Here is a 53368-nt window from a genome sequence, read left to right as displayed (position 1 = left end):
GTGCTTGAGGCAGAAATAATGCAGTGAGACTTGAGTTTCGCGATCAGCAGGAAAGTTGAGAGTGCATACCCAGTCTGCTGCCCTCTCCCACCGCTGAGACTGACCATCAGATGCAGGCCCAGTAAAATTAAAATAAAACGCGAATTATTTAAATTTATGCTCACTTAGCTGTGCCTCTCAAGTAATACAGCAACTGATCTATTACCGGTGTAATCATATAGCCTACCTCAAATTATTAACTATAAAAAAAAATGTAATGTTATTTAATTGCCCGAACAACAATTGAATTAAAGCCAATCTGAGGAGATAATCTATTGGGCCTCTAGCTTACTGCACAAACCTCATTGCTACAGAACTGTTTTTAATAAGTTAGTTAATAAGTTAATAAGTTAAACGTACATTTAAAAAAATAATAATGTAAAAAAAACTGAGTGGTAGATCTCGGCATGCATTTTGACTGAGAAAGTGATCTTGACCCAGAAAAGCTTGGCGGCCACTGGTCTACAACATAGCTCCAGGTATAAGAGCAGGTATGTTAAGTAGACTAGGCCTACTTATTATAGCCAGGGTTGGATGAGGCCACAAGACAGGTCAGAAGTTACCTTGGCTTTAAGGGGAGGGAAATATCTGCACTTGCAACGTCATCGTATGTGAAGACTTGTTTGCTCTGTGTGTGTTAGTATTAATAACTGTATTAAAACCTGAAATGTCTATTTGTAAATATGTTGCATGATGTGTCTGATCAATTCCCGAATGTATCTAATAATAATATTAGCTCCAGTTCAGGAGAGAGGAGGGCCGTGGAGAGAAAGATGTACAGTATGTTAAAGGGAAGGTTCACCCATTTTGAATCTTATATTGTTTTTTGTGCATCTCTGAGTGATGTTCTATCGATTCTCTGTGTCATTTCATGTTTTCATGTGTATCTGAGTTATTGGCGTTCAAGCAGGCAGATATGCGGCCGGTATGACGTAGTACTGTCTTAAAGCCGCTCTCATTACACTGGAAGTTAATAGGAATACGACTAGCATACATGTCAGATTTTAATTCTGGACGATATAACTCGGGAGGATGTCTTCTTTTGAATGAGCCAATGATCATATTTTTTGCGATATTTCTACCCAGAGAAAAGTGTAATTTAACAGAGGGTCTAACACATTTATCCTATTTGTCTGCCTCTTCAGTCCAGGTTGCATTTCATGGTGCTGTTGCCAGAGATATTACAACACTGTATATAGCCATAATATGACATTTTAAATGTCTCTATTCCATTGGAACTTTTGTGAGTTTAATGTTTACTGTTTATTTTTTATTATTTAATTTGATTTGGAAATGTAAACATGTTTCCCATGCCAATAAAGCCATTTGAATTGATATTAGAGAAAGGAGATAGCAATCCCATTGAGCAGGGAATGGAGGAACGTACAGTATAACGGCCCACCCAGCAGACTGTCAACCAATCGCGTTCATGTTGTCATGCTGTGTCAAGCGGTTGCTACAGTGTATGAGTCGAGAAACGTGCCTATTTTCCTCAAAAGTACGTAATATCACGATCCCAAAGCTATACAATCTTACAGATATCAAGTTAATTATCTCACATCTCGGAAAATATTTGTATTGTTGTTCTTTCTTGTTGACAAAATTCGTGCAAATGTTAGGGTTTTGAGCTAGCGCCCAATTTACTCCCATTTCCTCATTGAAGGAGCGCTCTCCCTGTACCAGAATCGCTCTGAATGAACCGCATGGCCCATTGACTTAGCATTTGCAACGAACTCAATGGCCGTTATTCCAATGGAGTTTCCCATCTCATCAAAAGTATCTCTGCTGTTGCTAATGTCAGACTCCATTCTGTGACCCACATCGATCTGCAGGTTGAACATGGTGAGATTGTAGACTCCTAAATTGATAGTGCAGTTCGTTTATGCGATGTTACAGCTAACTATCTACTTCACATGCTTATATTGTCTTTTGTATTATTATTTGTACCTAGCCAGCCAGGCCATAGAGAGAGCATTGCATTGTGGATTTTGTAGTCGACCTGAGCTTTAACGGATTTCCACAACGATTTTCACGTTGCTAGATTACCAATTTTTTTATAATACCTAAATTAAACATTTGTTGACATATATTTTTTTTTGTTCTTTAACACGGTAAATGATAGAAATGGGTGGTTTGGGATTTTTACTTTAAGGACAATTTCACCAATCTGAAACGGTGGCAGCATCTCACACTATGCAATTCGATGTCTGCTTGCAATTCAAAGCACACTGCACAACATGGCCTGATAGTTGCCTTCACACTGTGCGATTTCACAAGCTAATTCTTTACACTCGAGCCTCTCCCTTCTATCCTTCCTTCTGTGTGTACGATGGCTGTAAATACATTGAGAGAAGATAAAGGCCTTTCTCCTAACGTTGTTCACCCTGTTTTGCTGTGAAAGCAAGGGAGCCTTGTCCACCACATACAGCGTGCAGATGACAAGCTTTTTGAGACCTCCTTTTTTGACAGGAGTTTTTTATTTTTATTAATGAAAGCCATATGGTGCCGACTAGTGGACATTTAGTGGACTCTTCTGGCATAAATATCACAGTCTTCCCAAGGTAGGCTTCCCCTCCTTTATCTGCACTATGTGAAAATAACTGTTTATCTCTCCACCATATTGCTTTGACTTCTCTTGTATTTTCAGACCAGTTCAAATTTAAAAGAGAAGAGCCAATGTATTTGCCTGACTGCCCAGACTCCTTGCTCCGGCCATATGCTACGCCACGCCCACGGACATGAGTTGTTTTTTTCTCCGCAATGAGTCTGGAGCCGAGTACCTCCCCGACGATTTCTAGAATGCAAACACACAGTAACCGTTTTGATTGGTCCCAGAAACAGTTGGGTTTGGCCAGAGCCAGAACACACGTGGATAAAGCTGCATTTAGAAAATGTGTCATTGGCTTTGATACTCTGATTGGTTAGAGATGATCCAATCGCTGAGGACTTTGTTTTGTACAACACCCCTCCTTTTGATGTCACCACCAATGACTTAATTGATGTCAGTTTCAGACTGAAGTATGTAGCGAACGACAGAACAGCGGAATAATTCAGTTAAAGTCGTCAGGCAACCAATAATACTGATATGGACTATACTAAAATCAAATCACATTTTATTTGTCACATGCGCCGAAGCTTACAGTGAAATGCCCTTAACCAACAATGCAGTTCAATAAATGGAGTTAAGAAAATATTTACTAAATAAACTAAAGTGAAGAGAAAAAAAATACAATCAAAAAGTAACACACGAAAATGACATACAATAGCAAGGCTATATACAGGGGTATATAGGTACCGAGTCAATGTGCGGGGGTACAGGTTAGTTGAGGTCATTTGTAAAGTGACTATGCATAGATAATAAACGGCGAGTAGCAGCAGTGTAAAAAGTTCTGGTTGCCATTTGATTAATTGTTCCGTAGTCTTATGGCTTGGGGGTAGAAACTGTTAAGGAGCCTTTTGGTCGTAGAATTGGCGCTCCGGTATCGCTTGCTGTGCGGTAGCAGAGAGAACAGTCTGACGTGGGTGACTGGAGTCTTCGACAATTTTTAGGGCATTTGTCTGACACCGCCTATTATATAGGTCCTGGATGTCAGGAAGGTTGGCCCCAGTGATGTACTGGGCCGTACACACTACCCTATGTAGTGCCTTGCGGTCGGAGGCAGAGCAGTTGCCATACCAGGTGGTGATGCACCCGGTCAGGATGCTCTCAACGGTGCAGCTGTAGAACCTTTTGTGGATCTGTGGACCCATGCCAAATCTTTTCAGTCACCTGAGGGGGAAAAGGTGTTGTCTTGCCCTCTTCACAACTCTCTTGGTGAGTTTGGACCATGATAGTTTGTTGGTTATGTTGACACCAAGGAACTCAACTCTCAACCCGCTCAATTTCAGCCCCGTGATGTTAATGGGGGCCTGTTCGGCACTACTTTTCCTACAGTCCACAATCAGCTCCTTTGTCTTGCTCACATTGAGGGAGAGGTTGTTGTCCTGGCACCACACTTCTAGGTCTCTGACCTCCTCCCTATAGGCTGTCTCATTGTTGTCGGTGATCAGGCCTACCACTGTTGTCCTCAACAAACTTAATGATGGTGTTGGAGTCGTGCCTGGTCACGCAGTCGTGGTTGAACAGAGAGTTCAGGAGGGGACTTAGCACGCACCCCTGAGGGGCCCCAGGGTTGAGGATCAGCGTGGCAGATGTGTTGTTGCCTACTCTTACCACCTGGGGGCGGCCCGTCAGGAAGTCTAGGATCCAGTTGCAGAGGACGATGTTTAATCCCAGTGTCCTTAGCTTAGTGATGAGCTTCATGGGCACTATGGTGTTGAACGCTGAGCTCTAGTATTTGTATTTATTATGGATCCCCATTAGCTGCTGCCAAAGCATCAGCTACTGTTCCTGGGGTCCAGCAAAATTAAGGCAATTTTATACAATTTTAAAACATTACAATACATTCACAGATTTCACAACACACTGTGTGCCCTCAGGCCCCTACTCCACCACTACCACATATCTACAGTACTAAATCTATGTGTATGTATAGTGCGTATGCTATCGTGTGTGCGTGTGTCTGTGCCAATGTTTGTGTTGCTTCACAGTCCCCGCTGTTCCATAAGGTGTTTTTTTAATCTGTTTTTTAAATCTAATTTTACTGCTTGGGTCAGTTACCTGATGTGGAATAGAATTCCATGTAGTCATGGCTCTATGCAGTACTGTGTGCCTCCCATAGTCTGTTCTGGACTTGGGGACTGTGAAGAGACCTCTTGTGGCATGTCTTGTGGGCTATGCATGGGTGTCCCGAGCTGTGTGCCAGTAGTTTAGACAGACAGCTCGGTGCATTCAACATGGCAATACCTCTCGATGAACAGTGTTCTCACATAGATGTTCCTTTTGTCCAGGTGGGAAAGGGCAGTGTGATTTGAGATTGTGTCATCTGTGGATCTGTTGGGGAGGTATGTGAATTGGAGTGGGTTTCCTGGATGATGGTGTTGATGTAACCCATGGCCAGCCTTTGAAAGCACTTCTTGGCTACTGATGTGAGTACTACGGGTCTGTAGTCATTTAGGCAGGTTACCTTCACTTTCTTGGGCACAGGGACAATGGTGGTCTGCTTGAAACATGTAGGTATTAAACACTCGGTCAGGGAGAGGTTGAAAATGTCAGTAAAGACACTTGCCAGTTGGTCCATGCATGCTTTGAGTACATGTCCTGGTAATCCGTCTGGCCCCGCGGCTTTGTGAATGTTGACCTGTTTAAAGGTCTTGCTCACATCGGCTACGGAGAGCGTGATCCGGAACAGCTGGTGCTCTCATGCCTGCTTCAGTGTTGCTTGCCTTGAAGTGAGCATAAAAGGCATTTAGCTCATCTGGTAGGCTCGCGCCACTGGGCGGCTGGGTTTCCCTTTGTAGTCCGTAATGATTACATATCGTTTTTAAAGTATTCAGACAAATAGAATTATGTTTTTTACATCATGAAATTGTAAAGTAGATATTACCTCTATCTAGTTCTCAAGAGGCCATGCTAAGTTGCTAACTTGAATGTGAGAGCCATTATCAAAAGTTACATTTGGTTTACAAGTACTTTGGGGTTATACTGTATTATCGATGTTCACAGACAGCATTAGCCAGTAGTACTAATGCCAACGGGCAAACGTCAAGGGCATCATTGGTCAAGCTATACAATACAGTATTCTGTACTTATTCACAAGTTTAAGGTCAACATACTTTTTAGTGTTTATGCGATCATCGTAGTAGTACTTTACTTGCTTTTTGCTATACTGTAAGAAACATTTACTCTAACTGTTACATATTCAGGAAAAAGTAATCATTTTGAAGTGTGTATTATACATTTTTTTTGTAATCCATGCAAAAAGAGATTCCTTTTACCTGTAAAATAAATGTCATATTTGTTAACTCCAAGGGTGCGATGAATAATACAAACATTTTGTAATGAATCTTAAAGACCATTTATTTAATCCTTCATTTTTTTTATGTAATAAAATATTTTTATACCATCTGAACATTTGTTTTATCATTTGTTATAAACACAGTTAAGAAACTATTCAGTACAACATTAGAAGTTTCATGTTCCTGACAGATATGTACACTGTATCCTTCAAATCAAGGAAACACAACTAATACAGTATACACTTCAAATATTACATCAAAATGGATTGCAAATAAATACACTGACTGTACAAAACATTAGGAACACCTTCCTAATATAGAGTTGCACCCCTCAGAACAGCCTCAATTCGTCAGGGCATGGACTATACAAGGTGTAAAAAGCGTTCCACAGGGATGCTGACCCATGTTGACTCCAATGCTTCCCACAGTTCTGTCAAGTTGGCTGGATGTCCTTTGGGTGGTTGGTCATTCTTGATACACACAGGAAACTGTTGAGCGTGAAAAACCTAGCAGCATTGCAGTTCTTGACACACTCAAACCGGTGCGCCTGGCACCTACTGTCATACCCCACTCAAAGGCACTTAAATCTTTTGTCTTGCCCATTCACCCTCTGAATGGCACACGCACAATCCATGTCTCAATTGTCTCAAGGCTTAACCTGTCTCCTCCCCTTCATCTACACTGATTGAAGTGGATTTAACAAGGGATCATAGCTTTAATCTGGATTCACTTGGTCAGTGTATGTCATGGAAAGAGCAGCTTCCGTTATCTACAGTATCTTATCTTCATTCTTTCTATTCTCTGAAACATCATTTTCTTTGTCTATCATTTTAGATGTTTTGTCGGTCTCTCTCTCGCTCTGTCTATATGTCTATATGTTCCAGTGGTGTGCCTGCCCCCAGCCTTTAGTAACGTGTCCATTGTCTCCTTCAACCTTGAGCACACTCTGACCTGGCTGCCCGGTTCAGGGAGTCCTGCCAACACCCACTTCACAGTTCAGAGCCTCAGGTACGCTCTTACACTTCAGTCCCATGCTTTCATTTTATCTATCCCTCTAGTGTAGCTGCTGAGTAAGTGCTTTCATTTTATCTATCCTTCTAGTGTAGCTGCTGAGTAAGTGCTTTCCTTTCAGCTGGTTACTTGGTAAAGGCAAAATACTGTATCACTGCAATTGTGCAATCTAGGACAGTTTAGATTTGATCATTATCAGTGTTGCCTTTGCTTTGTTTCCCCAAGATATATCTCGCTCTCGGTTTCTCTATTTCTCTCTGTCTCTTGTTCCCTCCTCCAGGAAGAACTCATGTGAAGGATTGTGCCAGGTTGAAGACCAACCAGCCATATGACCTGTTTAACAAGTTCAAAGATTCCTTCTGTTACTGTCAGGCCCATGTTCAGGCCTTCACCCTTAGCCAGAAGTCCAACTGAGTGAAACTTTAGTCTGCTCTTTTGGAAATTGAAAAATATTGTCCATTCTAGTGGTCCTCATTACATCAATTTGTTGATAGAATTTACTTGTATAGAATCACTTTAACCCCTGACCTCCTTATTTCAGCAGTGTTGGGCCCTACAGTGGTGTCCGTGTCAGGCTGTGGGAACTGCCCCTCCATCCAGGGGCCTACAGCGCTCTCTGCCCCCCCACACAGCTCCTCTTCAGGGAGATCACCTGCCAGATGCGGCGGACCAGTGACGGGGCTCAGGTAGAGCTTGGTCGTTCAAAATTAGGTGACTTCTAATGAGGTCAGCCAGGGACAAAATACTCAGGTGAGATTGATGATAAAAACATTTTTTTAATCAATTTTAGAATAAGGCTGTAACGTAACAAAATGTGGAAAAAGTCAAGGGGTCTGAATACTTTCCGGATGGAATGTACCTAGAAAAGAAAGCAAGTTCTGAGAATGTGGTCAAACACACTCACATTCGCTTTGAATATAACCTGGGAATGTAATTTTTTACTTCACCTGGCAAGTCAGTTAAGAACAAATTCTTATTTACAATGACGGCCTACCCCGCCCAAACCCTCCCCTAACCAATGACGGCCTACCCCGCCCAAACCCGGACGACGCTGTGCCGGCTCAGATCACACCGATAAAAGGACAGAATATCTTGTAGTTCACTGAACAGTGTCATGAACTGTATGTTAAATAACTAGGGAGAGTGAGGAGAGGTGTGGCCGTTCACCTGTTATGAATGCCACTTGGGTTAATTTCCCTACAAAAGGGATTGAACCCACATGGAGGCATGCAGGCATTTTAATAACAATCATTAGATACACAGTCAACACAATATAGTAATATTTTTTACTCCTGTAGGTGCTGTAATAAATGTGAAATTACTTTCTTTTGCATTTGTTCATACTGCAATGTTCAATCCGTTCATGCTATTTATTTTAATCCAGGCATTGTACATGATAAACAGTGTCTTTGAAGTCAAAATGTTACCCTTTTTGGTAATGTACAAAGAAATACCATTCTTAAAATTCTCCAAATGAAGGCATGACCATCGTTGGGGTGATGGTTTAGGGTTTAATAATGGACATTATAAACTGGGTGTTTCGAGCCCTGAATGCTGATTGGCCGAAAGCCGTGGTATATCATACCATATACCACGGCCATGACAAAACATTTATTTTTACTGCTCTAATTAAGTTGGTAACCAGTTTATAATAGCAATAAGGAACCTTGGGGGTTTGTGGTATATTGCCAATATACCACGGCTAAGGCCTGTATCCAGGCTCTGCATTGCGTCATACAATAAGAACAGCCCTTAGCCGTGGGATATTGACCATATACCACAAACCCCCTCAGGCCTTATTGCTTAAATATTCTACAGCATCTGCATTACATGTAGCCTTCATTTCAGCTACCTCTCTTTGTAGCCGCTGGGGTTGGTAAGTTGCTCTCGTTCAACTGCCTCTCGTTCAACTGCCTCTCGTTCAACAGCCTCTCGTTCCACAGCCTCTCGTTCAACAGCCTCTCGTTCCACAGCCTCTCGTTCCACAGCCTCTCGTTCCACAGCCTCTCGTTCCACAGCCTCTCGTTCCACAGCCTCTCGTTCAACAGCCTCTCGTTCCACAGCCTCTCGTTCCACAGCCTCTCGTTCAACAGCCTCTCGTTCAACAGCCTCTCGTTCCACAGCCTCTCGTTCCACAGCCTCTCGTTCCACAGCCTCTCGTTCAACAGCCTCGTTCCACAGCCTCTCGTTCAACAGCCTAGGGTTTAGAGTGTAATATTTAGTCACAGTATTGTTGTATGAAGGTTGTATGAAGTCACAGTATTGTTGTATGAAGGTTGTATGAAGTCACAGTATTGTTGTATGAAGTTTGTATGACGTCACAGTATTGTTGTATGAAGGTTGTATGAAGTCACAGTATTGTTGTATGAAGGTTGTATGAAGGTTGTATGAAGTCACAGTATTGTTGTATGAAGGTTGTATGAAGGTTGTATGAAGTCACAGTATTGTTGTATGAAGGTTGTATGAAGGTTGTATGAAGTCTCCCGGGTGGCGCAGTGGTCTAGGGCACGGCATCGCAGTGCTAGCTGCGCCACCAGAGTCTCTGGGTTCGCGCCCAGGCTCTGTCGCAGCCGGCCGCAACCGGGAGATCCGTGGGGCGACGCACAATTGGCATAGCGTCGTCCGGGTTAGGGAGGGTTTGGCCGGTAGGGATATCCTTGTCTCAGTATGTAAAAATGTAATAAAATGTATGCACTCTACTGTAAGTCGCTCTGGATAAGAGCGTCTGCTAAATGACTAAAATGTAAATGTATGTAAATGTAAGTCACAGTATTGTTGTATGAAGGTTGTATGAAGGTTGTATGAAGTCACAGTATTGTGCTGGATTTACTGTCGGTGCCGGAGATGGCTGCCGTTTTACGGGCTACTAATCAATTGAGGGTTTTTTAGCGTTGTTTGTAACTTATTTTGTACATAATGTTTCTGCCACCGTCTCTTATGACCGAAAAGAGCTTCTGGATATCAGGACAGCGATTTCTCACCTTGTACTGGACAAGACTTTTTCTTTAACGAGTCGGACGCAAAAGATTTACTTCAGACACCCGATAAGGCCCAAATCCACATCATTCTTATGAAGAAGATATCGGGGAAGTAGGTCGGTCTTTGTAAGGATCCGACAGCGAGTGAGTAATCTGCCTCTATCATCAGTCCTATTAGCCAACATGCAACCATCGTGTAATAAAATGGATGAGCTCCGATCAAGACTATCCTACCAACGGGACATTAAACGGTAATATCTTATGTTTCACCGAGTTGTGGCTGAACGACGACATGGATAACATACAGCTGGCTGGGTTTTCCGTGCATAGGCAAGATAGATAGAACAGCTGTCTCCGGTAAGACAAGGGATGGCGGCCCGTGTCTATTTGTAAATAACAGCTGGTGCATGAAATCTAATATTAAGGAAGGGGCCAAGCTTCCTGCCATCCAGGACCTCTATACCAGGCGGTGTCAGATGAAGGCCCTCTATACCAGCCACCCTAGTCATAGACTGTTCTCTCTGCTACCGCACGCCAAGCGGTACCGGAGCGTCAAGTCTAAGTCCAAGAGGCTTCTTAACAGCTTCTACCCCCAAGCCATAAGACTCCTGAACAGCTAATCAAATAGCTACCCAGACTATTTGCATTGTCCCCCCCCCCCTTTTTTTTAAACTGCTGCTACTCTCTGTTTATTATCTATGCATAGTCACTTTAACTCTACCTACTTGTACATATTACCTCAATTACCTCAACTAACCTGTGCCCCCGCACATTGACCCTGTACTGGTACCCTCTGTATATAGCCTCGCTACTGTTATTTTACTGCTGCTCTTTAATTATTTGTGCAGGCATGCATAATAACAAATCAACATGCTATATTAATATATGAACCTGATGAAATTCACAAAGTATTTTAACAACTGTTACATTCACCCCTCCTGAATTTCACCAACCTTGTAAAACTAAACAAAATAATCTACCAAGCAACAAAAAACATTTTTTTTTTCAAACTAACTAGTTAAGTAGCTAGCTATATATCTAACTATCTATGCATTTACCAATATCTGATTATCCATTGATCTCATCCATGTCATGACGACTGTGTCGCAAGCTACGTGCAAAAAACGTAAACAAATCGTTAGGACCAATGAGAGTAAAGTTACTGAGTTCGACGTCATTCATACATCTCCATATATGGCATTGCGTTGGCATCCGTATTGGATTGTTTATCCTGGTGATGTTCACTGGGTGATAGACCAAATCAACTGGCACACAGCAACTAAAGCTGGGAGTGGGAAAATGAACGATCTGTGAAGGTAGTTTGGGAAAAACGTACCGTTGGATTACTTGTTAAATAATCATTATTCATCATGAACGTGGGCTTTGCACTCGTTCTCCTCTGGTCTCTCCCAATAACCAATGGTAAGTACAGTAACTAGCTAGCTTAGCTGTAGTTAGATCCCTGTAATGGATAGCTAACGTTACCTTCGGTCGGACGAGGTGGGTTTATATCGACTTGATTTGTAATATCTGAGAGCTATTAAACATTCGATTCTAATGGTGGGTACGTCAGTGGTTGAAACCCGTGTGTTAACTACATGAATATAGATGTCGACCCGATGATATATGGATACAATTGTTGTCTTCGAAACCTCGAAACCACTGGGTGTGTACGTAAATTCACTATGGAGTGCCAGAGGGTGCTCCGGACGTTAGAAAACCCAGAGCATTGTCAGATTGACCGTTTTAATAAATCCGGAGTGTTCAGAGCGCACAATGGACGCTCCTGGTCGAGGTGTAGGGTTTCTCCAAGCATTCTGACCACACATGCTAGCTACTCCCAGACACCCCCTTATGACCGTTTTTCTCGCCCTAGCAGAACTGGTTAGTCTGTTAGCCACACGGCCATATTTTCGCGTTTACAGCGCTTGTTAACAGAAAACAGACGGACGACAGAGGACTAACGTTACCTGTACTAATTAGCTAGCTATCTGCTTCTCCGAACAATTGTGTGTAAACAAAGACAGACGCCGCAAATGTGTATACACTGAAAAATACTGCCGGCTGCAACTGTGTTCACCTTTAAAACAGTATACAGTAAGTATTTATTTTGATGTGATATGCAAGTAAATGGATTTGTTTCTAGAACCGTACCGCAATTGTGAATCGATTCACGCTTACATTGAGTTTTAATTTTACATTTTATTTAAACTTTATTTAACCAGGTAGGCCAGTTGAGAACAAGTTCTCATTTACAACTGCGACCTGCCCAAGATAAAGCAAAGCAGTATGACACAAACAACAACACAGAGTTACACATGGAATAAACAAACGTACAGTCAATAGAAAAGTCTATATACCGTGTGTGCAAAGGAAGTAAGATTAGGGAGGTAAGGAAATAAATAGGCCATAGTGGTGTAATAAATTACAATTTAGCAATTAAACACTGGAGTGATAGATGTGCAAGTAGAGATACTGGGGTGCAAAGGAGCAAAAAAAAAAACAATATAGGGATTAGGTAGTTGGGTGTGCTATTTACAGATGGGATATGTACAGGTGCAATGATCTGTAAGCTGCTCTGACAGCTGATGCTTAAAGTTAGTGAGGAGATATGTCTCCAGCTTCAGTGATTTTTGCAGTTCGTTCCAGTCATTGGCAGCAGAGAACTGGAAGGAAAGGCGTTTTACTGATCAGTTTTGTTTAGGAATTATTAAGTGATTTAAAACAATTCCATTACCTAATTGTTAACGGAATTTATGAAATTGAATTGGCTACATTTGGAATTCATAGTAGTCACACCATTGTTGGGTTCACAAGTTTGGATAGTAGAGTACAGTGAAGCAGTACATTACTGTACAGTACACAGTAGATCACACGACTTGAGTACACTGTACTCTACTGAACTGTACTGTGGTGTACTTTTATGGCCAAACTTGTGAAACATAGATGTCTATGCTTGGTTCAGATTTGGTCTGGAACAACACATACATTTGAGGATATTTGATGTAAAAACAATCCTGGTCACATAGCAAAATATTTATTTCCATATGCGTGTAAAATGGTCGCACTGTAGAGCCCTGCATAGGATACATCACCATGAAGAGAATACCATTCATATCCATAATTAATTATGCATTTCTGTGTTGTACAGACCAGAGACCCGTGATTAAATTCCGTTACCGCAACTCTGTTATTGGGTGTAAATCAACTTTATTTACTGTAGTTCAATAACCAAAATATGTTTTCAGAGTCAATGTGTCATGTCATCTCTAACGGCCCTTTCTTTCTGCAGATATCGTTGAATTTGATTTCAAAGTAAATATTTAAGACTTTTTTGGGAGATTTTACTGAAATTCTCTTGCCAAACTTTGCATCTGTGCAGTCCTTCCTGTAAATGTATTTTCATAAAATGTTCAGTGTAAATTGTTAAAAGTAGTCCTTGTGCATAGAGTTGTAATGACTTGTTAAACTTTAGAAGTCGATGGGGTTTTTTGTTTTGGCATACATCTAGAATGAAAGCTCAATGCTGTCACCGTGGAATTGCCCTGTAGCCTAATGCCTTGTAGCAACATTTGAATAGACTTGGAAGAGGTTAGGCCAGGGAAGAGGAACTAAAGTCAGCAGACCTGAGCCTGAGGCCCCTGTATTCCCTGGTTCCAAAGCCGTTTCAGTACTTCAGTGACCGTTTGGAAAGTTATGCTGTTCTCCACGCTGTAAAATTCCTTTACGGTTGAGTCACTTGCTGGCTCTTGATGTGTCATACTTCATATTCCAATGCACTTTTTATTTACATTGTCATCAGCAGTTGAACTGGTTTCATTGTAGCCAGGCTATTTATAACCTGGGATGATTCCCGAAACCATGGTTTAGCTTTCTGTCACACCCTCATATATATATTTTTTATAACTCCAACACCGTGGACTCTGTTTCGGAGTGCAAAGGCTGAGCTAGAGGAAACGTCATAACCAGTCATAGTCACGCACTGAACAAATCAACGGGGGATCTCGATCCAGGACGGGATTGAATGTCTCTACGGTGACCAAAACACTAAATCTTGACATCTAGCCACTTAGCTAGCAAGTTGGCAGCCAAATGCATAGCTGGAGCCCCTGAGCTGGATATAATTTGACACATCTTAGATTTCTTAAAGTTATACTTGGTTTAGCAGGCACCCCTGACTGTGCCCCCCCCCCCCCCCCTTGACTTGGAAAGAGTAAAATAAAAAAGAAACTGATTTGAGTCAGAGGGTGCACTGAAGCTTGGCACACACAGATGTTAGGGGAACTGTTCCCTCCTCTAAATTAGACCCCCCCCCCCCCATCTGATACAACATCCTGTTGAGGCATTGTGTCTCAGTCAAGCAAGTTCTACAAGGTTTTGCCACACCAGCAGGAGCGGAAAATATTTTTGATATCTGATTTTGTTCTGGCCGTTCTCACATAGGAACTTCTTTGGGGGAAAGAAAGTTTGAAATTCTTTTTAAATTTGTACACTTTTTTTTTTTTTTTTGAGGGGGAAATTATGATGAAAGTGGCAATTTTAGGCTCTTTTTAGATATATACATGTAAGACCTTATGATGACGATGTCATTATACTCCTTATAGTGTACTCTAACATATGGAGTAGCCTGTCTTGATTCCGAAGTAAAAATGTTAACATGAATTTGTTAATATAAAAAAAATATTATAGTTGTTCCTGTTGGCTCAACTGCATTGTTTTTGAAGTTCAATTGTTAAATTAAAATCTCTCTACCGTCATATCTAAGCCAATATGACACCAATGTCGATTTAACATTTGCAAATCAGCTTGACAGGCGGTACACGACACACGACACACGCCTCTCGTCATGATCCGTCCGGCTGTTACCGAGAACCACTATACCAGATTTTTAGCAAGGTCGCTAGCATTAGGGTACTCAGACACTTAAAACAATTGTTTTTATAGATGTAAATCCATTTGAACTGAACAGGTTTGTAGGTGCAACCATTTTTTTATTAAATTCACAATGTATCACTCATGGGCACATTTCAGCTAATTAAAAATACTAAGGATGTGCTACCTTTTTTTGTAGTGTTCCTAACAATGTTGACATCTTTTCAGCGCTATCTCAGAGTTCTAAACCGGTGGACCAACTCAGTTGCTACGCAACAGTAGCAGCTAGCTAATAGAAGGCTATCAGCTAGTTTCTGCACAACAGTAGCAGCTAGCAAATAGAAGGCTATCAGCTAGTTGCTGCACAACAGTAGCAGCTAGCATCTATCTAGGTAACACCAGTTGGATGAAAAGCAAAGGAAGATTGATACATTTTTTCACAATTGAATCCATCTACACAATACCCAATAATGACAAAGCAATTTTTTACATTTTTGTAAATATCACATTTCCATAAGTATTCAGACCCTTTACTCAGTACTTTGTTGAAGCATCTTTGGCAGTGATTACAGCCTCTAGTCTTATTGGGTATGACGCTACAAGCTTGGCACACCTGTATTTGGGGAGTTTCTCCCATTCTTCTCTACAGATCCTCTCAAGCTCTCAGGTTAGATGGGGAGCGTTGCTGCACAGCTATTTTCAGGTCTCTCCAGAGATGTTCGATCGGGTTCAAGTCCGGGCTCTGGCTGAGCCACTCAAGGACATTCAGAGACTTGTCTCGAAGCCACTACTGCGTTGTCTTGGTGGGATGGTGCTAGGTTTCCTCCAGACGTGACGTTTGGCATACAGGCCAAAAAGCTCAATCTTGGTTTCAACAGATCAGAGAATCTTGTTTCTCATTGTCAGTCCTTTAGGTGCCTTTTGGTCAATTGCAAGCGAGCTGTCATGTGCCTTTTACTGAGGAGTGGCTTTCGTCTGGCCACTACTGTAAAGGCCTGATTGGTGGAGTGCTGCGGAGATGGGAGATCCTTCCAGAAGGACAACCGTCTCCACAGAGGAACTCTGGAGCACTGTCAGTGACCATCGGGTTCTTGGTCAGATCCCAGATTGCTCAGTTTGGCCACCTCTTCTTCAATTTAAGAATGATGGAGGCCACGGTGTTCTTGGGGACCAGAAATGTTTTGGTAACCTTCCCCAGATCTGTGGCTTGACACAGTCCTGTCTCTGAGCTCTATGGACAATTCCTTTGACCTCATGGCTTGTTTTTTTGCTCTGACATGGTCTGTCAACTGTGGGACCTTTATCTAGACCGGTGTGTGCCTTTCCAAATCTTGTCCAGTCAATTCAATTTACCACGTGGACTCCAAGTTGCAGAAACATCTCAAAGATGGTGGTCCCGTGTGGCTCAGTTGGTAGAGCATGGCGCTTGCAACGCCAGGGTTGTGGGTTCATTCCCCACGGGGGGACCAGGATGAATATGTATGAACTTTCCAATTTTTAAGTCGCTCTGGATAAGAGCGTCTGCTAAATGACTTAAATGTAAATGTAAACAACATCATAATGATCATTCCTTGCCTGTGTGACACGTGTACAGTCAAACTCCATGCTTGCTAACTTTGTTAGCTATGTGATAAAATTATTGTCTTTGAACCCAACAACTGTTTTAAGACAAATGAACCAAATATGACTAAACATTCAATCAGTACTGAATATCCAACTTTGTGGAACAAAATGTGCTGTCATCACCAGACTGACAATTTTTAAATCAAAGTTGACGTATCTATTACAGGGTTTGTAGCGTAACGCTTAGCGTCACTGCCCTGGGATATGAAGGTCTTGGGTTCGCTGACCGGAGGGGATATTTATTATCTTTTGTGTGTAATAAGCCTGCTGTTTTTATTTTTACCGCAGTCATCTGGGTTTTCATTTGAAGCATATTGTTATACGTGGCTTATTTTGGGTCATTTGCAAAGACATTGGTAACTTTATTGTAGTCAAATTTTGTTCTCAAGTTATTGCAGTCACAGAGCAACAGATAAACCATGTGATTTAATGTTTACTGGAGAGCATAGGTGGAGTTCCCATTGTTGTCCTCAGGAATTTCCTTTTTCGGCTTCTGACCAATTTGAATAATCTACAAGTACATCACATTTCCAGAGTGGGCTCTGCTAATTCTGTGTGAAACAGTTTATGAGCACCACCAACACAGTGAATGGGGAAAATGGATTCAAAGGCAATCCATCTGCTGGTGACTTGCTTTATGTGCAATCCTAAAGGAGGGCTGTGATTGGTTAATGACCTATAATTACCATTTCTATGTAATAGACTGGATCATATCATTAAATGTACCAGAGCCTACTCTGGAAATGTTTATTTTTGAAGAAGATTATATTGTTTACAAACTGTCTAAAAATAAGCTAAATCGAAAAGCGTCGTTTTGAGATCAATATTTTATTTAATGTTGAATAAATTAATGTGACAATTAAAAAAAAAAAAAATAGTCTAGACATACTCCATATTTGAGGGAACACTACAAGGAGTTATAATGACACCAAGATGTCTATCATGTACGGTTTACAGATCATTAAGGTTTTACATGGTCACTTTCATCATGTTTAAAATATATATATATATATATATTTGTTTGCTACAAAGGTAAAAAGCATGTTAAACATCCTCCCAATGCCATTCCTATGTGAGAATTACAAGAACATTCTGAGAGACTGAAAATATTTCTCGCTGGCGTGGAATCGTCCAATAGAAGCGCTGGCTAGCTAGTGAGGTCAATGTCATTGTTGCACGTCTATTGTTTCATTCTCACCACAGGGGAGTTTGCTTATTGGTTCTTCAGAGATTTTAAATATTGGATCAATTCCTCTTTTTTTTGTTGAATATTTCATATTGTCCACAGGACATGTGAATTGGTGGTTGGCTGTGAAGTAGTGATGAAATACACAGCCTAAAGTATGCAAATGGTTATTTTAACTTCAAAGTTGCTGCCGAATCAGTTGATTATATCCAACTCCCATCATGTAACATGTAATCACCACGGTACCAAACAGTGAAGAACTTCTCAATGACCCGGTCTGCCTGTCTTACTCTCTGTGTTCCAGTGCTTGCAGAGCTGCCACAACCTCAGAAACTCACTCTGCTCACCCTGAACACACAGTACGTACTGACGTGGGACTGGGACCAGACGACCACAGGCAACGCTGTTACCTTCACTGCAGAGTACATGGCGTAAGTCACCAGATGCACACACACCAGACCCCTCCTACATGTCACATACTGTACCGTATTTCACCTCCCCCCTCCTACATGTCACACATGATACCGTATTTCACATCCTACACCCAAACAGTGACTCGTCTGTTTTATTTTACCACCATGAGAGTCATGATCTGGTATTAGGCCAAGACTGCCTCTCATCACTGACCCTTCGCTCCCCAACAGGAAGTACAAGATGAAGATGAAGAAGAGGAACTGGAGCCGTGTGTGTGAAAGGACCACACACACCCGCTGTGACCTCACAGGTTCTGATCTGCACTACCTGGGAATGTACGTGCTCCGAGTCCGAGCCAGCGCAGACGGAGTCAACTCGCACTGGGTCTACAAGGACTTCTGCCCTGATATAGATGGTGAGAGAGGAATGGGAGAAGGCAGACAGACTTGAGCACAGATGGAAAAGCTAAATGAGAGAAGAAAATTAACACAGTTGCGAACATTCACACATTTAAACGCCCACACACCAACAGCCACACACCAACAGCCACACACCAACACACACACACACACACACACACACACACAGAGCCACACGCATGTGTTGATTGAGCTTTCAGAAGTTGTAAAGGTACTCAAATCTATTACTCTTAAGAAAGCGGCTGGCCCGGATGAACATGAACCCTCATTTCAAATAAAAATGGGTGCAGAGAGTATTGCTGCCCCTCTCACTCGTATATTAAAGGTTTCATTGGCGAGTAATACCATTCCTAAAGTCTGGAAAGGAGCCTACGTCACACTTTTACATAAGGGTGGAGATCTGTCCCAGTTGGATAACTATCGTCCCATATCTAAATTTTCTGCACATGCAAACGTTTTGGAAAACCCGATACTCAGTTGAAAAAGTCTTTATAATAACTCAGTTTTATCTCAATTTCAGTTGTGTTTTGGAGCCAAGTGTACTGCCCTACCAAGCAAAAAAGCCAGTAACTGCTCATAGCGTGGAACTGAGAAAAATGACTATGCAGTTACTGCTAACATGACCCCCATTTTCACCAAAACACAATACAATAGAGGCAGATTACTTGTCCACATGATTAAACATGTGTTTAATGTAGCAAAAATGTCTAATTTTCGACCAAATGATCAGTTACTACCTTTTTGCTTAGTAGGGCAGTATAGTACAATTACTGCATTAAGGTTGTAGGTGATATTCTAGATGCTCAGGACAAGAAATCACTTACACTTTTTATCGACTTGTCAAAGGCCTTCGACACCATTGACTATGCCCTGCTGTTGTATAGACTAAATAAAAGTTAGTTTAAGTGTTGATGCTTTGTATTGGTTCTAAAACGACCTTTCTGACAGAACAGTGTGTAGCACAACAGGGAATGGAATCTGAGTTTCGAAGGCTTACGAAAGGAGTTCCCCAGGGCTCAACTTTAGGTCCGATCCTTTTTACACTGTATATAAATGATATAGGGAAGACTGTTGACTGCAAATCTCCATCTGTATGCTGATGACACAATGATTTATTCTAGCGCATCTAATATTGAGATCGCTTTTCAGGACTTATAGTTGGCTTTTGATGTTATTCAGAGGCATCTTTTCAAATTGACACTTGTGCTTAATGCAAGAAACTAAATGTATGATAATTTTTTTTCTTCTCTGAAAGTTAACAGATGGAGTCACTTTCAGAATTGAATGATAAAAGGCCAGCAAATTTGATAGGGTCACCTATAAGTATCTTGGGAATTAGTTAGATGAAAAGCTGAATGTGAAACAATATTGATAAACTGACGAAGAAACTGACGTTGAAATTGGGTTTCTATTTTAGGAACAAATCTTGCTTTTCAATATCTGTCAAAGGATCTTGTTCAAAGCACTTTGTTGTCGGTCCTCGATTTTATGGTGATATTGTCTATATGCAGACCTCCACAAGTACCTTACACTGAGTCCAGAGTTTATCATGGTGCTTTAAGATTCATTACAAATGCTACATCAATTACCCATGGTGCAATGTACCTCTCCACCAGGAGGCTAAAGCACTGGTACACTTTTGTGAACAAAGCATTGATGGGACAACTCCCATTGTATCTATGTTCGTTACTGACCAGATCAGTCACTCAATACAGTCTTCCTTCACAGTCACTGCTGTCCTTGTCTGTTCCTAAGGCTAGAACTGAGATGGGGAAAGCAATATTTATCCCATAATGCCTTCATCCTGGAATATGCCTCGAAATATATTAAAGTTATGGGAGTTTAGTGTCTTTGCCTGTTTTTAAGACTCTGATCGACGACACTGTTTGTGATAGCTGCAGTTGTTTCTAATCTTCAAATGTATCTGGAACTTGCGACACTTAAGCTGTGTTCGAATACTCATACTAACCGCTCTAACTGTACAATTTGTGACTTAAATTGAGTATGTAGTATGCTTATTGGTCATAGTATGGATGTAGTTAGTATGCCAAAAGTTCCTGGATGTTGTACAAAATTTTAACAAAGTATACAAGCAGTAGACACCATTTCTGTGCTTTTAGGGCCCATAATGCAATTCCTCAGAAATAGGGGTGTGGCTTCACAACATTTTCAGATTTGTAGTAAATGGCGGAAAATATGCAGCCGAAGTCCAACGAGAGCAGATACAAATTCATTGCTTTAACCTCTCTAGGGGGTGTGGGACGCTACCACCTGGCCAACATCCAGTGAAATTGCAGAGCGCCAAATTCAAAAACAGAAATACTCATAATAAAAATTCATAAAACATACAAGTGTTTTACATCGGCTTAAAGATGAACTTCTTGTTAATCCAACCGTTGTCAGATTTCAAAAAAGCTTTACGGTGAAAGCATACCATGCGATTTATCTGAGGACAGCGCCCAGCACACAAAACATTACATACAGTTACCAGCCAAGTAGATTAGTCACAAAAGTCAGAAATAGCAATAAAATTAATCACTTACCTTTGATCTTCGTATGGTTGCACTCACAAGACTCCCAGTTACACAAATGTTTGTTTTGTTCGATAAAGTCCCTCTTTATATCCAAAAACATCCATTTTGTTGGCGTGTTTTGTTTAGTAATTCAAAGGCAGTCACAACAGGCAGATGAAAAATCCAAATACTATCAGTAAAGTTCGTAGAAACATGTCAAACAATGTTTATAATAAATCCGCAGGTTGTTTTTAGTCATAATAATCGATAATATTTCAACCGGACAATAGCTCCGTCAATATAAAAGAAAAACAAAGGCGCGCTCTCGGTCATGCGCAGAAAACAGCTCTGGGGGAAGTCCCACTATCTTCCCACTATCCACTTAGTGGTCTTACTCCCTCATTTTTCAGAATACAAGCCTGAAACAATTTCTAAAGACTGTTGACATCTAGTGGAAGCCATAGGAACTGCAGTCTTGGTCCTAACCATTGACATACTGTATAGGCAGGCAAGAGAAAAGCACACACATCAAAAATGTCCCACTTCCTGGATGGATTTTACTCAGGTTTTTGCCTGCCATATCAGTTCTGTTATACTCACAGACATTATGTTAACAGTTTTGGAAACTTTAGTGTTTTCTATCCAAATCTACCAATTATATGCATATCCTAGCTTCTGGGCCTGAGTAACAGGCAGTTTACTTTGGGCACGCTTTTTATCCGGAGGTGAAAATAGTGCCACCTACCCTAGTGAGGTTAACTATTTATGACAAATGTTGAGCAATGTAATGACTTTTCAAATAAGTTACACATTATGTTGGCTGACATTTTGTTAGCTACGCTATCCTTACGAACCACATACCAGTACATACTGCTGTAATATGCTATGTGAGCTAGCTAGCTACCTAACGTTAGTTGGCTACTAATACATCGGACTTAGCATATAGTTAATATACTGGCATCTAACTACCTAACGTTTATTGACTTGATTATTCACGTCATGCTTAGCGTTGTGCGTTGTGCGTTCTTAATGGACATTGTTAATTCACTCTGGCTAACTACTCCGATTTCAGAGCACTCTCTTGTGCCAGAGCGCTGAATAAATAATGAATTTATGAACTCTCAACATCTGTTGAATATAACCGGTGTCAGTAAACGTCCGCAAAAAAAAGCGTAATTAAATTCTTGCCAGCAGAGTAGTTAGTTACCAACGCTCTGGATAACATGACAACAGCCTAACCAGCTCTGCTAGGGCGAGTACAATGGTCAGAGTGAGGTGTTCTCTCATTTGTGTCTGGAAGTAGCTAGCAAGCTAGTCAACATTAGCCAGTTAGCTTGGGTGCTTGACTGCTGTTTTGAGGTCAGAACGTTCGGACTCGGCCAGAGCGTCCAATGTGCTCTCTGAACTCTCCCAGAGCGACGCGCTCTGAATTTACGAATGCCCAGATTGCACTCTGGCACGGCAGATTTACGAACCCACCCGAAGTTGTGGGATGTCTAGCTAGTAATTTGCAATGCTAACAAGCTAGCAAGACTTTGCACAGCATCAATTTCCGGTAGACAGGCAAAGTACAAGTACGCTCAACTAAAAGGATACCGTTAGTTTACAGTATACTAAAATGAACTAATAGTATGTTTTATTTACTCATTAAGTATACAGTATGTTAGTATCGGTATTTGTATTTTTTTTGTATGCCTACGCTGCTATTTCCCTGTTTTGCCTTCTTGCCAGGTCGCCCTCGTGAAACAGGTTTTTAACATCAATGGGTCTCACCTGGATAAATACAATTCAATTCACACACACACATCCTCGCGCACACACACACACCATCCTCGTGTGTGTGCGCGCACACACACACACACAACACTATCCTCGCGCGCACATACACACACAACACTATCCTCGCGCACACACACACACACAACTAGCACAGAGACAAACAGTTAATCTGTCATTCACCAAGAGTCATTTCCAGGACTCTGGGGTTGCCTGTATTGTAACTATTATTGACTAGTGAGTTTATTTTGGTCTGATCTGTTCTTCCTCCTGTCTAGCTTCTTTGGGCCCACCGTCCAGGGTGGAGCTGGCTCCTGTGAAGAACCTGCTGGATGTGACCATCTCTGATCCCCTGACCAGCACCCAGGGCTCCATGAAGGAACACGTCCCGTTCCTGGACTACCGCATCCTGTACTGGAGCCGCTCTGATGACCCTCAGGTACTGGCACAACCTTCTGCCTTTTTCTGTGGCCTCTAAAGACTCCTGGGCCTCCCCTCAGTAACCCTGGGACTGCTGTAACCTGGGCCTCCCCTCAGTAACCCTGGGACTGCTGTAACCTGGGCCTCCCCTCAGTAACCCTGGGACTGCTGTAACCTGGGCCTCCCCTCAGTAACCCTGGGACTGCTGTAACCATGGCCTCCCCTCAGTAACCCTGGGACTGCTGTAACCTGGGCCTCCCCTCAGTAACCCTGGGACTGCTGTAACCATGGCCTCCCCTCAGTAACCCTGGGACTGCTGTAACCATGGCCTCCCCTCAGTAACCCTGGGACTGCTGTAACCTGGGCCTCCCCTCAGTAACCCTGGGACTGCTGTAACCATGGCCTCCCCTCAGTAACCCTGGGACTGCTGTAACCATGGCCTCCCCTCAGTAACCCTGGGACTGCTGTAACCTGGGCCTCCCCTCAGTAACTCTGGGACTGCTATAAAACACCAGAAGCTACAACAACATGTTGTAACACTCTAAACAATCATCTTAAAGATAGGAACACAAGTGTGTTCTAATGTGGTTTTCAATGCAGGTAACTGGTTGGTGCTCTGTATTCTGGAAGGTTTTGAAGTGTTCTATGTTGGTGCTTTGTATTCTGGAAGGTTTTGAAGTGTTCTATATTGGTGCTTTGTATTCTGGAAGGTTTTGAAATGTTCTATGTTGGTGCTTTGTATTCTGGACGGTTTTGAAGTGTTCTATGTTGGTGCTTTGTATTCTGGAAGGTTTTGAAGTGTTCTATGTTGGTGCTTTGTATTCTGGAAGGTTTTGAAGTGTTCTATATTGGTGCTTTGTATTCGGGAAGGTTTTGAAGTGTTCTATATTGGTGCTTTGTATTCTGGAAGGTTTTGAAGTGTTCTATGTTGGTGCTTTGTATTCTGGAAGGTTTTGAAGTATTCTATATTGGTGCTTTGTGTTCTGGAAGGTTTTGAAGTATTCTATATTGGTGCTTTGTATTCTGGAAGGTTTTGAAGTATTCTATATTGGTGCTTTGTATTCTGGAAGGTTTTGAAGTATTCTATGTCAGTTGTTCCATGTTCTCTGGAACTCTTCCTGTTGAAACAACATCAATAACCCTTCTGCTGTGTCCCTGTGTTACACCAGAGCAGATATATGATTTCTATGTCATCTCTATATCCCAAACCTTTCCTGGTGTACCCCCAACCGTTCCACTTTTGTGACGTATTCAGGACTAGCACATCTGATTCAACTGGAATGGGTGAAATAAGTGGAACGGCTGGGGGTAGTGCAAGACAGGGCTGCGTATCCCAACCATGTCTGATTTTATAACCTGTTCTTATTGGATGTTCAGGGTTTGAAGCCTAAAGTGGTGGACTCTAGCAGCAACCTGGTGACGCTGCCTGAGCTGGAGGCCTGGACGTGGTACTGTGTCATGATCCAGTCTCGCTATGACTACTACAACAAGACTAGCAGCTACACAGAACCCCAGTGCAGGCAGACAGAGGGTAGGAATGAACACTTCACACTAAAGACTTGGAGATTGGTTTCCAAATTGCTTGACAAATTACCTACCTGTGTAATGTGTGTGTAGAGATGGCAGAGAGCGTGTTTTACAGGAGCAATTGCATAATAAGGCCACTAAAGTGTGACTGTCCTCGTCCTCAGGTGACACCCCGTACTGGCAGATCTTCCTATACTTCCTGGTCTCCATGATGCTGTGTTTCCTGCTCGTGTTGCTTCCCTCCTACGCCTTCTTCAGGTTCTACAGAGTCCTCAAAAACACCTTTTACCCCTCTATCCAGCTGCCTGCACACATCCAGGAGGTAGGCCTCACAAATGTTTACTCAACAGTAAACAGCATAACAGTAATATCCAGGTGTACCGTCCATCCTCTTGGTTGGTGGGTGTATCTGTGTGTTTAAGGGTGGTTGGGATTAAGCCATGACAATTATCATCTTTCTCTCTTCCCCTCCCCCCAGTACCTCTGTGACTCCTCCCCTGGCTCCGACATGCCCCGCCTCCTCACTGCTGATTCAGAGGCGGAGCTGTGCTGTGATAAGCTGACCATCTGTCCTGAGGTGTTGCTCCTGGAGATACATGTCGCTCCTCCTCTCACAGCGCCCCCCTCAGAGCTGGAGCAGGACAGCGGCAGGCACATCCGCCAGGACAGCGGAGACTCTGGGATCTACTCCACAGAGGGAGGCTCCGCCCAGCAGGGTCGTAGTGGTGGGGAGCCAATCAGGAGAGACCAGGAAGTGGACTCCTGGCAGACACTGGAGCAGGTCAAGATAGAGGCGATGGGGAGAGAGTCGGCCGACGAAAGAGATCTGGACGAGGGGGTTGTGGATGTGTGCGTCTGAGGAGAAATGGAGAGCTGGGTGGAAAGACCATCAACGATGGTTGGCGATTTGTAATGAGGAAATGAGAATGGTCGCACAGAATGTTCTCAAGTCTCCGTCTTGCTGCCTCTCCTCAAAGGTCACTGTGAAGAGAATGACGTCTGAGCCAGAGACGCATCGTCACCTGTCCTGCCTACATTAAAGGAAAAATCTACTCCAAAACGATCTTATAATATTGTTTCGTTAGTCCACTGTTGATACAGTCCCAAAATGTTTTGCATGTCAACAGACAAGTTTTCAAAATATTGAACTTTCAAGAAGCAAAGTGTCACATGATGTAAAATGCATCATTGTGTGGCAAGTGACACTTCTTGAAAGTCCAATACCTTAAACGTGTCTGTTGACATGCAAAACATTTTGGGACCGTATCAACAGTGGACTAATGAATCCCATGTTGCTGTGTGTTTTAAGGGTGTAGAAACAAGCTTAAAAGTGTCAGATTTGGTATGGGGGGGCCCATTGACTTCAAGATGTCTAAAAGACCCCAGTCCATCTTTGGTTTCTGTGGCCAGTGTAATGACTGACATGTTTTAGTGTCGTTTGGAACACGTTTATCTCATCTCAGACTGGGCTGGTCACAGCCAAGGGCGTGCTATCTGTTTCCAGTGAATTCTGAGACCGTTGGTCCATTAGCATCCTGTGAAGTGTGTGTGAATCCAGGGGGAAACACGGTAGCTAGTTTGTGTTTAAACAACAGGGTGTCAGTTTTAACCATTTCAATCGCACAAATCAACCTATTTTCTAGTCAAGACATTTTCTTGAAAAGGAATGATTCTGGTTAATTTATCCTCTAAACCAACCCTGTCGTGTGTCTGTCCTGTGTGTGTGTGTGTGCCTTGGATAGATAAGAGTACATTGGCAGCAGTGCATTTGGTGTGTGTGTGTGTGTTGTCATTGTAAGTACTGCATGTCTGATAGTCCTGTGTGTGTGTGCGCCCGCTTAGGATAGATGATAGACAGTACATTGGCAGTAGCGTATTTGGTGTGTGTGTGTTGTCAGTGTAAGTACTGTATGTCTGATAGTCCTGTGTGTACATAGTCAATGCACGTAGTCCGAGTAACCATTTGAAGAGCTATTTAGCGGTCTTGTTTAGCGGTCTTAAGGCTTGTTGGTTCCAGACGTGGTGCACTGTGGTTGCTCGAGCATTTTGCAATTTTTGGGGCCTTCCTCTTGACACCGCCTGGTATAGTGGTCCTGGATAGCAGGGAGCTCTGCCCGGGTGATGTACTGGGCTGTAATCCGTGGTGGTTTGCTAACCCTGCCACATCTGAGTGCCTGTTTTTTTATTTTTTATTATGTTACTTTTAGAAACATTTAATTAGTTTGTCCTTTTATGATTCTTATAGAATCTGACATCAGGAAGTGTTATGTTTACTCTCTGATACCTTATTATTATTTGACTTCATCTTTGTTTTGATAGGTGTTTTGGTCCGACTGTTACTGGTTGGATCCCTGAAGGTCAATGTTTATTGATGTCTCTTCCTCTTTCTGATGGTTTGCTCTCTGAGGTGGAACAACTTCCACCTAGAGCAGGGCTGCCCAACCCTCTTCCTGGAGATCTACTGTCCTGTAGGTTTTCAGTCCAACCCTAATGTAACATATCTGATTCAGCTAGTTAAGGTCTTGTTGAGCAGCGAATTAGTAGAATCAGGTGTGTTTAAATTAGGGTTGGACTGAAAATCCACAGGACGGTAGATCTCCAGGAAGAGGGTTGGGGAGCCCTGGTCTAGAGGTTTTTTACAACATTTTGTCAAAGTTAAACAAGGAAATAATCTGCATAATTTGGATAATAGTGACATGAAACAAAATGCATCAACCAATAACCATACCTTGCATCTGTCAAAGCCTCATAACCACAGCCAATGCAAATGTTTATCGTCTATGCTTTATACCTAGATGACGTCTGACGCAGCATTATAATTACCTACTGTGAGTTAAGTAGTCCTGGTGAATAGTGTTTATATCGTTGGGCATGCTGTACAATGCTGAACACGCTGTACAATACTGAACACGCTGTACAATACTGAACACGCTGTACAATACGGAACATGCTGTACAATACTGAACACGCTGTACAATACTGAACACGCTGTACAATACTGAACACGCTGTACAATATTGCTTCCAAATAGAGTTGAATTCATATTAAAGAAAGTATCTCATCTCATACTCCTTGCCCAGGTCTTTTATTGCATACGGACACTACCTTTTTCCTAGATAAATGATGTGAGCTTGACCTATGTTACATCTGTGAAGGAAACATATTATTCATCAGTGAGTAACAACCACGTGTGGCTGTGAGAGTACATGCTGCTACATGTACACAGTCACTAACTTTTGGCCCTGTACTGATTTCCTGTGTAGTTTTTTTCTTTATTACTCAACACCATAGTACCCTCAAAGCTCATCGCTAAGGAACCTGGGACTAAACACCTCCCTCTGCAACTGGATCCTGGACTTCCTGACGGGTCGCCCCAAGGTGGTGAGGGTAGGTAGCAACACATCTGCCACACTGATCCTCAACACTGGAGCACCCCAGGGGTGCGTGCTCAGTCCCCTCCTGTACTCCCTGTTCACCTACGACTGCATGGCCAGGCACGACTCCAACACCATCATTACATTTTCAGACGACACAACAGTGGTAGGCCTGATCACCGACAACGACAAGACAGCCTATAGGGAGGAGGTCAGAGACCTGGCCGGGTGGTGCCAGAATAACAACCTATCCCTCAACGTAACCAAGACTAAGGAGATGATTGTGGACTACAGGAAAAGGAGCACCGAGCACGTCCCCATTCTCATCGACGGAGCTGTAGTGGAGCAGGTTGAGAGCTTCAAATTCCTTGTTGTCCACATCAACAACAAACTAGAATGGTCCAAACACACCAAGACAGTCGTAAAGAGGGCACGACAAACCTATTCCCCCTCAGGAAACTAAAAAGATTTGGCATGGGTCCTGAGATCCTCAAAAGGTTCTACAGCTGCAACATCGAGAGCATCCTGACCGGTTGCATCACTGCCTGGTACGGCAATTGCTCGGCCTGCGACCGCAAGGCACCACAGAGGGTAGTGTGTACGGCCCAATACATCACTGGGGCAAAGCTGCCTGCCATCCAGGACCTCTACACCAGGCGGTGTCAGAGGAAGGCCCTAAAAATTGTCAAAGACCCCAGCCACCCCAGTCATAGACTTTTCTCTCTACTACCGCATGGCAAGCGGTACCGGAGTGCCAAGTCTAGGACAAAAAGGCTTCTCAACAGTTTTTACCCCCAAGCCATAAGACTTCTGAACAGGTAACCAATGGTTACCCGGACTATTTACATTATGTGCCCCTCCCAACCCCTCTTTTACGCTGCTGCTACTCTCTGTTTATCTTATATGCATAGTCACTTTAACCTTACATCCATGTACATACTACCTCAATTGACCCGACCAACCAGTGCTCCCGCACATTGGCTAACTGGGCTATCTGCATTGTGTCCCACCTCCCGCCAAACCCTCCTTTTACGCTACTGCTACTCTCTGTTCATCATATATGCATAGTCACTTTAACCATACCTACATGTACATACTACCTCAATAAGCCTGACTAACCGGTGTCTGTATATAGCCTTGCTACTCTTATTTTCAAATGTATTTTTACTGTTTTATTTCTTTACTTACCTACACACACACCTGTTTTCCGCACTATTGGTTAGAGCCTGTAAGTAAGCATTTCACTGTAAGGTCTACACCTGTTGTATTTGGCGCACGGGACAAATAAACGTTGATTTGATTTGGGGCGGGAAGATGTGATTGTGAACATGCTGCCGCAAGTAGGTTATTGTTAGATTCTGGGTTAAACTTGGAACATTGTTAAACTCAGTATTTTATTTAAAGAGTGATAGCGACTGGTTTTTACATCAGAAGTGAATGGTTATCTGTAGGAGCCAGATGGCTTTGGAATGTGTTGGGTGGACAGGAGGAAGTCACAGGATTGCTATAGGGGATACGGGTGGTGATCTGAGGATTAGGCAAATGAAGGGTTGAGGTCAGATCCCCTTAAGGGAGAAATTATGGTTTATTACCTTTCTGTCAAACCATAATAGATGTAAGGATTGGCGAGAAGGGGTGCCTACATTTGGAGTGTGTGTGTGTGTGTATATATATATATATATATATATATATATTTTACACACAGACTTGAAGTCGGAAGTTTACATGCACCTTAGCCAAATACATTTAAACTGTTTTTCACAATTCCTGACATTTAATCCTAGTAAAAATCCCATGTCTTAGGTCAGTTGGGATCACCACTTTATTTTAAGAATGTGAAATGTCAGAACAATAGTGGAGATAATGATTTATTTCAGCTTTTCTTTCATCACATTCCCAGTGGGTCAGAAGTTCACATACTGTACACTCAACTAGTATTTGGTAGCATTGCCTTTAAATTGTTTTATTTGTGTCACCCCCACAACATGATGCTGCCACCCCCGTGCTTCAAGTGAGGAAGAACAGATATCACTAAGGTTCCGTCATTCCAACAGGGATGCATTGGCTGTTCGGTTGTGGATGAGGAGACTCAGCCTAGGAGAAAGGGTTAAATATCAGTGCTTGTGTAAAATGTTTTTTTTTGTCCGAATTACAGCTGTAACGACCGTGCTTCACGGTTGGGAAGGTGTTCTTCGGCTTGCAAGCCTCCCCTTTTTCCTCCAAACATGACGATGGTCATTATGGCCAAACAGTTCTATTTTTGTTTCATCAGACCAGAGAACATTTCTCCAAAAAGTACGATCTTTGTCCCCATGTGCAGTTGCAAACCGTATTCTGGCTTTTTTATGGCAGTTTTGGAGCAGTGGCTTCTTCCTTGCTGAGCGGCCTTTCAGGTTATGTCGATATAGGACTCGTTTTACTGTGGATATAGATACTTTTGTACCTGTTTCCTCCAGCATCTTCACAAGGTCCTTTGCTGTTGTTCTGGGATTGATTTGCACTTCCGCACCAACGTACGTTCATCTCTAGGAGACAACGTGTCTCCGTCCTGAGCGGTATGACGCTGCATGGTCCCATGGTGTTTATACTTGCGTACTATTGGTTGTACAGATGAACGTGGTACCTTCAGGCATTTGGAAATTGCTCCCAAGGATGAACCAGACTTGTGGAGGTCTTCAATTTTCTGAGGTCTTGGCTGATTTCTTTTGATTTTCCCATGATGTCAAGCAAAGAGGCACTGAGTTTGAAGCTAGGCCTTAAAATACATCCACAGGTGCACCTCCAATTGACTAAAATTATGTTAATTAGCCTATCAGAAGCTTCTAAAGCCATGACATAATTTCCTGGAAATTTGCAAGCTGTTTAAAAGCACAGTCAAGTTAGTGTATGTAAACTTCTGACCCACTGGAATTGTGATACAGTAAATTATAAGTGAAAAAATCTGTCTGTAAACAATTGTTGGAAAAATTACTTGTGTCATGCACAAAGTAGATGTCCCAACCGACTTGCCAAAACTATTGTTTGTTAACAAGACATTTGTGCAGTGTTTGAAAAACAAGTTTTAATGACTCCAACCTAAGTGTATGTAAACCTACGACTTCAACTGTACACTCCACTTTAGGTGGAGTCTCCGTCCTTACATCTTATGGTTCGACAGGAAGACGAAGTGATAGAGTAATAAACCGTTCTGTCTCCCTTAAGGTGACCTGACCTGACTTCAACCTCCTTGATGTCTAATCCAAAGCTTTCCACCCGTATCACCCATCGCACTCCCGTGACTCCCTCCCGTCCACCCAGCACATTCCACAGCCACTCTGTCTTTCTACAGAGAACCGTTAACCTCTGACATAAAACCACTCTTCCACTCCTTTATCTACTATGTTTATGCGTATAACAATGTTCAAAGTTTCCCCAAATCCAACTGTCCCTCCTATTGAAAGACAGCTTCCCAATGTTCAATTTACATAAACTTGGAAAAAACAATGATAATAAAACATGAATTAAAAAAACTAACTAATGATTATAAATGAACAAACGATGATAAACATTTCACCGTGAGGTTTACAAACTTAGAGACTTATGACCTCTGTTTTAATGATCACACCATACACAATTTTATTTCCGTCTCTCATCACACAACAAAATGACATCTGAATCTGAATCTTGTTCCATGTCACTGGAGCAGCTTATTGTTTCTCCACTTTCTCCATCTGGTTCCTAAGAGAGTGATAGCACAAGACTTGGAAAACAACAAAAAGACACACAAAACATAACAGTGTTAACAACGTGATAAACTATTATATATGCATGAAAACCAAAGTCTGCAACCATGACAATTCCCACTCTCTCTTCACCTGACTCTATACTTTTCTGCTGGATTCCACAAAAATGAAGACCCTAAAAAAAACGAATGCTTTCGCCCAGTATTACCCTTCCGGCCCCAGGTTCTGAGAGGTGTTCCCAAGCCATGTCATTTTCACTTTTTTCCCCATCTCCTCCATTGCCACAACCCTACATCCTCTTAAGGTAACTCAGCACTGAATATGCTTTCACATCAATGCTTTCAACATGTTGTTTAGAGAACAATTACGCCAACATCTATCCTCTATCATATGATGCATTAACCAATAAAGCAGCTTACCCCAACTATGATGTTAAAGTAGCTCCTAGACCCAACACTAGACCTAGACCCTGAATCCAACACTAAGAAACGCCTAACCTTATCCCCTAGCTTAGCTAACGTTAGCCAAAACAAATTGCAATTCGTGACATATGAAATGGACATCCACAAATGAATACATACCATACGAAACGTAACATATGATACTCATTTGATTGTTACAGCTTTACTATGTTCCTTCTACCCCTGAGTCCAGGTTGGAAGGACCTGTGGAAATAGAGGGGAGAGAGGCTGTCAAGATCAGGGATGAAGATATGCTATTAAACCTATTTGCATGGCAAGCTTTCCTCTTTGCATACCAAGGTAAGTTACAACAAGTTATATACAACTCTCCTTCCGTGGCCTCCAACTGCTCTTAAATGAAAGCAAAACTAAATGCTTGCTCTTCAACCGATCGCTGCCCACACCTACCCACCCGTCCAGCATCACCACTCTGGACAGTTCTGACTTAGAATATGTGGACAACTACAAATACTTAGGTGTCTGGCTAGACTGTAAACTCTCCTTCCAGACTGACATTAAGCATCTCCTAACTTCGGTGATGTCATCTATAAAATAGCCTCCAACACTCTACTCAACAAACTGGATGCAGTCTATCACAGTGACTTTACAGTCACCGTTTTGTCACCAAAGCCCCATATACTACCCACCACTGCGACCTGTATGCTCTCGTTGGCTGGCCCTCGCTTCATATTCGTTGCCAAACCCACTGGCTCCAGGTCATCTATAAGTCTTTGTTAGGTAAAGCCCCGCCTTGTCTCAGCTCACTGGTCACCATAGCAGCACCCACCCTTGGCACGCGCTCCAGCAGGTATATTTCACTGGCCACCCCCAAAGCCAATTCCTCCTTCGGCCGCCTTTCCTTCCAGTTCTCTGCTGCCAATGACTGGAACGAACTGCGAAAATCACTGAAGCTGGAGGTTTATATCTCCCTCACTAACTTTAATCACCAGCTCACAGGTCACTGCACCTGTACATAGCCCATCTTTAAATAGCCCATCCAACTTCCTCATCACCATATTGTTATTTTATTTATTTTGCTCCTTTGCACCCCAGTACCACTACTTGCACACTCATCTTCTGCACATCTATCACCCCAGTGTTTAATTTGCCATACTGTAATAATTTCACCATTATGGCCTATTTATTGCCTCACACCCCTTATCCTACCTCATTTTCACACACTATATATAGACTTTCTCTATTGTATTATTTGACTGTATGTTTGTCCATGTGTAACTCTGTGTTGTTGTTTGTGTCTCACTACTTTGCTTTATCTTGGTCAGGTCACAGTTGTAAATGAGAACTTGTTCTCAACTAGCCTACCTGGTTAAATAAAGGTCAACTAAAAATTCAGTTATAGCTTGTTCCACTTGTACTTTTGCGATACTTGAGCAGTGACTAGACATTTGATTAAAATAAATCCCAACTAAACAAGTGTTACAGGTTAATCTAAAAGCATGCAATATTGGTTGTGTATACAGTGCATTCGGAAAGTATTCAGACCCCTTGACTTTTTCCACATTTTGTTACGTTACAGCCTTATTCTAAAATGGATGTAAAAAATAATCCCTCAATCTACACAATACCCCATAATGACAATGCAAAAACAGGTTTGTAGATTTTTTTACAAATTCATAAAGTTACTTTTTACATAAAAGTGTTCAGACCCTTTACTCAGTACTTTGTTGAAACACCTTTGGCAGCGATTACAGCCTCGAATCTTCTTGCGTATGACGCTACAAGCTTGGCACACCTGTATTTGGGGAGTTTCTCCCATCCTTCTCTGCAGATCCTCTCAAGCTCTGTCAGGTTGGATGGGGAACGTTGCTGCACAGCTATTTTCAGGTCTCTCCAGAGATGTTTGATCGGGTTCAAGTCCGGGCTCTAGCTGGGCCACTCAAGGGCATTCAGAGACTTGCAAAAATGTCTAAAACCCTGTTTTCGCTTTGTCATTATGGGGTATCCTAGGGGCATAGGCAGACACAATGTAAGTAACTTAATTTATGTCCCCCTAATTGCCCTGAATACCTCTGATCCTACAGCTATTGTATGCAGTAATCATGAGCCTATGAACCAGAGGAATACTTTTAACACTGAGGCGGTGTACCCTTGTAGGAAGATGTAGAGTAGGCCAGAATCAGAATGCACTATCAGCTCCAATGTAAATAACATGAGTAAGTCTACCCCTAATAAGCTTCCCAGTAAAGCATTAAAAACAATCAAGCAACTAAGAAAAGTGCTAAAAAATTGCCCATATTTACATATGCAGCCTGAGAAACAAGGTCCATGAAGTCAATAACTTCCTTGTAACAGATGACATTCATATTTTGACTATCTCTGAAACTCACTTAGATAATACCTTTGATGATACAGTGGTAGCAATAGAAGGTTATAACATCTACCGAAATGCCAACGGAGGCGGTGTTGCAGTCTATATTCAGAAACACTTTCCTGTAAAGCTTAGAGACGATCTAATGTTAAATACTGTTGAAGTAATATGGCTACAGGTTCTTCTGCCTCACCTAAAGCCCATTCTGGTGAGAAGCTGCTATGGACCACCAGGTGTTAACAGTCAGTATCTGGATAATATGTGTGAAATGCTTGATAATGTATGTGATATCAACAGACAGGTATATTTTATGGGTGATTTTAAATATTGACTGGCTTTCATCAAGCTGCCCACTCAAGAAAAAACTTCAAACTGTAACCAATGCCTGCAACCTGGTTCAGGTTGTCAGTCAATCATCCTACCAGGTTATTTACAAACAGCACAGGAATGAAATCATTTTTACTAATGCTGCAGATATTTTCTTTGAAGCGGTATCCAAATCCATAGGATGTAGCGATCACAATATAATAACCATATCTAGGAAAACCAAGGATCCAAAGGCTGGGCCTAATATAGTGTATAAGAGGTCATACAATAAGTGTTGTAGTGATTCATATGTTGATGATGTAAAGAATATTTGCTGGTCTGTGGTGTGTAATGAGGAGCAACCAGGCGCTGCACTTGACACATTTATGAAACTACTTATTCCAGTTACTAATAAGCATGCACCCATTAAGAAAATGACTGTTGTCATGACGTTGCCTGCGTGGGTATAGCAAACCCCATCCCCCTCTCCCTGCCTCCCCCTTTCCTCCTTCAACCCATGCTGTAATCACAGAGAGACGTTGTAAATTCCTGAGGATCTCCTCATGGCTAAACAGTATTAAGAGAGAGGGTAAACTTTCAGGACAAAGGAATTCTCTTCCACCTCACAGAACTTGAGGTACGAACATATTTCATATTCCTGCACAAGTAGGAATGATCGGTGGACAGTCCAGCTATTAACATGTCCATTGGTCACCATGTGAGAAACTCACGTGAGACTGTGGGACCACATTGCCATACCGCTGTTTATATAATAACCTCAGATATGAGGTTAACATCTGTTTGTTGTATAAAATGAATGAGTGAGTATGATACTGTTTGTATAATTGTGTAATATGATTTTGAACTGTTTAATGAAGGAAAATACAATTGTATTTGTATTTGAACTATTTGAACTATTTGGTTGTATTTGAACTAAATCCAAGGACCGCCCCTGAGCCAGTTGGGTCAGAGACCATGGGACCACCCCTCTCTGCTATCTGAATAAAAGCCAACTCTTAAGAAATTACCATTAGACCATGTTTCTCTCAATCACGAGAGGACAAAGGTTTGAGACCAGACTGCTGAATCTTTTAACCATCCCACGTGGTTAAAACTCTTATACGAATCATAACAAGTCTTTGATATTGACTTCTAGTCTGCAGCTAGGAATTCGGTATCATTGAACGCGAAGAAAGACAACCGCCGAAACATCCATTCTCTAACGAATGACACTCTGAACAATCCACAACCGAGACAGAACTTCACTCCAACCAAAACGAACTTCTCTCCAACGACCAAGGCGACACACACACTGAACGTAACTATATATATATTGATTGCAATTGTTCCCGAATGAGTGATCGTTCATGCGTAAGGATTAGCATGTCAATTGTTATAGTTATGGACTCTGTAGTGAATTCTTAGTCGAACGCAACTTTCCCTAACAGCCGCCATGCCGGTTTAGCCCACTAGGGCATATTTTCTCCCATCATTTCATGTAACTATTTTAAGTTTGTTTGTTTTGCATTTCTGTGAATTAATTAGTTAGTAATAAATAAATGATTTAAGACAATTGATGTATGGATGACTCATAGTGAAGACTGGGTTCGTGCAGATCAGCGTTTTACGACGTTTGGAATGAGACTGACGTAAGGTAGAGTAAATCAATCATTAATTAGAAGACCATTGATCAGATATGAAATATCTGAAAGGTTATATTGGGAAATGATAACTTTGTAATCTAATAACTTTCCCTGGTGCCCTCGAATTCATAGTTAATTAGTTACGTTATTACTAAAGTGATCGCGTAATCCCTAATTACAGGAATCTATGATAAAACAAAGTCTTCAATTTAACGATACCAAAGACACGACACTGTACAAACTGTTAAATCCCCTTGGATTGATGAGGAATTGAAAAATTGTATGGTTGAGAGGGATGAGGCAAAAGGTATGGCAAATAAGTCTAGCTGCACAGTTGATTGGCAAACGTACTGCAAATTAAGAAATGTGACTAAACTAAATAAAAAGAAAGTATACAATGAAACAAAGCTAAGGATAGAAAAAAGCTTTGGAGCACCCTAAATTACATTTTGGGGGAAAAGCCAACTTCATTGAATCAGATGGCTCATTCATTACAAAACTCTGATATTGCCAACCACTTTAATGCCTTTTTCCATTGGCAAGATAAGCAAACTTAGGGATGACATGACAGCAACAAACACTGACACTACACATCCAAGTATATCTGACCAAATTATGAAAGACAAGAATTGTATTTTTGAATTCCATAAAGTAAGTATGGAAGAAATTAGAAAAATGTATTGCCTATCAACAATGACAAGCCACCGGGGTCTGACAATCTGGATGAAAAATTACTGAGGATAATAGCGAACGATATTGCCACTCCTATTTGCCACATCTTCAATTTAAGCCTACTAGAAAGTGTGTGCCCTCAGGAGGGAAGCTAAAGTCATTCCGCTACCCAAGAATAGTAAAGCCCCCTTTTCTGGCTCAAATAGCTGACCAATCAGCCTGTTACCAATCCTTACTTCTGGAAAAAATTGTGTTTGACCAGATACAATGCTATTTCACAGTAAACAAATTGACAACAGACTTTCAACACGCTTATAGGGAAGGACACTCAACATGCACAGCATGTAAACAAATGGCTGAGAGAAATTGATGATAAAATGATTGTGGGGGCTGTCTTGTTAGACTTCAGTGCAGCTTTTGACATTATCGATCATAGTCTGCTGCTGGAAAAACTTGTGTTATGGCTTTACACCCCCTGCTATATTGTGGATAAAGAGTTACTTGTCTAACAGAACACAGAGTGTGTTCTTTAACCTCTCTTGGGTAGGGGCCAGTATTTTCAAGCCCGGATGAAAAGCGTGCCCAAAGTAAACTGCCTGTTACTCAGGCCCAGAAGCTAGGATATGCATATCATTGGTAGATTTCGATAGAAAACACTTTAACGTTTCTACAACTGTTAATATGATGTCTGTGAGTATAACAGAACTGATATGGCAGGCGAAACCCCGAGGACAAACCATCCCAAAAAAGAAAAATTCAGCCTACCACTGTTTTCAATGGTTGTCACTTTTATTATAAGGCGAAATCCTCACATATTCAAATCAAATCAAAGTTTGTCATGTGCGCCGAATACAACAGGTGTAGACCTTACAGTGAAATGCTTACTTACAGGCTCTAACCAATAGTGCAGAGAAAAAAAGTGTGTGTGTGTAGGTAAGTAAAGAAATAAAACAACAGTAAAAAGACATTTAAAAATAAGAGTAGCAAGGCTATATACAGACACCGGTTAGTCAGGCTTATTGAGGTAGTATGTACATGTGGGTATGGTTAAAGTGACTATGCACATATGATGAACAGAGAGTAGAGGTAGCGTAAAAAAAGGGGTTGGCGGGTGGTGGGACACAATGCAGATAGCCCGGTTAGCCAATGTGCGGGAGTACTGGTTGGTCGGATCAATTGAGGTAGTATGTACATGAATGTATAATTAAAGTGGCTATGCAGTTCCTAGGGATTCCACTAGATGTCAACAGTCTTTAGAACGAGTTTCATGCTGGTTCTTGGAAAAATGAGACAGAAACTTTCGTTTTTCTAGGTGGCTCCCATTTTGGCTGTAGTGTTTCCTAGTGCGTGGAAGAGAGCGCGTTCTTTGGTATTTTTCTCCGGTAAAGACAATAACGATTCTCAGTCTTAAATGTTATTGTTTATTTACGTATTAGGGTACCTAAGGTTTGATTATAAACGTTGTTTGACTTGTTTGGAAAAGTTTATTAGTAACGTTTGGGATTAATTTTGTATGCATTTTGATGGAGTGAAACTGAGTGGATTATTGACTGAAGCGCGTCAGCTAAACTGAGTTTTTATGGATATAAAGAAGGACATTATCGAACAAAAGGACCATTTGTGATGTAACTGGGACCTTTTGGAGTGTCAACAGAAGAAGATCTTCAAAGGTAAGGCATTTATTATATCGCTATTTCTGACTTTCGTGGCGCACCTGCCTGGTTGAAATATATTTTTCATGCTTTTGTATGCGGGGCGCTGTCCTCAGATAATCGCATGGTGTGCTTCGCCGTAAAGCCTATTTGAAATCTGAAACAGCGGCTGGATTAACAAGAAGTTAAGCTTTATTTTGATGTATTACACTTGTGATTTTATGAAAGTAAAATATTTATAATTCTGTAGTTTGAATTTCGCGCTCTGCAATTTCACCGGATGTTGGCCAGGTGGGACGCTACTGTCCCACCTGCCCATAAGAAGTTACTGGAAGCCTCTCCAACATAATCCAGGTAGAATCAGGAATTCCCCAGGGTAGCTGTTTAGTAGGCCCCTTGCTTTTTTCAATCTTTACTAACGACATACCACTGACTTTGAGTAAGGCCAGTGTGTCTATGTATGCGGATGACTCAACACTATACACGTCAGCTACTACAGCAACTGAAATGACTGCAACACTTAACAAAGAGCTGCAGTTAGTTTCGGAATGGGTAGCAAGGAATAAGTTAGTCCTAAATATTTCCAAAACTAAAAGTGTTGTATTTGGGACAAATCATTCACTAAACTACGTCTCGTAATGAATAATGCGGAAATTGAGCAAGTTGAGGTGACTAAACTGCTTGGAGTAACCCTGGATTGTAAACTGTCATGGTCAAAACATATTGATACAACAGCAACTAAGATGGGGAGAAGTCTGTCCATAATAAAGCACTACTCTGCCTTCTTAATAACACTATCAACAAGGCAGGTCCTACAGGCCCTAGTTCTGTCGCACCTAGACAACTGTTCAGTAGTGTGGTCAGGTGCCAGAAAGAGGGACTTGGGAAAATTGCAATTGGCTCAGAACAGGGCAGCACGGCTGGCACTTAAATGTACACAGAGAGCTAATATTAATATTAAGCATGTCAATCTCTCCTGGCTGAAAGTGGAAGACAGATGGACTTCATCATTACTTGTTTTTGTAAGAGGTGTTGACAAGCTGAATGTACCGATCTGTCTAAAATACTAGCACACAGCTCAGACACCCATGCATACCCCACGAGACATGCCAACAGAGGTCTCTTCACAGTCCCCAAGTCCAGAACAGACTATGGGAGGCACACAGTACTACATAGAGCCATGACTACATGGAACTCTATTCCACATCTGGTAACTGATGCAAACAGTAGAATCAGATTTATCTCACTTATTACAAACATAGTTCACTGTTTTATCTGTTGTTTTATATGTAATGTGGATGATTTGGTGTGTTTGGACCCCAGGAAGAGTAGCTGCTGCCTTGGCAGGAACTAATGGGGATCCATAATAAACCCCAGGAAGAGTAGCTGCTGCCTTGGCAGGAACTAATGGGGATCCATAATAAACCCCAGGAAGAGTAGCTGCTGCCTTGGCAGGAACTAATGGGGATCCATAATAAACCCCAGGAAGAGTAGCTGCTGCCTTGGTAGGAACTAATGGGGATCCATAATAAACCCCGGGAAGAGTAGCTGCTGCCTTGGTAGGAACTAATGGGGATCCATAATAAACCCCAGGAAGAGTAGCTGCTGCCTTGGTAGGAACTAATGGGGATCCATAATAAACCCCAGGAAGAGTAGCTGCTGTATTGGCAGCAGCTAATGGGGATCCATAATAAACCCCAGGAAGAGTAGCTGCTGTATTGGCAGCAGCTAATGGGGATCCATAATAAACCCCAGGAAGAGTAGCTGCTGTATTGGCAGCAGCTAATGGGGATCCATAATAAACCCCAGGAAGAGTAGCTGCTGTATTGGCAGCAGCTAATGGGGATCCATAATAAACCCCAGGAAGAGTAGCTGCTGTCTTGGCAGCAGCTAATGGGGATCCATAATAAACCCCAGGAAGAGTAGCTGCTGTCTTGGCAGCAGCTAATGGGGATCCATAATAAACCCCAGGAAGAGTAGCTGCTGTCTTGGCAGGAGCTAATGGGGATCCATAATAAACCCCAGGAAGAGTAGCTGCTGTCTTGGCAGGAACTAATGGGGATCCATAATAAACCCCAGGAAGAGTAGCTGCTGTCTTGGCAGCAGCTAATGGGGATCCATAATAAACCCCAGGAAGAGTAGCTGCTGTCTTGGCAGGAACTAATGGGGATCCATAATAAACCCCAGGAAGAGTAGCTGCTGTCTTGGCAGGAACTAATGGGGATCCATAATAAACCCCAGGAAGAGTAGCTGCTGTCTTGGCAGGAACTAATGGGGATCCATAATAAACCCCAGGAAGAGTAGCTGCTGTCTTGGCAGCAGCTAATGGGGATCCCTAGTAAATACAAATACAAAGTGTGTGGATTGATAAAAAAATAAAAATAAACTATTTTAGAATAAGGCTGTAATGTAACAAAATGTGGAAAAAGTAAAGGGGTCTGAATACTTTCCGAATCCACTGTAGACCCATTTCTGATGATCCATGATGTCTTGACTGCTGTGTCACAAGCTAAATACAAAAACGCCATTTTCCATAAGCTGTTTGGAGTGTGTCGTATCAGTCAGCTCATAATGAGAACTCTCTGATGACATAGCGGTTCGACCATTCCATTGCCCTATACTCATGATATCATAAAATGCCAGTGTACCAAGGCCATAATGAATAAAAGGCATTATTGATCATTATCATACACATGGTGTCAAAATTAGACAGGGAATAATGGAAAACAAATAACAATATTTATAAAAATATATATTTTCGTTGCTTCCTTCCAAGAAGTACATGCCCCCTCATAGAATATTCATGATGCTTTAGGAGTGTGTGTTTACAGCCTAGGTTGCCAGTACAAAGAAAGGATTTGACTGTGTGAGTGTGACAGGAAAATCAAAATAGTCATGTTAGTTATGTTGTAGAACTTATTATGAAGTTAGCATGTCAATATAATAAAGTCAACAACAAGTGAACAAAGTTGGCTTGCATTAGCTGGCTAGCTAGCTACTGACTAGTTAGCAGGCTGGCTAGCTAGCCCTACCTGGTTACTGGCTATAGCTAGAAGTAAAGATCACATAAATAAACACATTACAACAGGGTTCCCCAACTGTCGGTGGTTGTATTTGGGCCCCCCCAAGTTCTCAGTAAATTTTTATTTTATTTTTAACAGCAGAAAATCCACTCGTAGTGATTTTAATTCAAGGAATCTGCTCCCAATTATTCCCAGGCATAATAGAGAGGAACATGTGATCGTATACAAAATGGAAGCAAGGTTTGAAATGATTGTTTAAGTCAAATATATATTTGTTTGGGTTCTTGCGGCTAATTTGCATACGATCACAAATGATTTGTAAATATGTTCCGGCCCCCAAGAGATCAAATTCGGCCTGCAGCTGAATCTAGTAGATGACCCCCTAGATGACCCCTAGATGACCCCTGCATTACACTAAATAACTCTCTTTCCATTTCATCACAGGGATGAATAAATAAATAATAAATAACTAAATCCCTGATGTCAGTTAAGACTATTATTTCTCACTAAGAGGTACGTCCTCTTCTCTGCCCTCCATTGTTGTCCTCTTTTCTTCCTCACATCAGTCTTTCACCCATATCTTCCCCGTCCACTTCAAGATCTTTGTGATTGGGTGCAGCCGACATTAAAGGCGAGTCGACACTGACTGATCAACAAATCACCTTGCATTATAAACAACAACTTAATATTATTTATAGATCGGCCTGTCAGTCGCGGTGTTGATGCTCTCGATCACTGCCTTTCTTTGTATTGTCAGTCAGTCTGGTTTATGTGCATTATGTTGTTCCGTCCATCAGAGAGAGCTCTCTCTCTGTCTCTGTCCCCCCAGGCATGATGCTGACCTCATGGTACACCTCATCAGGCTGGGGGCTGCTCTGCAAGGCCAGGATGGAGGAGCACTGAGGATCCAACAGGTACTGCATGGGGTGGGGAGGGGAGAGGAGAGGTTGGTCACACTAAAGGCGTCAGCTTGCAAACCGAATTAATGTGCTCGCATACTCCCTTAAAAGATCTTCACTTCAAAAATGAGAACAAAAACACTGATAGTACTGTTTGTCTATCTAAATAGAATTCTAGAATTAATAGACGGAATGAATCTAATATAACTCAAGAATTCTAGCATTCATTTTGACATTTTTTTGCGGAAGAGATCTTAGTCACGCAATTTTACATCGAAGATCTTTGGTGCAGAATTTCTCAAGTGAAAAAATGTGCATGAAAATGATTTGTCTCTTGTTGAAAAACAAACACTGAATTTAAGAATCCCTACTGTTGACCAATCACAGACAAGGTGTGTAGACTTTGGCTACCAACTTCGGCTTGCGTCGAGAAAAAATGTTGTGTGCACAAAGAGCCCCCCCAAAAAAACTCTTGACGAAGACTAAACCGAACGAAAAAGTCACAAAATGTTGTCATAATATATGCACGAACTGTTCTGAACTGTTTCGGATGGGAAGCATGAGGACGCCTTAAAGGCCTTTCAGGCCTTTCAGACTAATCTCTTTAAAGGTCTTTCAGACTAATCTCTTTAAAAGGCCTTTAAAACTAAAATCTTGCGTAATTTGGTCATATTTTATTTATTTAACTAGGCAAGTCAGTTAAGAACAATTCTTATTTACAATGACGGCCTACCAAAAGGCCTCCTGCGGGGATGGGGGGTGGGATTAAAAATACAAATAAATTAAATATAAATATAGGACAAAACACACATCACGACAAGAGAGACAACACTACATAAAGAGAGACCTAAGACAACAACATAGCATGGCAGCAACAACACAATAGCAGCACAAGTGTCAGGAAGAGTGTCCATGATTAAGTCTTTGAATGAAGAGATTGAGATAAAACTGTCCAGTTTGAGTGTTTGCTGCAGCTCGTTTCAGTCGCTAGCCGCAGCGAACTGAAAAGACGAGCGACCCGGGGATGTGTGTTGCTTTGGGGACCTTTAACAGAATGTGACTGGCAGAACAGATGCTCCTTTATGTTTAAGCAGTCTGTCCACGAGAGATTAGACTAAAACCATTCATTATTACATCAAGATATAACAGGACACACATGGAACTCAGCCAAAGACACAGCCTCATTGACAGTCCTTTAAAAAAAAATCTAAACAGCAGCATGAATATGTAATTTATGGGTTAGAAAAATAACTAATTATACAGTTACTACACACAAAGAAACACATAGTGTATTATTCATTAACTTCTCTAGTGTATGTGGGACGGTAGCGTCCCACCTCGTCAACAGCCAGTGAAACTGCAGGGCGCCAAATTCAAAACAACAGAAATCCCATAATTTAAATTCCTCAAACATACAAGTATTTTACATCATTTTAAAGCTACACTTGTTGTAAATCCAGCCAAAGTGTCCGATTTCAAAAAGGTTTTACGACGAAAGCACACCAAACGATTATGTTAGGTATGAGCCAAGTCACAGAAAAAGACAGCCATTTTTCCAGCCAAAGAGAGGAGTAACAAAAAGCAGAAATAGAGATAAAATGAATCACTAACCTTTGATGATCCTCATCGGATGACACTCATAGGACTTCATGTTACACAATACATGTATGTTTTGTTCGGTAAAGTTCATATTTATATCCAAAAATCTGAGTTTAGGCGGGACGCTACTGTCTCACTTGGCAAAAAGCCTGAGAAAATGCAGAGCGCAATATTCAAATGAATTATTATGAAAATTACTATAAAATCAAACTTTCATTAAATCACACATGAAAGATACCAAATTAAAGCTACACTGGTTGTGAATCCAGCCAACATGTCAGAATTCAAATAAGCTTTTCGGCGAAAGCATACGATGCTATTTTCTGAGGATAGCGCCATTGTAAACAAAGAGAGATAAGCATATTCCAATCATGCAGGCACGACACAAAACGCAGAAATAAAAATACTATAATTCATGCCTTACCTTTGACGAGCTTCTGTTGTTGGCATTCCAATATGTCCCATAAACATCACAAATGGTCCTTTTGTTCGATTAATTCCGTCGATATATATCCAAAATGTAAATTTATTTGGCGCGTTTGATCCAGAAAAACACAGGTTCCAACTTGCTCAAACATGACGACAAAATATTTCAAAGGTTACCTGTAAACTTTGCCAAAAAATGTCAAACTACTTTTGTAAAACAACTTTAGATATTTTTTAACGCTAATAATCGATAAAATTGAAGACGGGATGATCTGTGTTCAATACAGGATTAAAACCAACCGTAGCATGCCTTCTGGTCATGCGCTTCAATCAAACAGGACACCTAGAGTGACTTGACTTCAAGATGGCCGTATTTCTTCATTACACAAAGGAATAACCTCAACCAATTTCTCTAGACTGTTGACATCCAGTGGAAGCCGTAGGAACTGCAGCAGGTCACTTAGAAATCTGGTTTCCCAATGAAAACTAATTGAAAAGAGAGTGACCTAAAAAAAAAAAGAATTCTGAATGGTTTGTCCTCGGGGTTTCGCCTGCTAAATAAGTTCTGTTATACTCACAGACATGATTCAAACTGTTTTATAAACTTCAGAGTGTTTTCTATCCAAATCTACTAATAATATGCATATCTTATCTTCTGTGGATGAGTAGCTGGCAGTTTAATTTGGGTATGCTTTTCATCCAAACGTGAAAATGCTGCCCCCTACCCTAGAGAAGTTAAAACACACTGATCATGCGCCATACATACATCATGCACCACTGTGAAATGTCCAGGCAGCTTGACCTTGGGTCTGAGGAAGTTGACCACCTTGTAGCAGTGCCAGAATGCTAGAACCACCAGGGGCATTGACACTGCCATCACCACAAATATCACCAGGGCCATCACCCAGGGCCTGTCCTTGCCTGCAGAGGGTTTGGGGTTGGAAAGGGGACACCAGGGACTAAGAATTGAGTTGAGCAAGAGTGGACTTGTACTCTGAGAATCATTGAAGGCAACAATCTAATAGTCATAATTTGTATTTTAAACAGATAAAAGGGAGGACAAGAAAGAGAGCGATTGCACTCACCCTTAGCGGTGCTCTCACACGTAACGTTGCTGGGCTGGCTCTGTTTGAAGAACCTTTGGGTTACCACCCAGACCTGAAAACAGTACCTGGTCCATTGCTCCAGCTCCAACACCACTTTATGCAGCTGGATGCCATTCATCAGTTTGGCCTGCAGGGGGTGATAGAGGAGTAGTGAGGAAGCATTGAGCACCTCACAATGAGTATGTTTTACATGCATAGTAACACTTTCATATTAAACTGATTGGCAGCCGGGCACATTATGCATTAGTCATGTAAACACCTTACTCTGATTATCTAAAAATCGGCGTAAGGTCAAAATAGAAATAAGCATACGCCGATTCTGAGCCATCTTTTGAATTATTAGGACATGTAAACGCCTTAAAATCGGCGTTCCAGCAGTGTAATTGATCTGCGCATGGGCTAGCACCAGCCGAGCCATCCTCCCTCTTTAGCGCCATTTAAGTGAGTTCGGGAACAACTGAACGTATGCGTCTCAGAAGTAGCTTTCACATACAGTACAAACTTTGGTAACACTTCATTTTAAAGGATCCTTACTACACCGCAATCACACGTGAATTTACACTGTAACAACTATTGTAGTTAACAGTAACAACTCCTAGTAGTAATTGCAGTAAGTAATTACAGAGGTGTAACAATGAATGCTTGTTACAAATGGGCAGGTTTCCCACTAAATTCACCAACTTAGAGTTTTCGCTTCTCATCAGCTGCATACAGTTACAACTGTCACAAAAGTTGTGACCCCTCGTCGGTATGCTGGATGCCTGAGAGATTATAGCCTTTACAACAAAAAAAATGCTGTTTTGAAACTGCAATAAAAGTGCAATAACTGCAGTCGACTGTGGTATTTTGGACGCAGTAATTGCAGAATAACTGCAGTTACACTGCAAAAGCACTGCAGTAAAAAAAAAAAAAACGTGTGATTTTGGACGCAGTAATTGTAGCGTACTGCACTATAACTGCATTTATACTGCAGTGTACTGCGGTTATACTGCACTGTGACTGCAATCTTTTTCGTAAGGGAGCCTATGCTCAATAGGCTCTAATTACTTACCCTTGAATGTGCACTGTTCATCCTATACTGCGTCTTCACTCACTGTTGTTGCTAAGCACTTGACCCCAAAATAAAGTTAACTTGGTTGAGCTGGCAAAAGCAGATCAGTAGGTCAATCTCACTGACTGGGATCTAATATGGGTGGTAAATGTAATATGGGTGGTAAATGTAATATGGGCGGTAAATGGGTGGCAATGTAATATGGGCGGTAAATGGGTGGCAATGTAATATGGGTGGTAAATGGGTGACAATCTAATATGGGTGGTAAAGTTCAATGTAATTACTAGGTTTTACACAGACTTTAGCTAGTTAAAATGAAGTTTATCTTGAGTGGCCCTCATTTTAAAGCTTCCGGAAGTTTCACTTCACAACAAGATACAGAAATTAAGTGAATTCTGGAATTAAACTTCCAGAAGCTTTAAAATGAGGGCCATATTGTCAGTAGGGATCATGTACTGTATGACTACACATTCGTTACAAGTAAGTACACCTCAAGATACACTTCATTTGAACTAGCTACATCATGTGTAACTCCTAGTAATTACATTGTACTTAGGCAAACATTTAAATGCAATATGCTTTGAAACAGGGTATTTATCCTCATCTGGGATGACCAAATTAACCCAGATTGGTACACTTTATTTTGGTGGCAAGCGCTAGCAATAACATTGAGTAGAGATATATTTCCAACAGTGGCACTTTCATGGCTAAGTAATCAAAGCCTATTGAATAAAATCTCTTGGGACACCCAGGGCACCGACGAGGGGTCACAACCTTTGTGACAGTTGTAACTGTATGCAGCTGATAAGAAACTAAACACTAAGTTGGCGAATGTATTGGGCAACCTGCCCATTTATCACAAGCATGGAAAACAAGCATTCATTGTTACACCTTTTGTAATTACAGACCACAATTACTGCCATGTGGTTGTTACAGTTAAAGTGTAATGACACATGCTGCAATAAGGGCCACTAATAAGGACCCCTTCAAAATAAAGCGTTAGCCAAACTTTATACGTCCAAACTCAAATATGCTTCCCAAAAATAACATGATTGCTGTGGCATATTATTTGGATTGCCGATTTTCTGCATTTATCAGAGTGCCATCCGGTAGTCTGATTTCAGATGTATCCATGTTAAAAGAGGATTATTAGGGAAATTGTTCTTCTTGCAAAGCATGTAAAACATTTTAATCAAACTATTACATTAATCTATCCACAATAATCCCATTATTGTACGCATGTAACCGTACTCAATGTGTCACCAGATGATCACCCCCACGGTTATAAAGTCTACCATTGGCAGATGGAAAGTAGTTTATGTGCTCAGACCCTAAACCTGCATCTCATACTCCTTATTGGCTACTGTCACTATGACATCAGATGTGAAAGATCAGGCAAACTGCGTTACTTTGTTTTGCCATTCCTCAGATCCCCTGGTTGTACGCAGTGGAAATTACCCTCCAGATGTTTAATCCCAGATGGAAAGTAAAATGGCCACCATACCCTCTCCTCCTGGCCCTCCTTCCAGTAGGTGATGTTAAAGGTTGCATGATTGTAGATCTCTTTAAACTCAGAGATCCTGAGCACTGGGTCTTCGATGCTCACTTCAATGTTCGCACCACTGGAGACTAGAGTCACGCTGGGAGGGCCTAAAGTGGCTGTGGAGAGAGACATGGGAAAGAAAGTGACCCAAAGGAAGTGGCATGGCACCTGCTAGCGGATCACCATAGTTCATTAAAGAGCAAAAGTTGTCAGGCTCCAGTCTGTAATCATACACTATGCTTTGCCCTAACCTCTGAATTAACAGTACCTGTTATTACACTTTCATACCCATCTCTAGTGCACTGCAAGAACTACTATGAAATGCTCATGTATGTCTTATGTGCTGTATGAATGTAGTTATGTATAGGTTATGAATGTGTTATGAAGTCCTTATGTAGATTGACGTTACAGATGGGCAACTAGGAACTCACTGTGTTCATCCATGACAAACTCCTTAGTCTCCACCCAGTGAGATGCCTCTCCCTCTCCTTCTGCCCTCACTTGGAAAGTGTACACTCCAAATTTGTTTAGATGACTGGTGAAGTCACAGCATAGGGCAGTTGTGTCCCAACATACAACCTGGTAGCTGCTCCTGATGCTGATCCTGTGTTCAAAACAAGACATCACTGTATTGTTATTGTGGTAGACTATTGTTACCAGTGTCTGTAAGCTGTTTGTTTGTCCAGTGTCTGTAAGCTGTTTGTTTGTCCAGTGTCTGTAAGCTGTTTGTTTGTCCAGTGTATGTACGCTGTTTGTATGCCTGAAACCCATTCTGACAGGTAGTGTAATTATTATTATTTTTTTTAAAGTGAAATAGTTGCACCTTTTTCTAAGAAATATAGTGAGTGTATGTTGATGTGTGAGTGTGTGTGTGTGTGTGTGAGTGTGTGTGAGGGTGTATGACACAGATTCTTCTGTGGAAGACTACTTGTGGGTGTGTCATTTCTCCTCTTTCCCAGCACCCATAGCAGGAAGTGTGCCATATTTAAATGTTCACCCCTCACTTGGTTGTGTTATTTGGCGGTGTTCATATTACCACTTGTATTCTGATCTGTAGGTGAGGTTTCCCGTGTGGTTCTGAGGGGGATCCCACTCCAACACTAGTTCCATGTTGATGGAGGTAATCCTGATGTTACTGGGACTTGGAAGTTCAGCTAACACTGCTGTAACAGCACAGTTATACACAGTTGAACATCCTAACAAATACACATCATTCAGGGGGATTACAGGCTTTAGATGAACAAGGGTATTGAGTCAGATGGGGAAAATGGTATTGTATCTGTCTTGGACGTTTTCAAGAGTTTTTTGTTGTTGAGAAATTAAGCCCATTGCACTGTGCTTCCTCGAGATGAACACTCTTGACCACATATAGTATGTGGGTAAAACCTTCAGCCTATGTGTATGTATATATTTAGCCTACAATCATCAGTATGTCAATGTAACAGATACCAAAATGTGAAGTGTTTCCATTGGTTCACACTATTGACAGTAAAAGAGATTAAGGAATGTATAAGTGATAAATAAATGTAGCTTATAAAAGACTGAAATTATCACGAAATATCAACAACAACAAAAACTTTCGTAAACCAGTCGTGATATTGAATGGCTTAAAACATTAATCTACAATCAAAGCCAATCGATTTACAGCACGTTGGTAGACTATGCTATGGTAAAGTCGAAAGAGAAATACTGACCTGTCATTCCATGTAAAGTTAAGCATAATAGTTTGACAAACAAGATAGTAAACACCGTAGATTGCATGTTGCCCAAGAGATGTTATGTGTTGTCCAACGACACTGAAATGTTCCGTTGGCTAGATTTGCTTCTGGCCGCTCTTGAGAGTTTATTGTGTACTTTCTGAATGGGCGTAGAATTGCGGGGAAGCGAAACCAAGCTGAGTGATATAAATACAGAAGAAGCCTAGGCAGGTTTCCATTGAACCAAGTTTATTCGATAATGTCAGAAAAAACCTTTAGGCTTGTTTAGATTAATGGAAACAGCAGATATATGATTCATTTTCAAAAGATCGACAAAATGTGTATCCGTTCGACAGGGGTGGATCTTTATTTTGTCTTACTTTATTGTGACAAATTATGATGGAATTAACCGTGTTTTTCGAATAAATGATTGCCTAATACGTTTGAAAGAAAGCAGGGCAAGTGATGTTTCGCCTTAACTATATAGTTTCACTCCACATTTAATTCTAAATGCCTACTGCTTGTCAAGTAATTTTTCAAATAAAAAGTATTGTTCTGACTTGCAACATTTCCTGAACTGCTGCTTCACCTTGCTTCTTTGTGACGTTACATTCGTTACTTTGATTTCCGAGTCAAAACGGAAAAAGGCTAATTTATTGTTCCCGAATTTGAAAAACGGAAATCGACTTGTTTCTCATTTATGGTGTCAAAATTAGACAGGGAATAATGGAAAACAAATAACAATATTTATTAAATTTTAATTCTCGTTTTGTTCCTACCAAGAAGTACACGTCCCCTCATAGAATATTCATGATGCTTTAGGAGTGTGTGTTTACAGCCTAGGTTGCCAGTACAAAGAAAGGATTCGACTGTGTGAGTGTGACAGGAAAATCAAAATAGTCATGTTAGTTATGTTGTAGAACTTATTATGAAGTTAGCATGTCAATATAATAAAGTCAACAACAAGTGAACAAAGTTGGCTTGCATTAGATGGCTAGCTAGCTACTGACTAGTTAGCTACTGACTAGTTAGCTACTGACTAGTTAGCAGGCTGGCTAGCTAGCCCTACCTGGTTCCTGGCTATAGCTAGAAGTATCTATGGAAGTAAATTAGTCCCTAAACCTGCTACAAGCTGAAGCTGCCCAGCCAGAGCTACCTGCTTCAGAAACGTCAGTTTTCTCCATTACTATATGTAGCTAACTACAGTCTGGCTAGACTGTAAACTCTCCTTCCAGACTCATATCAAACATCTCCAATCCAAACTTAAATCTAGAATTGGCTTCCTGTTTCCACACACCACTGCGACCTGTATGCTCTCGTTGGCTGGCCCTTGCTACATATTCGTCGCCAAACCCACTGGCTCCAGGTCATCTACAAGTCTCTGCTAGGTAAAGCCCCGCCTTATCTTAGCTCACTGGTCACCATAACAACACCCACCCGTAGCATGCGCTCCAGCAGGTATATCGCACTGGTCATCCCCAAAGCCAATTCCTACTTTGGCCGCCTTTCTTTCCAGTTCTCTGCTGCCAATGACTGGAACGAATTGTAAAAAAAAGTTGGAGACGTATATTTCCCTCACTAACTTTAAACATCAGCTATCTGAGCAGCTGACCGATCGCTGCAGCTGTATATAGCCCATCTGTAAATAGCCCATCCAATCTACCTACCTCATCCCCATATTGTTTTTATTTACTTTTCTGCTCTTTTGCACACCAGTATTTCTACTTGCCCATCATCATCATATCTATCACTCCAGTGTTAATTTGCTAAATTGTAATTACTTCGCTACTATGGCCTATTTATTGCCTTACCTCCTCACGCCATTTACACACACTGTATATAGACTTTCTTTTTTTTCTATTGTGTTATTGACTGTACACTTGTTTATTCCATGTGTAACTCTGTGTTGTTGTTTGTGTCGCACTGCTTTGCTATATCTTGGGCAGGTCACAGTTGTAAATGAGAACTTGTTCTCAACTGGCCTACCTGGTTAATTAAAGGTGAAATAAAAAAAATAAAACTAACTTTATGTAGCTAATTTAGCTAGATCTTCAGTCAGCTGTTAGTGTTTATTGACAGAGTAATAATGAACAGCAGTTAAAACTTTTTTTTTTTTAAACTTGTATTTAACTCGGCAAGTCAGTTAACAACAAATTCTTACTGTAAATGGTTACCTATCTGGCACTTTGCATAGCTAACGATGTAGGATCTTAATTTGAGCCAGTTTGCTACAGCAGGAAAAGAATCCTGCAGCAACAGGAAGTCTAAATTATTATGTGTATTATAATTCATGGGCAAATTTTTGGGCCTACCCCGGCCAAACCTGGACGACGCTGGGCCAATTGTGCGCCGCCCTATGGGACTCCCAATCACGGCCGGTTTCGATACAGCCTGGGTTCGAACCAGGGATTGTAGTGACGCCTCTAGCACTGAGATACAGTGCCTTAGAACACTGCGCCACTCGGGATCCCAGTATACAGTTGAAGGTGTGGTCTGTACCTTATGAATATTCCCTTTTGATTGCACAAATATTCCCATTTGTTGTCTGCTATAAAATGTATATTTCTTTCAGAATTACAGCCACATGTCAAATACCTAAGTGGGCAAAGGCCTCTTGGAAAATGACCTTCTAATTGACAATTAATCTTCTTCTAAAAAGAAGACCAACTGCAATATAATATCACAAACATATACCTCATAATTCAAAGAAGACCAGCATGCACTTTAAGAAGGTATAATTACACCCTGAACAAAACATCAACACAGAAGAAGGTATAATTACACCCTGAACAAAACATCAACACAGAAGAAGGTATAATTACACCCTGAACAAAACATCAACACAGAAGAAGGTATAATTACACCCTGAACAAAACATCAACACAGAAGAAGGTATAATTACACCCTGAACAAAACATCAACACAGAAGAAGGTAGTACAAACCCTGAGGTTTTCCGGAAGCGTTATTGCTTGATGATACAGCATGGCTCTACCATCCACTGATACAGCATGGCTCTATACAGCATGGCTCTATACAGCATGACTCTACCATCCACTGATACAGCATGGCTCTATACAGCATGACTCTACCATCCACTGATGCAGCATGGCTCTATACAGCATGACTCTACCATCCACTGATACAGCATGGCTCTATACAGCATGGCTCTACCATCCACTGATACAGCA

At 41.5% G+C, this 53368-nt stretch overlaps 2 protein-coding genes across 5 annotated transcripts; one reads left to right on the top strand and one right to left on the bottom strand.

Annotated features, from left to right (window-relative positions):
• Nucleotides 1-11139: 11139 nt before the first annotated feature.
• On the top strand, nt 11140-27742 carry LOC139546263 (interferon alpha/beta receptor 1a). 2 transcript variants are annotated; one of them, XM_071354417.1, is made up of 7 exons: nt 11140-11348; nt 17912-18038; nt 18252-18436; nt 23008-23168; nt 24527-24680; nt 24841-24998; nt 25155-27742. In XM_071354417.1, the coding sequence occupies exons 1-7, from the start codon at nt 11297-11299 to the stop codon at nt 25533-25535; spliced, it is 1218 nt and encodes a 405-aa protein (XP_071210518.1). In that variant the 5' UTR covers nt 11140-11296; the 3' UTR covers nt 25536-27742. The 2 variants fall into 2 exon arrangements, with proteins under 2 accessions (XP_071210518.1, XP_071210519.1); XM_071354418.1 differs by lacking the exon at nt 11140-11348 and adding an exon at nt 11461-12023.
• A 3863-nt stretch (nt 27743-31605) lies between these two features.
• Nucleotides 31606-50363, bottom strand: LOC139546262 (interleukin-10 receptor subunit beta-like). Of its 3 annotated transcripts, XR_011669190.1 has the most exons (9): nt 50177-50362; nt 49519-49645; nt 48914-49086; nt 48444-48598; nt 45868-46015; nt 45549-45703; nt 42701-42775; nt 32354-32437; nt 31606-31789 (listed from the first exon to the last, which is right to left on the bottom strand). XR_011669190.1 is itself a non-coding variant. In XM_071354416.1 (7 exons), the coding sequence occupies exons 1-7, from the start codon at nt 50241-50243 to the stop codon at nt 42635-42637; spliced, it is 966 nt and encodes a 321-aa protein (XP_071210517.1). In that variant the 5' UTR covers nt 50244-50363; the 3' UTR covers nt 41571-42634. The 3 variants fall into 3 exon arrangements, 1 of the variants encoding a protein (XP_071210517.1); XR_011669191.1 differs by lacking the exon at nt 42701-42775 and having other exon boundaries at nt 50177-50361; XM_071354416.1 differs by lacking the exons at nt 31606-31789; nt 32354-32437 and having other exon boundaries at nt 41571-42775; nt 50177-50363.
• Between the last annotated feature and the right edge of the window lie 3005 nt (nt 50364-53368).

Source organism: Salvelinus alpinus, chromosome 20 (genome assembly GCF_045679555.1).
Source record: "Salvelinus alpinus chromosome 20, SLU_Salpinus.1, whole genome shotgun sequence".
Taxonomy (NCBI): Eukaryota; Metazoa; Chordata; class Actinopteri; order Salmoniformes; family Salmonidae; genus Salvelinus; species Salvelinus alpinus.
This window is presented reverse-complemented; position numbering and strand designations above follow the sequence as displayed.

Excerpts from the sequence above, each read along its gene's own strand:
- LOC139546263 (XM_071354417.1), top strand. The coding sequence starts at position 11,297 with ATGAACGTGGGCTTTGCACTCGTTCTCCTCTGGTCTCTCCCAATAACC. Across the intron at positions 11,349-17,911 it reads GTCTCTCCCAATAACCAATG|TGCTTGCAGAGCTGCCACAA; the intron begins GTAAGTACAGTA and ends TCTGTGTTCCAG. Across the intron at positions 18,039-18,251 it reads TTCACTGCAGAGTACATGGC|GAAGTACAAGATGAAGATGA; the intron begins GTAAGTCACCAG and ends GCTCCCCAACAG.
- LOC139546262 (XM_071354416.1), bottom strand. The coding sequence starts at position 50,243 with ATGCAATCTACGGTGTTTACTATCTTGTTTGTCAAACTATTATGCTTA. Across the intron at positions 49,646-50,176 it reads AACTTTACATGGAATGACAG|CAGTGTTAGCTGAACTTCCA; the intron begins GTCAGTATTTCT and ends GTGCTGTTACAG. Across the intron at positions 46,016-48,443 it reads AGGAGGGCCAGGAGGAGAGG|GCCAAACTGATGAATGGCAT; the intron begins GTATGGTGGCCA and ends CACCCCCTGCAG.